Genomic DNA, 62,190 nt, shown 5'->3' with positions numbered 1-62,190 from the left:
ATACTGGTGCAGATGCTAGTAGACGGTCTGATCTACCATCCGATCTAGGTGCTGCTTCAGATACCTCTCCTGATGATGTTGTCAAAGATATGTTGAATGGTTGTGATGATTTGGTGATCAGTTATGGTGTTGTAGATGGCTCGGAGTTGGAGCCCTTAAACGTAGATCAAGCTTCGCATGTTGTGTAATTGGAGCTTCTCTGGTTTGAGTTTTATATGCAGGTTTCTTTGAACAATATTCAAACATTTGTGCTTTTGCTACTGGTAAACAATATTTTTGATGATGGGGATACTGAAGTCGTTTTCCTGGGATGACCTGGGGGCTTTCAGTATCTAACCAAATTTGTATTTAAGTAGAAATATTTAAATTACTTACTTGTTGAGATTGTGCTTGAGGTTTGCATGCCTGTGATTGTTTTTGTTGTCTTTGTTCGTTGTTTGACGACCTGTGTTGTATAGCGGTAACATTAATGAACTGCTGAACTTGGGTAGGTCGTCTGATTGTAACAGGTCGTAGAGCTTTTGTGTACGACCTGGTAAATTTGCGTAGTTGACACCTAGGCTTTGCCATGTTTAGGTGTGTGTAAGTCGTTCCTTTTGGGGGAACCTCTTATAATTAGCCTTTGAATGACCATTATAGTTGAGTCTAACTTAAACCATTTCTAGGTCGTAAGTTGACTTGGGGTCCTTTTGTGGGTCCCCTGGATTGTATTTGTCTGATAATTAGCCTTTAAGTGGCAATTACAGTTGAATCATACTTAACCTTGGCGTTGGTGTTAAGTTGATTTAGGGTCTTTTTGGGAGACCTTGGTTTGAATTGATTGATAATTAACCACTGCGTGGTTGTTGTATTTGAGTCGTTCTTGGCTCCTTTGATGTACGACCTAACATTGTGATGTCCTAGGTCGGGTTACGTAGTGCAAGGTGCATGGTACTCATGTAATGCAAAAATTGACATTTGTACTCGAAAACTTATTGATAAAATCACTTTAGGAAAGCTATATTCCAAGGTTGGGGAAGCATGTCACCGAGCTGAGTTTTGATCCAGTACGCTTCGTTTCCAACTGCTCTGTCAACTATGTATGGTCCCTCCCAAATTAGGTCGAATTTGGCTGGTGTTAAAGTCTTTTTGAGGACTAGGTCACCAGCTTGGAAGGATCTTGAGACGACCTTCTTGTTGTAAGATCGTTGGATTGTCTGGTGGTACCGAACTAGGGATATTGCAGTTGTTTCTCTTCACTCTTCTAGGAGATCAACTTCTTTGGCTAAGATGTTGTCATTGTCTCCTGATTCGACGATGTCTGAGCATGTGGTTGTGGTTGTGAGCTCTGCTTGTATTACTGCTTCTGTTCTGAAGCAAAGTGTGAAAGGTGACTCATTGGTACTAACTCTGGCTGTTGTTCTGTATGCCCATAGAATGTTCTCGAGCTGCTCTGGCCATTGGCTTTTCTTGCTCTCCAATTTCTTTTGGAGGTTTTCTTTGATGACTTTGTTTGTGGCCTCTGCTTGGCCATTGCTTTGTGCATATCTAGGTGTAGAAAATGCTTGAGTGATGCGCCATTTTTGTAGAAAAGTCTTGACTTGTGTGCTAGCAAATTGGGTTCCGTTGTCCATGACAAAGGTGTTGGGTAGACCAAATCTTGTGATGATATTGGTCCATATGAAGTTGATGACGTTGACTTCCTTGATTTGGACTAGTGGGATTGCTTCAATCCACTTGGTGAAGTAATCTGTGGTTGCTATGACGTATTTGAGCCATATTTTCTTTTGTGGGATGAATGATCCCATGATGTCTAGCCCCCACATGTGGAAATGTCATGGGCTGGCTATATTGATTAATTCCCTTGCTGAACTTAGGTAGTTGTGGCCAAATGTTTGACATTGGTGGCATTTAAGAACGTATCTTTTTGCCTCGATATGCATGTATGGCCAATAATACCCTTGGGCTATTGCTTTATGTGCCAGAGATCTTGCTCCTGCATGGTTGCCACATTCACCTTTGTAGATTTTGTTAAAAATGAGCTGGCCTTCACACGGAGTTATGCACCTTAGGTGGGGTTCTCCTGCGGATTTGCGGAATAATCGTTCATTGATTACTGTGTATTTTGGGGCTCAGAATTGTATTGCACGAGCATTCTTTGCCTCTGCCGGGAGCTCGCCCTGTAAAATGTACTTCAGGAATGGGCCTATCCAAATTGAGTGATTTCTTGTTCGGATGAAAGCTGAAAGTCAATGAGGCTATTGACACTTTCTTTCTGGTATGCGGGTCTTTCCAGGATGTCAATGTAGAATGTGCTGGGGCAAACCTCTTGTGTCTTTGAGGCTAAAAAAGCTAGACTATCTGCATGTCTGTTATCTTCCCTGGGAATGTGCTCCAATGAGAATGTTGTGAACGATTTGATAAGGTCATTGACGACCTGAGCGTACTTTGCCAGGTTGGCTCCATTCGTGACATATTCTTTGGTGATTTGCTTGACAATTAGCTGGGAGTCGCTGTAAGCTTTAAGCTTTGGGACTTGTAGCTGTTGTGCCATGCGGAGGCCTGTGATCAATGCTTTGTACTCCGCTTCGTTGTTGGACGTTGCAAAATGGATCTTGATTGATTTTTGTAGCTGGGTGCCTTATGGTGAAGTTAACACAGCCCCCAGTCCACTGCCGTTGTTGTTGCACGCTCCATCTACGTATAGGTGCCATGTGTCTGGGGTGGCTGGTTGATGGAGTGAAGTGATTGGCTCGAGTTCCTAGTTTATGTCTTCGACGGAGAAGTCCGCAAGGAAATAAGTAACGACCTGTCCTTTGCAAGACGTTCTGGGAATGAACTCTATGTGGTGCTCTCCGAGTTCTTTAGCCCACTTGGCCATTCGAGCGGTTTTGTTGTTGGAACTCAATACTTACTTGATGGGTACATCAGTGATGACCTTAATGCTGTGAGATTGGAAGTAAGGTCGGAATTTCCGAGCTGAGTAGAGTAAAGAAAGAATCATTTTCTCCATCGGAGACTAGTGCTTTTCTGAATCTGCCAACGTCTTGTTGGTGAAGTAGACTGGCTTTTCGACTCCTTTGTGTTCACAAAAAAGAACACTGAGCTGATTGCAAAGTCAGTTATTGCAAGGTAAAGCCCCAGTGTTTCTCCTTCATCTAGTTTGGACAGGACGGGCGACGTTGATAAGTAAGCTTTCAGGTCGGTGAAGGCTTTGTGGCATTCGTCTATACATGTGAATGTTGCGCCCTTTTTGAGTATTTGCAGGAATGGTCTGCATTTGTCAGATGCTCATGAGATGAATCTGTTGAGTGCTGAAAGCCTGAAACCATGCCTGATAACTTGTGAATTTGTTGCTTTGTAGTTGGTGTTGGTATTTCAAGGAGAGCTCGTATTTGTTATGGATTTGCTTCAATGAGCCTTTGTGACATGAGGTAACTTAAGAATTTTTCCGAGGCTACTTCGAATATGCATTTTGCTGGGTTGAGCTTCATCTTGTTTTGGCGAAGTCGTTCAAAGGCTTCTTGCAGGTGGGAGATGTGATCGCTCGCCTTTTCGCTTTTGACCACCATGTCGTCTATGTAGACCTCCATAGTGTCTCCTAGCAAGTCTTTGAACATTTTGGTGACTAGTCTTTGGTAGGTCGCACCGGCGTTCTTCAAGCCGAATGGTAGGACGTTGTAGGAGTGTAAAAAAAAACCGTTGACCCATCATCCGGTAGGGAACCCGGTCTTCACCCGCCACCCAAACCCACACCGACCCGAAAACAGACCCGCCCCGCCCCGCCACCGTTTTTACGCGGTCGGGCTATGGGTGTAGGTTCTATGCTCAAAACCCACCCGTCAAGCCGCTCGACCCACACCATGTCAAAAGTTGTTGACCCAACCCCGTTGATCTGCACAATTTCAAGACTCTAACTCTAATATTTTTGCATTTTGTTTATATTTTCTTTTAACTTTTGTAAGAATTTGAGAGATATGAACACAAACTTATGAGTTCAACATCAATTTCAAATATTCAAGTTTGAATATTGGGCAAATATCAAAAGTTTAAATTCAACTTTCGAATTTTAGAGAAAATGAATCATTCATCCTTGTGGTGGGCAAATATCAAAAGTTTAAATTCAACTTTCGAATTTTGGAGAAAATGAATCATTCATCCTTGTATTAATTTCAAATTTTTTTAGTTTATATTTTATTGTTTTGTACTATAGATCCTCGCTCCCATCTTCATTTTATCATGCTATGGAAAATAATCAATTTACAAATGGTAAATCAGGAGAAAAAAATTTTAAATTTACAAATATGGTTTTGGGTTCAAGTTTAAGTTTTTTTATTTTTGTTTATTTTTTTATTGATTGATTCTATTTTTTTCTCTATGTTGTGAATTGGAAATATATTACTTGCAGAATTAGAAAGTTTTTTTTTTAGTGAAATTGGGTTAAAATGATAATTTCCACTTTCCGGGTGACCGCCAAAACCGCCGTAAAGGTAATCTAACCGGCCGGGTGATGTACTAAAACATGACACTTCAACCCGCCCCGCCCCACCCCGCCCCGTCGGGGACCACTGGATTTGTATCTCCTAGACCCGCCCCGCCCCGACCCATCACTATTTGACCCGCAGTTGACCCGGCCCGCCTCATATTATACCCCTAGGATGTTGTAACAGAATGTTCCTTGCTCGGTTATGAAGGATGCCTTTTCCTGGTCTTCTTCTGCAAGCGGTATTTGGTTGTATCCACTATATGCGTCCATAAATGATAAAAGCTCGTGGCCGCACGTTTGATCTACTAGTATGTCGATCCTTGGTAGGGGAAGCTGTCCTTTAGGCAGTGCTTGTTGACGTTGGTGAAGTCTATGCAAAGTCGTACCTAACCGATCTTCTTTGGAATGGCTATAATGTTGGCTAGCCAGGTCGGGTACTCGACTTCTCTGATGAATCCAACATTCTTGAGCTTTTCTATCTCTTCATTGATGGCTTTTTGAAATTTGAGTGCTAGTTTCCTAGGCCGTTGTTTGATAAGCTTGACGGTTTGATCTACATTTAACTTGTGGCAAGCGACCTGAGGGTCGATTCTTGGTATATCGATATACGACCAAACAAAAACATCTTTATTGAGAGATAGAAATTTGACAAGTTGCTCCTTGAGCTTGGGGTCTAAATCAGCCCCTACATAAACAAACTTTCGGTCATCATCTGTGCCCATATTGACTTTTTCTCCTGGTTCTATTTGAGTTTGTTTCCCTTTGAGCTTGTCTGCTGTAGTTGTTGGAGGGCTGGATGCTTGAGGATCTTGCTTCTTTGGGACGTCTTTGTGTTCGATGACCTTAGGTTTAGGTAGGGTCGTTGTGCTGACGTGATTGCATCGGTGAGCTTCTAGTTGGTTGCTTCTGAGCTCCATGATACCTCGGGGTCCAGGAAACCGTAGGACTTCGTGCAATGTTGATGGAATTGCTTGGATCTTGTGGATCCATCTGCATCCTAGGATGGCAGTGTAAGACGACTTGACATCGATCACACTGAAGCGTGTTGAAGTTTTGACCATATCTTCCTTTTCGCCAATGGAAACTAGTAGGATAACGTCTCCGATGGCATCTGTGCGATCTCCGTTGAACCCATAGAGCGGTGCATTTGATTCTATCATCACCGAGTCTGGCAGGTGCATGTCCTTGTAAGTTTGATAGAAAAGTATGTCGAGCTGTCTGGATCAATGAGGACTCTTTTGACTGTCCACCCGCTGATTTTGACGCGTGCATTACCGGGCATCATTGTGGGGTAGGCACACCTTGTCTAGATCCTCTTCGATGAATGAAATTGTTGTTGTTGTTGTTTGGGGTTGGTGGGATTGATCACCTCGACTTTGTGGGAGAGGTGATAGATTTCTTTGAAGCTTAAACTTCGTCGGCGCTTTTCACGCACTGAGGTTTCATCATTGGAGTTGTCTGTAATTATGTTGATTACCTTTTCCTCATCATGGTCGGAGGAGTGTTGTCTTCTATTATGCCTCAACCGACCTGGTGACTTAGATTGTCGGTCGTCGCTCGACTTCGCTTTGTTGGCGGCTTCGTTCATGGTCAGCGGCTCCCCGCTTCATGGTCGCTTAAGTCCAAATTATGCCCGAGGTCATTGTCCGGCAGAACTCTTTTAATTTGCCTTCTTCGCCCAAGTCTTGGAGGTAGTGTTTTAGGCTCCAACAATCATTGGTGTCATGGTGGTGGAGCTTGTGAAAATGGCAGTATGGACGTTCTGGAATGGGGATCACCTTGTTGATGTTGGGCTTGAAGTATGGTGTTGCATATATCTTCTTCAGGATCTAGCTCGGCGTCCTGGAGAAGTTGGAGAATTCGCTTTTTATGTAAGAGGGTTTGTGGGAGCTGGAGCTCTTGTTGTTGTTGTTGTTGTTCCCAGAATAGTGGATGCTTTGTTTAGGCTATTGTTTGTCGCTCACTGCGAGGACTTATTTGCCCTTGTGTTGGGCCAACCATTCCTCGTACTTAATGTACTTGTCTATTCTGTGGTATAGGTCGTCTAAGCGTTATGGTTTGTTTCACATTAGAGACCCTGCTAGGTCGGAGTCATCTAGTAGAGCGTTGGTGAATGCAGAAGTTGCAAAGCTGCCCTTTAGGCCTGGCTCCATTGAGAGGAGCTCCTTTTTGAAACGCCCTAGGAAGGCGTGGATCGCCTCGCCATGTGTTTGCTTGAGCTGAAATAGGAGTCCAGTCGGCTTTGTTTCTTCCCCGCTGGGACGAACTCACGATCGAACGACTTCGGCTAGCTTGTCAAAGTTATTGATTGAATAAGGAGTGAGCGTGTAAAACCATTCCAAAGCTCCGTCTTTCAGGCTGGTTGGAAAGAGTTTGCATTTCAAGTAGTCATACTCTATAACGCTATATAGGGTGAGGATCTGGGTGAAACGAGTAACGTGCTGGCCTGGACACGAGCTGCCATCGTATAACGAGAATTTTGGTTGGATGAACTCTAATGGAGGTTGTTTGTCTCTGTATTCAGATGTGAATGGTGACGTCTTGTACGTCTGGAGGATCTTCTGAGTGATCCGAGCGCTACCGGCCTTTGTCATTCGACTTCTCCAATCTTTGTTCGAAGTCTTCTAACCTTTTGTTTGTGGTGGTGGTGAGGGCTGTGACGACGTTGTTCTCCACTGTGTCTGGAGTGCCATTGTTGTTGTTGGAGGTGGCTTGTTCGCGCATCGTCTGGTTATCTTGTTGAAGTGTTATGAATGACTTCTGTAACATTTTCATCTGATTTGCTAATGCTTGTAGCTGTGCTTCCATGGTGGCTTATTGTGACCAGCTTCGTGGGTTTGAGAAAATAGTATGTATATTTTTTCAAGAGAACGAACTGGCAGACGGTGCCAATGTAGATATTTGTTGTTCACTGGACAACGACCTGATGATTTGTGTGGTAAGGATTGACTACACTCTTCTTGGGATAAGAGTTGCCTACGTATCAAGTTTCTTGGTGTAAACTTGAATCAAGCCTTACGTAGTTCATCTCTCTCTATTTTTAGATGTTTGAGCTGACTTTTCATATTTACTCTAGACCGTTATGAAGTGTAGATCCACTTTGTGTGCTATCTTGATGATTCGCTATTACTCTGTTGTTACAAAGTTAATGTCTCCTTGATTGTAGCGCTGATTGAGTTTCAAGATTGCGCTAGTTGATTTGCTTCCATAAATGGTCAGAAGCCCAGAACCAATGCTGTTGACGACCTGGGTGTTAGGTCGGGTAATGCGATCTAATGACATGGAACGAAATGAAGGAGGACTACTTAGTATGTGGACACGTGTAATGTAGTGTGGAACGGAGGGTACTTACAATAGTTAAGCAGCGCATGGTGAATTCCTATTGTTTTTCGTGGAGTTCCATCTATCTCATAATTCATCACGGAAACTCATGTTTGATGCCAAATGATTTGATAGGACTTTTGAGACTCGGTTCTTCTAAAAATATTACTGACACCAATTGATAACTAAGAACATGAAATGCATATCTGCAAATTTCGAAACTGCATTATTTTTCTGTCCAGAAGTTTGGGGGAATAAACGTTTTCCTAAATTTGATCCATTATTTTTGTCCATTTTTTTCGAGAGATAAGTTGGACTTGAAGGAGCTGAGACTCTTTCTGCAGTTTCATGGATTACACATTCATTCTATTAACTAGTTTCCTCGTATGCGTGCTCGCTTAGGGATTTCAGGTAACTGGTATTAGTGAATTTACCAACTTTACCAAAATTTTATAGCGATTTTTACTCTTCATCGTTTATCTTTGTCTATAAGCAAAATGCCGCAAAGTATCAAGATTACTTACCAACATCTTGCGTACCAGGCTACCAGCATCCAAATATGTTGTGTTGAAATTTCAATGCAGCGCACATGAGAAAAACTTAGGTGTCAATTGTCAACACTGGCATTCTTTTTCTAATCTTCATACTCATTACTCGTTAGCCATTAAGGCGAATTTGAGAAATTGAGAGTGTCCATTTTTTTTGAGTCCTGTTACTGCCAGACCCCGATTTGTGTTGGGTAGACCCGTGGGGGTCTGCCCATTGTGTTGGGCACAACCTGCAACAATACACCCCCAAACCAAAACACGCGAGAAACCGGCAATCACCCTTCGTCTCAAATAAACTCAAAACTCAAGAACACCTTAGGCTTAAACGACTCGGCTAGGTGGTTCGTTGTGCACACCAAACGGTCTGGTCACACTATCTGGACTGAGTCCAAAATGATGTGTCTATGTCGTTTGGGATTTGGACTTAGAAAAAAAATTACGTTTGTGGTCACACCGTTTGGAGTAAGTCCCCAACGATATGGCCACACCGTTTGGACTAAGTCCCAAACGATATGGACACACCGATAAAAATGCCAAAAAACAGAATTTTATGTTTTTTCCAAGTTTAAATCCCAAATGATATGGCCACACCGTTTGGACTAATGGACACCGTTTGGACTGGCCATATCGTTTGGGACTTAAGTCCAAACGGTGTGACCACAAATGTAAGTTTTTTTCTAAGTCCAAATCTCAAATGATATGGACACATCGTTTTGGACTCCGGTCTAGATTAATGATCGGATCGTTTTGGTGTCAAGTAACGAAACGAATCGACCTAGTTGAGTCGTTTAAGCGTAGGGTGTTCGAATTTTCTCATTCATCCTTGTACTTACACATGCATATTCAGCCCTAGTGTTTAGTGTTAGTGTTAGGATATAATTTTCTTTATGGTTTAAAGTTTAGGATGGTAGAAGAGAAGATAATAGAAGAAGAAGAGAAGAGAAGAGAAGGGCTGAAAAAATTGCAACAAGTGAAATTCAAGTTAGTTTGGGAGGTGCCAATACAAAACAATTTTTGGGACCAACAACACATTTGTAATAATTGTTTTTGTTTTTGGAGTCTGTCCAACACAATATGGGTCCGGCAGTAAGAAATACAATTTTTTTTTGGTATACACATTATTGGAAAATATTAATGTACGTGCTGCTACAGTGCTACTCATGGCAATGATTGGCCAAAACATCCTCTATAAGAAAAGTCTAGCAAATCATGAGTAAATCATTCAGATATCAAATGCAACATCTACGAACACACGTTCTCTATGGCATTCAACTCTATGCCGTACGGCAGTAGGCACCACCGAACGGTAGGCGAGCAGGCGTTCTTTGACAAAGTTTTGAGCAAGCGACGTGCAGATAATGAAATCAGTCTTGCTCGTGGGCATTTGTAATTGGCCGCTTAATTAGATATCCTCTAATGAACGTACACCGTTAGTATGGTTTAGATTATCCCTAATGCTTCCTACATCTAGCATGGTTTGCGAAAGGAAACAAAAAACCACTAATTTGCAAAGAAAATATGAATACTGGTAGATAGGTATACAAGTTTGAATTCCAACTTCTGTACATACGCTATACTGGTGCAATTGCTTCACAAGTTTAGATATATTCCTTCCTTCTTTCCCTTGCCCTCTTTCACAGTTCTCTTCATGTAAAGTTACATCCACTATTCCACGCTAAGGGAACATGAATGTAGGACAAAAGCAATGGTATTTTCGAAACCTCAAAGAACATTTCATGTGGTCCTGATGTACTATATAAATTCCTAACTTTATAGGGTCAAATAGTCAACCAAAAGTCAACTTGGGTAAAAATGATTTAAAAAAAAAAAGGTTATTTTGACCTGAAAAAACAACACTACATCCAAAAATCATGACACTTTATCTATTCACAAACTAATAGAGCTGCTTACCTATATTGAGGCACAAATCCAGGGGGCACTTTCTACTAAAAATTTCTTAATGCTCTTTGTAATCCAAATCATAGAGAAGATTTCAACATTATATATCGACTAATATCTAAGCTTGAAAAAATCGAAATTATTTGTCTTTGATTTAATACAAGACAAAATGGAAAGAATAGTAGACATCAAAAAGACTGGTTACAGTAAACATGACAGCAAAGTCAACAGGAAAAGTCTCTCTTTCTGCCTTGTGTTTTTTTTTTTTTTTTTTTTTTTTTTTTCTGTTCTGCCCAAAGCGGTTGCAAAGTCTTCAAGGAAAAATAACATTACCCTTCTATTCTTTCCTTCTTTCTATATCTATCTTATATAGAAATATTTTTATTCTTCAAAGTAGAAAGTTTCTATATCTTCTTTCTTTCTTTCTTTATTTCTTTATTTCTTCTGTGTTTTTTTTCTCTGTTTTATAAGAACACTTAAGGAACTTTCCCCAAGTCTTCTAAGTGGAAAAGAAAGAAACTTTGGTGATTGGTAAGTAGTTTTTTGAATGCCCAAGTTGTTTTTTTTGCTTAAATTTTGGTAATTTTGATCAAGTTTTGGTGTTTTGTGATGCAGGCTGTGAAGTTTAAGCTGAAATTTTGGGTTTTTTGAGGTTGGATTTGGTTGGAAGTTGGATTTGAGTTGAGTAGTTGAAGTAGATGTGGAGAATTCAGTGAAAGAAGTAGTAGTTTACTAAATATATATATTTTTTATGGATAAGTTATGCTGTTTCAATGCTACCTATTCTAAGGTGAGAAGATTTCCTCCCTTTACTTATGTTTAAATTTTACAGTGTTTTGATAAGACTGTTAATATGGATTTCCTTTGAATTTGGTTAAGTTATGGTCCTAATGGAAAACTGCTGGTTTCAAAAGGTTGTTCTACTTACTACTTTAGTTGGTTATCTAAATTGTGTTAGACTAAAAGTGCAGTTGTAGCTGGTTTTAGGATTATGGAATTATCTTTTTTTTTAGCTAAGAGAAGCATATATTTGCTTGTTTATTGTTGTTGTTTGGCTATCTGTATGGGCAAAAACAATGGCTACAAAGGGTATTCTTTGAACTTTCAGTTTTGCTCAACGGTATTTATGGTTAGTGGAACAAAGACAATAAGTTAAGTCGTTACTCAGGCCTCCTTTAGTCATTTTGTGTTGTTGATTGCATCATTGAAGCTCAAGCTGTTTTCTTATGATCAGTGTATTACAGACTGTATTTCGTGTTTTCTTATCGAAGTTGAGATATTACATAGCTGGTTTATCATTTGTCATCATTATAGTATTCTGTTAATATTCTATTCATGTTATTGAAATATACTTTTGGCACCATCCTGTGTTTAAAGAAACTTTCATTATTAGCTTGTAGGAGCACGTGGTTCGTATGGCTCTGGAAAGGGGAGGAGTAGTCAGGGTTCAATAAAGTATGGTTTCTATCTAGTAAAAGGGAAAGCAAATCATCCAATGGAGGATTTCCATGTAGCTAAGTTCATAGAGACAAGGGGAGATGAGCTTGGATTGTTTGCTATATATGATGGACACTTGGGAGATAGTGTGCCAGCATATTTGCAAAAACATTTGCTTACCAATATACTGAAAGAGGTGAGTTGTTAGGCTGATATGGTAAAGTGGGATTTCTGACTTATGAATTACTGGGTTAGAAAGAAATTTGCTCTGGCACCTCTTTATAGCTGAGGATATGATCTTTAATTTTGCGACTTGTCGTTTCAGGAAGAGTTTTGGACTGATCCTAACAGGTCAATGTCGAAGGCGTATGTGAGGACTGATGAGGCAATTCTTTCACACAATCCCGATTTAGGACGAGGTGGTTCCACTGCTGTCACTGCAATTCTAATAAACGGCCGAAAATTGTGGATAGCAAATGTTGGAGATTCACGAGCAGTTCTATCTAAAGGAGGGCAAGCAATACAAATGAGTGTTGATCATGAGCCAAACACTGAACGGGGAATCATTGAGACCAAAGGCGGCTTTGTCTCAAACATGCCAGGTATTCCCGTATGAACTGAACTGTCTCATGACGTTCTAAACCCAACCTTTTTTTTATCCCATACAACCTGTCACTTAAATTGTATCATTTTAGTTTGTGGTAATGATTCGAAGTTTATATGCTTCTTTTAATGGTTGCCTAACTTTTTGTTTTTGATCCTCATTTATTAGTATTGAGTGATGGACGGTCTTCTTGTAGCTACAAGTCTTTACTATTTTCTAAGATTCCAAATCAGTTCCAATAAACTACCCTGGTATGACTGTAGATGTTTCACTGGGAATCACTGCGTATTTAGACACCGATTCTATTGGGTATAGGTTGCTACCTGCTAGACAGCTAGGGTGCACTCTTGGAAGTTCAATGACTTGTTTGCTTTTCAATGAAGTGGCCTTATAGGGTGCTTAGGTCACATTGATGTTTCATCCTCTGATTGTAATGCAATCGTCTTATTTGCTTTTTAGTTAAATTTTTTTCATCAAAAAGAAAAGAAGCCCATATTTTTCAAATTTTCTCAATAATGTTCAACCTTTCTGTTGACTTGCTGATTTGTGTGACATAAATTTGTACTTTTACAGTCTGTAGCTTTTAGTATTTGCAGTGAGTAAAATTGCGGAAATTCTCGTTTCTTCAGTATGAAGTGTAAACTAGTAAGATTATGTACTAATAGAAATTTTTATGCTGTTGTGGTTGCTGTTTATAAGAGAGTAGACACTTGTAGTAGGAAGAGTTCTGTTATTTATCTGAGATTATTTTAAAATTAATGATCATATAAGTGGATACAACTTATCAATGGCTGTTGTGGCATCGTTCACAGCTCAGTTCAACAGATAAACAGCCTTTACACATGCGATGGAATCACTTAAAGAGGCACTTCCGCTTCGTATACAAATGGGTTTATGTAGAGTCACTGTTGCATCTTGCGTCTTAAGTATACTTGGAGATTCCTTAATGAAAACTAAGCTATAATTGAGAATATGTGGAAATGGAAACTTTATGTTCTCAGAGAAAGGTAGGGTGTCTTTCCATCCCACTCTTTATTATAAGGTGCCAAATAGAAGACCACATAATTAAACATGATAGTTTGCAGTAAGTTATCCAAAACTGCAAATGCTCCCTGCTTCTAAAAAGCTTCCCCTGTTACTGAAGGATACAAGTAGTACCTGAAGCATAAGCAGAAGAACATTACTCTTATAAGACCTTAAATTTCCATCTTGGAAGCAGAGGCTTGTTCAAGACAAAGGTCTAGGGTAGTTTAGATGAAACAGTGAATTGTTACAGTCACAAGTCGGGACTCTCTACACATGTTTGAAAGTTGTTACCAATCATTTGTTAAGGGATTTGATATTAACATTCAATCTAGTAGTGGACTCACTTTTTTAGGAAGTTCTTCATGTCTCTAGCATCAGGAAAATGTTGGTGTCAGGCTTCCTAGCATGGGATACTCAGGGGCGTGTTCTCATAAAAGCACCTGTATGAAATGGATTTAAAGTTTTGATTTTGTAGAATCATGGACACAAAAATCTTGGTTTTAATGGTGGAAATCTTGGTAGTCTCTATTTTGTTCTTCTTGGGGTGGATCCGTGGATGTTTATGGATTATCGTTCCTCCTGTAATTCTATAAACATGGATATAAAAGTTTCCATTTTGTAGAATCATGGCCACAAAAGTCCTGGTTTAGTTGTGGAAATCTTGGTAGTCACTACTTTGTCTTCTTGAGGTGATGTTTATGGAATAGTTCCTTTTGTGATTCTTTGAAAATATTTGGCCATGTAGCAAGTGGAGACACTTTGATGGGGTCAGGACATAAAATGAGTTTATCATGTCCAGGTGTCTTTTCATTAGGGGCTCTTTGGGAAGAGATGTTGGCCCGGGGAATTATGATGTTTGAGGGTCGATTCTTGTTTAGTAGTCCTTCATTCAATATGTTTGTAATTTCACATCTTAGGAGACACAAACAAAATTTGTGAGTGATTCATGGCTGAGTACCAAACTGAAAAATAGTACTAATAGTAAGAAAGAAAAGATATTGTACAACTTGGATATGGCAGGGTTGCTAAGATATTTTTATGCTAGTCTATTCTTAAAGCTGACGTCTGTGGTTTTTTATCAGGAGATGTCCCTCGAGTGAATGGCCAGCTTGCAGTTTCTCGTGCTTTTGGTGACAAAAGCCTCAAGTCACATTTACGATCGGATCCTGACACACGTAATGCAGATATTGATCTTGAAACTGATCTCCTTATCCTTGCAAGTGACGGTCTCTGGAAGGTGATTTTTCTCCTAGGCGTTTACTTGCTTTACACATGTATAATGCACCAGTGACATAAACTTACAATTCTACTTATTCTTTTACTAATTTAGGTTATGGAGAACCAAGAAGCCGTTGATATCGCAAGAAAGTTCAGGGATCCACAGAGGGCAGCTAAGCAACTGGCTGTAGAAGCATTAGATAGAGATAGTAAAGATGATATATCGTGCATCGTTGTTCGATTTAGGGGGTGAAACATAAGGGCTATACGCCCAGTTGTTGGAAACTTGGAATAAACTTCAGGTATATCTTTGCGATAGGATGCTGATCATAAAAAATACGTATCAATGATTCGTATCAAGTAGGGTGATCTCAAGATACCTAGGAGAAGAATGAAGTTTACTTCAGAAACAGATTACATATCTCCTGTCCCTTGTAAATTGATTTTCTTTTCTACATTGTGGGGTTTGATATTTGTTTGATTGTTTTAGAGTACATTAGCTGTCCTTATCTAAATTATTGTGTTTTTTAAGGCATTACGACTTGAAAGGTATGTATAAAGGGAGGCCAGGGTTTGTTTTCCTGTGATTTGTTCTTATCTTTCATTTCTCTAGTCCTTTCACCAAGAATTGGATTGCACGCTTGCGATTACTGATTGGAGTGACTTCGAATGCTACTTTTATTGGGATCCATGTTAAGACCATCTTTCACTTATGCTCTTATGGCTGTGCTCTCGCTAAGCATATCAGTGGCAAAACAATATAAACGAGCCAAGACTGTATGCTGCCTTGGTTTTCTTCATCTTCACCACACATTATATGCTAAGGGAAGTATACTGTCTTCCTGCAGTACTCAAACAATGTTGCTGGGCATTCATTAATCTACCAACAAGCAAACTATTACGTGATAGACTCTGTTAGTTGTTGAATATTGAGGCATTTTACAATGGTTTAGTTTTCGTAGGAAAATATCGCAGGGTATAATTGTATAAATTACTTTTTATTTTGCAAAACTTTCTTTGTTGATAAGGATATATGGTCAGTTGCTGAGTGAGTGAGCGGTACGCAGTTTCATGCCAAGTTAACATCAATCAACCACCATATTGTAGACTTTGAAACACATCCTTTCTACTTTTCTAGGTAGCTTTGTGTGAATAACTTAATAAGCACCATTTCCCGTTAAGGCCTGCCACTTGTGTAAGTTGAGCTCATACACTCATACACTTTACTTCTTTACCTTGTGTCCTGGTCTGCATCTTATTCTTCTTGCACAAGCTCCGTTTGAGTTGAAACAAAATGTTTCACTTTCCGTTATGGCAAACAACATAAGAAGCAAATTATCTGTTAAATATACATTCTTGCAAAGTCCAAATATATATTATGCTGCCTATCATTTGATTTCGCTCCATTTAATCCCAAAACAATTATTATTCCATAATTTCCTAGTCAAATATACGAGTCCAATGAGGTGCTCTGTGCATGATATAACCGATATTCATGCTTAATGCGCTAAGAAATTTCAAAGTTACACTTGATATCCCTAATGGTCAAAAGCTAAAATTGCACGAGTTCTACATCTGGAGTTTGAAGCCTGGCATAAAAATATGCAAATGCTAGTGGCCATGCCAAATTAATAATTATACTCCGAAGTTCATGAAAATATGCTCAGTTCTTACTTCTTAAAAAGCTTATGGACCTTCAAATAAAAGGCCCGATCTTGAAATTAGAGGCCCAAAAATGTCTCCACGGTCAAGAAAACACGCGCGTAACATTACCGCAACAAACCTCGAAAAACAGACAGCGTGCACGGTAGCACATTAGCACCGCCCATACATAAACAACCGTTATAGAAACTAAATATCTACAACCGTCTTCATCCACCGTCAACAATATAAAGGTTAAAAACTAGTAAGTATCTCGATGCATATTGAACAGTAAATAAACTCGGTTGCAGAAATATATTCCCTACAACCGATTCGAGGAGAGCAAATAAACAAACAGCTTTTCTTCTCTCACACTCTAAACCCACCTTAAACCCTAAACCCTAAACCCAACCTTAAAACTCCCAACTAAAAAAAAAAAAAAAAGTATTGATCTCAAAACCTTAAAAAAAAATTTATCTTAAACCAATCAAACTGGAGACTACTTGGAAATCATTAAAATTAGGAAGTAGAATAAATGTACCAAGTACAAAAACATCATGGTTCATACTTGGTATTGCTGGTGTTGCTGGAATAATTATATATACTGAAACAAAAAGAAGAAGAAGAATAAGAAGGGGTAAAAATGGAAATCAAATTAAAGAAGATTTTGGTGCTTTTATTGAAAGATTCCATCTTTATCCTTCACCTCAACCTCCTCCACCTTCAGCTCGTTTAAAGCTTACTGGTCTTACTTTTGCTGTTAATGACAAGTGTGTACTGTTTTTTAACTCGGGCTTTTGTTTTTTTTTTACTGTTGTTGAAAATTTTGTTTGTTGCAGTTTTGATGTGAAGGATTATGTGACTGGGTTTGGGAATCCGGATTGGAAGAAGACGCATGAGGCGGCGGGGAGGACTGCTGCGGCGGTTTCGTGTCTTTTGAAAAATGGGGCTACTTGTGTTGGGAAGACTGTTATGGATGAATTGGCTTTTGGGTGAGATTTTCTGAACATGGTTATTTTGTTTTGATATATACTTTTGTTGATTGTGTTGTTCCGTGTTTATTGAGAAATTTGCGGGTTGATTGCTGTTTATGGTGTTTATGTGTGGAAGTAAAAAAAATGAGGAAAATTAGTTAGCAGGGGATTCTAGCTGTAGATATATTTGCGTAAAGGCAGATAAAGGAGAGTCAGGTTAGTAGACACTAGACACGGATTGTGGAAAATTGTTATAGATAAAAACCTCCAGAACCAAAGTTCTCAGTAAGTCTCTTTTAAGTTGGAAAGTTAAAAGTTGACTTCTGACTAGTCAGCTAGGATCTCGTTGAACTGACTGTATGGTTTTGTTTATTTTTTCATGTGTATTCACTTGATCGGTGGCGAAACGTGAAATTCATAATTCTGTATTGATCATTTCTCAAAAGAAAGTACTAGTTGTTTCCTTATTGTTGGAGCACTAATGCCAAGTTATGTTACCTAGTGAGAGTTGCTAGAATATCAGATAAAGTTTTGGTAGATATTGCTTGACATGCACTTAAGGATTTCAGTAATACATTGCTCAGATTTTAGCTCTAGAGTGTGCTTGGAGGAGATTTCAGTAATCATCACATACCTGCAGAGTGCTGAGAGTTATGCTTATTGCTTTGACATGGTTTAAGAGAGTTGAAATCCTTGGTAGTTTTTGTATGAGGGAAATTATGTGATCTATAATGATGTGATACGTATTATCTTTCTTCCTTTTTTTTACATGGAATTCTTATGTTTTCAGTGTCATGTGCTATACTGCTATGAAGGTAGAATCTATCCTATTGTAAATGCTTATTTTTATTTATAATTTTTTACTTCCTATATTTGCAGCATCACTGGAGAGAATATGCATTACGGGACCCCTACGAATCCAGATGTGCCAGCTCATGTCCCTGGAGGATCATCAAGTGGTTCAGCCGTGGTTGTTGCAGCTCAACTTGTCGACTTTTCTCTAGGTATGGGTTTTATTTGGCATGCTTGAACCTAGATATTTGTGAATGATGAATGCTATATATGGTACAAATATGATAGATTAAATACTATTTCCCAGCTTACCGTTGAAATATTAGATATGGGTGAGTGAACATTAACCTTGTAGTCGATCATACTCTCATTAATTAAGCACTGAAATGGCTGTACCTAATAATCTTGTATAAGTCAAGTTTTTAGTTGAATATATCTAACTGAATTTCCTTGGATGGTTTACTCACGAAGTTTTTGTCTAGATGATTTACAGTGTGACATCTTGTGATGTCTGACACATATATGTAGCTTATAATGCTATTAACTTTCGACCTTTCACTGGTTCATATTTAGGTTAGACTGCTATTTTACTAAAAAGAAAGTTCAGACTGCTCTTTTGGCTTGAAAACACTTGAATTTATCATGCCCACTGAATTAGGTTTTGCGAATTTGGTTCATTTCATGTGTAATTCATTGCAGTGTATTGATTGTGTAGGTACTGATACTGTTGGATGTGTCCGAACTCCAGCATCATTTTGTGGCATTCTTGGATTCAGAGCTTCTCATGGGCTTGTCTCTACTGTTGGACTTGTGGCAAATTCACAAAGCTTAGATGCCATAGGTTTGTTACTATGCTGCTTTAGTACCTGAACCTGAACTTTTTGAATAATATTAGACCTCTTACTCTCTGTTGTACGACTATGGTTATATGTCCAGGTGTTATCTGCAGAGAGTCTAAAAGTTGATTCTCCTTTTCTAATCTGTATGTTCCTTGTTGTACATAGAGCAACACTTTCATGCATGTTTTACTTATGAGTAATCTTGAATATGTTGAGCATTAAAGAAAGAGATAATCAATCTTGACAATCCATAGGATCATCAGTGATAGTAGAAAGATAGGGAGATAGAGACTTAAGCCATCGTATGTAACAATTTACATGACTTCATTTTTTTTTTTTTTTTTTGGTGGTGGTGGTGGTGGTGGTTAGTACGGCTTGGGGCTGATGCGATCCTCGGATGTGTTGAAGGAGGAACTGTTCAACAGTAAAACATACCAGGGAGATGGAGAATCAAGCCATACGGTGTAACTACTTACATGGCCTCAATGTTTTCTAGAAGTAACCTCCTTTAATTGAGATCTGTGTTTTAGAAGTAAACTCCTTTATTTATGGTTTATCTTTATAGAAATAGGAACTTAATTTGTTTAGTGGTTTCCTAGGTTGATTAGAATTAATAGTATTATTTCTTGCTTAGCAAGTTTGGCTCATCTATATAAGGTCCTTAGAAGTTGCTTAAGAGTATTATTTCTTGCTTAGCAAGTTTGGCTCATCTATATAAGAAGGTCATTAGAAGTTTCTTAGGAATGCAATTATTAGATTATCGAATATCATGCATTCATGCTATACTATTGTTTTCTACTATTCTATTTTCCTTCATATTTTCAAATTTCATCTTCTTCTTTTCTGTAGTTCTTATTCGTCTAATTTCTTTATCTCCATTCTAATATTCTAAAGAAACTGTCTAGATTTTTGAAGAAGAATTGAAGGAGGATATTATGAAAGAAGAAAATAATGGACTTTAGAAAGAAGAGGATGAAGAAGAATAGAAATCAAGAAATATACTAGAAGAATTTGATTGAATGAATTGTTTGATCCCTAAACAACTACAATGGCTGCTTTATATAGATAAGCAAAACTTGATAGGCAAGAAGAAACTAGGTTTCTAATTCTAATTTAACTCAAATGGAAAACAACTAAATAAATCAACTTCATTGTATGAAAATAAATTCTAAAATACTGAAACTAAAATAAATTCTACTCTGCTTGTCCTACACCAGGTTCACGCTATCTGTCCTGGAATCTATTAATGTCAAATATGTCTCTGTTTTGATAAATGATTTAATTTCCTTGAACAAGATTTGGTATTGTGGAAGCACATAATTCGAACCATATATAGCTAAAAGCAACTGGTACAAAAATTTGGAAATTGAATGTCGGTTGTGAAACCTGTAAACATTTTACTTGTATTCTTTTATTATTGTTATTTTTCCTGTTATTGTTATTGTTTCTATTTTCACCTTTTTTTTATTAGTAGTATTGTGTCAAAGAGACTGTTTGTTTATTATTGTTATTGGCTAAAGGTTATTGTATTGAGTTAATCGAAAGCTAATTAAATCAACATCTAAGAATTAGAGAGAAGGCAATTGGGAAGGACCCTGACCCCATTATACCCCAAGAACTCCTGCCATGATCAAAATACAAGAGAAGCACAGACAAAGCCGAAATAGAAACTAAATGGCCAAAAACAGCCCATCCCTCTCCATCTTCCTATACCTAGAACAGGTTCTATTCCTTATTTTCATCCTTGTACCAGTCCTCATCAAAAAATTCCAAATCCATTTTCTGTTTGCCGTGCTCATCTTCAATGGCATCCAGATCCTTGCTTTCATCCATACCAAATCCCTTAACCAATCAAAATTGAACATTTTACATATAACTGACTCAGATAATTCTTTGTGAAAAACACTTTATTAAATCTTGCATATTAACGATTATAACCTTAGATGTGTTCATTTATTTCTTTCTAGCATATGTTTGGATTCACTTTTCATCGACCTGAGTTGGTGATTTTTCAGGATGGTTTGCACGTGATCCATCTGTCTTTCACCATGTTGGTCATGTATTGCTACCTGCATCGCGTGTGGAGGTTAGAAGGGGAAAACGCTTAATCTTTGCTGATGATTGCTTTCAGTTTATGAAGGCTCCTAAGCAGAAATCCATGCATGTAGTTGTCAAAGCGTCTGAAATCCTATCTGGGTGTAAGTATTTATTCTATGCTACTATTTTGAGATGATGATATGTGGCTATCTTGGAACAGACTCATAGTGTGCTAGAGAAGGCTGTTTGAGATCTTGATGCTAAAATGTCTGGCATTTACTATAGTTATCTGATTGTGCAGACCAACCACCACAGCATATGAATATTGGGCAGCATATTGCTAAAAATGTCCCTAGTTTGAAAGAATTTACTGAAACAGCCAATACCTTGCAACAAGGAACATCTACTTTGAAGGCTTTGTCAAATGTGATGATTTTGCTCCAGAGGTATTCCAAATGCTTTTCTGGATACCTTCTCCAATTTTCTGACCTTTTTTTCTCTGTTACTCGAGTACTCTATTCCGACATGAAATCACATTAAGAGGCAAACTTCTGCAAATCGGATATGTCTGCATTCTCTGCCATGTAGCCACCTGATGAATGGCATTTTATCTGATAAGCTTGTTTCCCAGTCTTCCTTAATGTTTATAGTGTATAAGCTAGATTAGTCTCTTAGTGGTGCTTTCAATATAGAATGTCAGTAGGAAAAAAAACATAGAATGTCAATAAGCTACGTTCGGAATTTTAGTATATTCATTCAGTAACAGTATACAGTAGTTTATCTCAATCATATTTGCAAATATCTGCCTTCTTTCTTTGATTACCTCACATATTTTAGTTCAATCGAGGCTGTTCCTAATTTCTCACTGATTTCAAGAAACCCTTTGTGTGAATTATGATACCGATGATACATGCAACTATTGTACATCATACCTCCAACTTCACTCTAATCCATCATTTTCCCTCCAGATATGAATTCAAAACAAATCATGAAGAGTGGATTAAAACAGTCAAGCCCAGGTTAGGAGCTGATATATCTGACCGTGTTCTTGCAGCAGTTAAGACCACCCATGAGAACATTAAGGCTTTCTACAAAGTTAAGACTGAAATGCGAGCTGCACTCCACAGTCTCCTTAAGGTACTCCAACTCTTTCAGTGATGCTCGTGAATCTCTGTATACTTTCTTCCATTGATTATAGTTCACTGATGCAAAACTTAAGAACTGTTATTTCTTTGGATGACATGTAAGTTAGATACTGCATTTTTGGGCTCTTTGAGCTTCTATTTTTACCCAATCTTTATTGAAATAATATGGGATGCCAATTTTCTTGTTGTTGCTTATGTCTTGGACAAAGTGATACTATATTGGATGATTGAATTAATTATTTGGATAGGTATACCAATTAGGAAACAGATGTTCCTTCATTTCATTCTTTATATGTTGATAATTTAAATAATATTTAGGAGAAGTTAAGCATGACAGACATTGTATTGTCCTTGGCCTTAAAATATCAAGTTTCTGTTTATTCCGCGTTTCTTGTGTCTAGTCTAAAAATGGAGATGGTCTGAAGTTGTGTTTTGTCATTTTTATTATTATTGAACTATACATCTTTTGTTCTCTTAAGTGGCCTTTCATTTTTGTCATTCTCCTCGGTCAATGTTCTAACTAATGCATGTTAATGCTTGTTGAGATGTTTAGTGAAGTCCCACATGGGGTGTTTAAAGCCTTGCAGTAATATATAAAAGTTCCTGGGCCTCTCCACTCATATCCAATTGGTTTTGAGTTAGATGCTCTAAAGTTTAAGAGAAGCTATAATGTACATAGGGGCTTTGATGCTTTATTATAGTGACTTTAAAGTACATACCTATATACTAAGTTGTTGTTCGTACTTCGTAGCATTGGAGGAAAAGTCAGTTTGTTCTCTTTTATGCAATTTAATATGCAAATGTCCATTTTGAGCATATATTTATCTAATGGTTGTCCTTCCTATTTCTGTTACATATTATGTGATAGCGATTTGTTTTTTCCTTACCTCAGGAGGATGGAATATTAGTGATTCCTACAATTCCAGATTTTCCACTAAAGCTTGATTCAGGGAAACATCTGTCGTCTGAATTCCTAGAAAAAGCATTCGTGTTGTTGAGCATTGCAGGAATGTCTGGGTGTTGTCAGGTTTGAATGATCTTTAGCTACTGTGATGAATATCTTTGTAATTTCCATTTGATCCAGTTTCAGGTATTAATTAACGGGAGTAATTGAGTATTCCTATTTTTCTTTTCTCTGTGTTACTTCAGGCTACATTACCACTGGGAAAGCATGACGGTTGTCCTCTCTCTATTTCATTCATAGCATCTCATGGAAAGGATAAATTTCTACTTGATACTATCTTGGATATATATCCTTCTCTTCAAGAACAAGTTGGCATTGCTTCAAACTCGTTACCGCTCCCAGACACTAATGGAGACATGGATACTTCAGAACTATTGAAAGAAAAGGTTGTTCTCCTAGTAATTAATATTATCTAACATGCACATCCTTGCTCAAGTCCTTGCATCATTCAACAATGAGATCTTTACATCAAGTGTTTAGTTTCTTATAGTGTACTTTCTTAGTCCATCCTATTCAAATTAGCAGGGTAATGCCGCATTTAAAGGAAAGCAGTGGAATAAAGCTGTTAAGTACTACAGTGAGGCTATAAAGTTAAGTGAAAATGCAACCTACTTCTGCAACCGGGCAGCTGCATATTTAGAGCTGGGATGGTAAGCTATATCATGGTTATTGTTTGTTTGTCTTTTGAAATGATATATTTTTTTTTCTAATATTGATGACAATTTGACAATTGATAACAATTTTGGTGAATGATTGTTTGTTGAATCTCAATCTTTGCAGCTTTCAGCAATCTGAGGCAGACTGCAGCCAGGCAATAATACTTGATAAAAAGGTGAATAAACAATTTTGTTTGAGTTTGTATCTGCATCAAATTTGGCAAAATTTCGTTATGCAGAAGTAGATGTTTTTTCTTTTTCGGTTAGTATGGTTTCCCTATCAAGTTATTCTTGTAAATACGTTGAGATCCTTGTATTTGTTAGTATTGTATAATCTGTGTGGCAAAGTAATCTTTATTCCATAATAATATTTTGTATAACCTAAGTGATGTTGACACCTATACGTATGAGTGTATCCGTATCCGTATCCGACATGGCAGAATTTCAAATATTGAGGTGTTAGGTATATAACTAGGTTACATGGACATGCCATATTTTGAAAAAAATCCGTGTCGGATACGTATCCTTGTGTCCGTGTCGGACACATATCGGACACGTATTGTATGTAATTTACCTCAAATTTTGATATTTTGCCGTGTCCAACAATTCGTATCAGTGTCCGATATGGACACACCTACCCGGGACCTTTCGATGTCCATTTTCATATCTGACATAAATACGTGGATATGTATTCGACACGAAATGTTTTTGAAATATGGAGTATAGATGTTCATAGGATATAACCACCTGGCAACCAGTAGTAGTGACTAAATTCAAGTAGGAGTTCATAAGAATACTTAAGTAGTAAATCATCACCTGAAATTTTTATGATTGTTTTTCTTGCATCCTTGAGTTGATGGATTCGTTTAGAAGATACCAAATATCTGCTCATGTTTGTAGCAATTGCAATGGGCTTTTCCAAATTACATTTTCACGAATTATTGCAACATTCTGTGCTATGTCATACTAAAGTGTGACACTTTGATGTTGTTGTACAAACATTTAAGATTCGATACATTTTTAGGCTGTGCACCATTCAGACCTTTTTCAAGGCATTGCAACATATTCAACGGTGGCCTTGCAAGCCAAGTACTTGAGGCATGGGCATGTGGAGTGGGACCAACAAAACTCTCAAAATTGTCTCGCATGTCATTTCAGTCACTCTTCACCATGTGGAGGTTGGAGCTCCTTGTCAACCCTACTTACACAAAACTACTATTGAATAGTAACTCCCAAATCAGCAAGCAAGTGTTTATCAATGAATATTTGTTTGTATGGTTTTTTGAAAGGAAAAAATTTAGATTGTGTCCCGTATGACACCTGTGAGTCTGTCATTATTGTATACACTTGAATCTCCTTGAAAGGCCCAGCGAGTCTGTTGAGATCTAATCCTCGTCATTTTCAGTGGGATTTTGCAGAACATGTTAAAAGTCTGACATGTTCTCCTTAGAGATATCTCTCAAATTAATGCTTCAAAAGTTTAACCTAGTACGTGTGGCTTCGACTTTTGCCCAAGTTAGTGTAGACAAAAATCAAGTCATTGAACTGAATTGCTGTCCAAATCCTGATACCAGAGTTGTACTTCCAATCCTAACCTTCATTTTCACTAGGCTGCTGTTTCTTCTATCAATTTGTTGCTCTTTTTTGTGGGGTCCATGTTTTGTCTTTTTGTATCTTCAAGGTGCATTGTCTCTGGTAGTTCATGTATGTAAGAGTATGTTACTCTGTATGAAGCATTATAGTATTGCTGTTGATGATCGTTTCTATGTTTTCCTCTTTATTGTGCAGAATGTGAAAGCTTATCTAAGACGAGGAACGGCAAGGGAAATGCTCCTCTGTTATAAAGAGGCTGCTCAAGGTGAATATTACTCTTTTCAATTTGATCATGAAATTCCCACGAGTTTTGAAGATAAAGTAACTTTTATATGTGATGGGCATTAAAACCAAAATTAGGATTTGATGTAGGAGTTGGGAACAATGACATAGACTTCATAGTGTTGTAATCACATCTCATTGCCTTCATTTCTGTGAAAGTATACTAGTTTTCAAAGCTTTTATGGTTTTGTTCCCAGGAAGCAATAAAAATAAATACTTGTCATTGTTGCTTATTAAATCTTACTTGGAGGCAACTAATTTACCATTCCATCTAAGAGTATAATTGGAATGGGCTTGGATTTTTTATTTTGTATTTTGTAGATTATATTAAGCTTGTAACCTGCTTATTCAAAGATTTTATAAGTATAACAACTAGGAACTGTGGAAGCTGGTCATCTTTATCAATTTAATTGTAGACGATTCTGTCTAGTTCTTTAATATTTGGAAAGCTTTGTGCTGTTGAACATGGTGATTTATTTTGTTTTCGCTCACAAACTTTACTGTGTTAACATTTCTTTTCTGCTCTTTGTAGATTTTAAGCATGCCCTGGTTCTTGAACCACAGAACAAGGTTGCAAATCTTGCAGAGAAAAGGCTGAGGAAACTGGCGAACTGATATGATAGGAAATGCATGTAATTTCCAAAAAGAAAAAAATATTTTGATGGACGAGTTGGGATCAAACTTTCTATGGGATCGATGTTCATGATGGATGCGGTGGTTATAGTTTTAATGCGAAGTGTTTCATTTGATTTTTGTACTAAAACGAATACGATTTAGCAATTTGAAGATGAGTGATGTTGACCAATGCGGCTGTTGTCAAAGAACAATCTTGAAACTGTTCATATTTATGTATCTATCTGTAATTAAATGACAATTTCATCCATATTAAGAAATGAAAATAAAGTAATCTTGGATGTCACTGAAAAGCGGACTTGATCAGAGATGCTTGAGAAGTTACAGCCCTTGTCTTTTTGCAGTTTAGTTTGTTTCATGTTTCCTGAATCGTGGTGGGGTTTAATTACTGGTACATATTTTATCTGTTTCACATATGCTGGCACAGGGGAGGTATTTCTTAGAGTGTTTTGGTGATACTTTGAAGGATCAACACCCTCGTGTAAAACGTGATAGGCCTCATCAACTAGTCCCTGAAGGCCTGTGACAAACAAAATTGTGTCTATCTTGCAGGCATTTGCTTTATGTGTGACGGACGGATGAAGGTTCTTATTCGGTGAGGTTTCTACTTTACACTTTTTCTGACGAGTAAGCCTCACTGGCACTACCCAAATTCAGTTTGCTTTAATGCACTGCTGGATCAAATGATAATATCAAAATTGGAGACGTGTGTGTACTCCCAAAAAAAATGCAGTGACATTTTGTTTTGATATTTCGGGAGGATAAGCATGTCGAGAAGTCTGGGAAGAGTACCCTGCAAACTCCAGAAAAAGGAACGTCTTCATTAACCACCCTAAAAGTTCATACTAAAGAAATGATTCAAAGAGAGAGTTGGCACTTGCAGGGTCACAAGTTTTAACTCAAAATGGTGGTGGCAGCCCGGTAGGTATGGTAGGTAATGTATGGGTTTAGGGAGTTTATAAATGTCTATCAGTCTATGTAGCAAGTTTTAACCGGATTTAAGTCCCAAAAATTAAAAGGGCGTAGTTCCCTTGCTGAGGAAGTCCTCGTCTCAAAGAAAAGTTTCAACAGTCAGCACAAACTTTGTTTAAGCTCTCTCACAAGTCATTCTAACAAGAAGTGTTTGGCATTGTTCTGGAATTGCATTAGAATCGCTTCACACTCTACATATTCTACATTTCAAATAAATTTGATCATACAGTATTGGAATAAGACCTACCTGAAAAACCAAAAATAAAATAAAAAGGGAACCTGCTGTCCAATGGTTCTCTTGAAATTTCTCTGAACAAACAAACTCACCCGAATTTATCTGTAAGAAAATAATCAATGATGGCCTTGAAGTTGCTTCGTGAAAATACTTTTCATTGTAAGGATCATTTAATTCTAAGTTGTAATAGTCCACCAAGTAGTAGATACATATGTACTCATCTTCCACCAGACAACTCAATTGCATTTTGGTCATGAATAGAATCTTCTCCCCAGTCAAATCTCATCTGCAATCTCTCGTACTCCTGTCTCCGATTAATCTCAACCTGCTGCCACTCTTCCCACCTCTCCGCGAGTCCCTCTCCTTCCAGCATCCGTACCACATCCGACATTGTTGGACGGTCTTCAGGTGATGGTTGGGTGCAAAGTAGAGCAACTTTGATCATCATCTCCACCTCTTGGCTGTTGTAATTCCTAGTTAGGTTGCGGTCAACAATGGCCCCTAGTCTTTTCTCCCTTTCCAGCTTCTTCACCTGTAAGGACAAAAGAAAGCAAAAGGAGAAGAAATACACATTAACAAAAGTTGAAATAAGAGAACACCTACTTAAAAGGCCAGTTATATAAGCTGGAGGAATTTCATGTACATCAATAAAGGAACTATACATCAACAGTGCATCCACAAAACTTGAATCAAATCCTAATCCCGAAAAGAAACAGGAGCTCTCCTGTGGTATACCTTCACATTTTAGACATTCTCTCTCTATTGGAATTAGTTTACGTATTTTCTTTTACTATTTTCTAATTTTACCATCTTAGTGCATATATATTTGCAAGTAAAAAGAATTGTACATTGACACGAGAACCGTGTTGATACAATTCATGGTGGCATTTATATCCATCCTATGGTTTAGAACAGTAACAATTTCCTTTTGAGTAATCTGCAAGTTTATATTCAGTAACTCCAAGCCAACAACTATAAGTAGGGTACCAAGACCAAAAGGTGCAAATATCTGTAGCTCTGTATAAAAATTCTATAAGTAGGGTACCAAGACCAAAAGGTGCAAATATCTGTAGCTCTGTATAAAAATTCTAGCCATTCATAGTATTTAACTTCAGGAATTTAAATGGTCTTACATGATCAAGCAATAACACATCATCTTCCTCCTCCAACCGAGAGAAGTCTATAGCACGTTGTCCGGTTACAATTTCCAAAAGCATTATACCATAACCAAAAACATCTGTCCTCTCAGATGACTTTCCAGTAGACAGATACTCAGGTGCGATATGGCCCATAGTTCCACGAACTTGAGTTGTCACATTAGTTCTTCTAACATCCACTAATTTTGCCAAGCCAAAGTCCCCAACAACTGGTTCAAAATCTTCATCTAGCAGAACATTAGCAGCCTTAACATCACGATGAATAATCTTTGGATTACAATGTTCGTGAAGGTACTCTAATCCACGAGCTGTGCCTAGAGCCACTCTTTTTCTGGTAGGCCAATCCAGTACTGGCTCCCCAGGTTTAACCTCTGCAATTCATAGGCATATATTTAGAGAAAATTGTAAAATCACACAAACAAATTATATAAAATAGATGATATCCATCGAATGGCATTTCACAATACTGATGGCCAATGGATTTCAGGGGGAAAAAAACACCCAGAAATTCCGTAATGATTAATCATAGTTCTGCCAGCGAAGGGGAAGATAGAGAAAGATATGGTCAACAACTTTTTGGCTGAAGTGGAGATCTTTCTTTCAATAAATGCTATTTGACAGACCCCATTTTGATTAAGATGAATACCACTCACCCCTCTTGCGCACAGCACATCTATTTCATTAAGCACATACAGGCTTAAAAGCTTTGAAGAGTAGATTTGTATCTATATGATAAGGACTGATTATTGCTACTACCCTTGGTATTATATAAACAGACACACGTGTGTGTGTTGGGGGGGGGTGTTATTCTCTAGACTCTATCACATCACAACTTATAGTCATATTTTATTCTGAAAAATATAACATAACAGATAATACTGACATGAAACTAAGATACAGTTGTGGAGTACGTACAAGGAAATGTTGTAAGACCGTGAATACAGTTCTGTATGAGCATTTTCAAATATTTGATTCAGAGTTTGTACCTCTTAGACGATAAGCAACACTTAGATTCTGCATGAAAGGATAAACTAAAAGCCTTTCTGATGGTGTTGTACAAAACCCGATCAACCTCAAAAGGTTCCTATGAACTGCTACACTTATCATCTCAACTTCACGTAAGAAAGCTTGCTCGCCACCAGGACTTTCATAATCAGTCAATCGTTTTACAGCAATTTTTGTATTATCTGCAAGCACTCCTTTATATACCTTCCCAAAACCTCCCTGGCCAAGAACATTTTTCTCGCTGAAGCTATCAGTAGCCAGTTGTAATTCTCTCCATGCAAATCTTTTTAGTTGGCCAAATGCTATTCTTCGGTCGACTTCACCTGAGAAACCCATCGTAAATTAACTTTCGGGAAACAGCTGTCGCTATTAGTATGTTTTCGATCTTTTTAAGAACTTTACAGTACATGCAAGTAAAAAACTTCCTAGATAATCCAAGTCCATGAAAATGAAGTGTTACACATCAAATAATGAATATCTGACCTCTTCGGATGACAAAGCAGTCAGGAGAAAGAAAAATGGTGAGTGCTTCTTAGACCTAATTCTCCATATTCTAACAGAATGTGGTGTTATGCTGATGAGACTTTGAGAAGTAAGTCGCTTGAAGGGCTAAAGTCAGTATAATGACCTCTTCAGTACTAGTGTAGACTGACATCCTTCCCTTCCATTGAGCATATAAATGTTGATTTTTGATCTCACAGTGGACTCCGATAAAGGAATCCATATAACTTGCTTGAACTATCACATTTTCAAAAAAAGTCCAACTCCTTTATTAATGATCATTGCTATTCGTAATAATAATAATAACAGTGATTGTTATTATTACATAAGATTAATACTGTTACTGTTCTTATTATTATTATGCAATCCAAAACAACACGAGTTGCCAAAATATCATAGCAAAATGCTTGAGAAGGCACATTATTATTGGAGTTATTTTTCCTCTTCATCCTAAGTAATTTGCTGGTGCACACATGGCATAGACCATCCAGATGTGAATATGTGATGTAGATGAACCCTATGTAAGCGAGAACTCAAAAAAATGTACAACTCCAAAAAACCAATTTTAGAGTCCATGCTCAAATGATAAGTACAATGGGAACACTGGCACTATTATTATATAAGATACAAATTGGAATGCCCTCCGGCCTCCACAGATCCACTCGATTTAAAAAGGAAAATTGTATACCTGCAACATCTACAAAAACTTCACGCTTATAGCCTTTACGCCTGCCCTTACACAGAAGAAATAGTACACCTCCAAAAAGGACAAAACCAATCAACCCTCCAATTACTCCAATTATTATTCCAAGCTTTGATTTGTTTGAACTACCTGTGATAATAAGGGTGTCAGGCATTACCGTCGTAGGACAGAATAAATTAAAAACTATCAGTGCTATGAGAAGAAGCCAAAAGTAAAGTATATCAAAATAAGTGAATAAGGTACCTGTATTATTAGAACTAGAAGCACAGCGGAGCGAAAAATTTGTGCCACAATTCAAGTCATTTCCAGTAAAACTGCATTCACCCATTTGAAAACGGAAATTCTTTCTAAGACTAAATATAATATGAAAACAATTTATTCATTAGTTTACCAGATAAATTAATTCATAGTGTAGCAGGGCTAGAACTTAATCGAACAATGAGGAATATCAATAACGTGTCAGTGTTCATACTTGTATGTTGGAACTTGAAACAATTTAGCAGGCACTTGACCGCTAAGATGGTTGGAATCTAGCTGACTGCAAGAATGGTTTCAACATCTGTCAAATTACATATTATCTAACAAAGTGAACCATCTAAAGTAATAATGAAAATACTAGCTACAGGATCCACCTAATCATGCAATTTAGCTTTTAAATGCCACTTCAGTTTCAGTAACAATATCCTATATCCACGACACGAGTATTATTAAGAGTGGGATCACATACACTCTGATCAAGCTGGGAAGGTTTGCAAATGACTCAGGGATGGGTCCACTAAGATTGTTGTGACTCAAACTCCTGCAGAAATGATAAAAAAATCAACAAAAATACACGTGAAAGTCACAACTGTAAAAGAAGTTATATAGCCTAAACAGTAAAACCATGTGTATCTTCTTACAAGAATTGAAGCTTCCGAAGACCGCCAAGTGAAGGTGGTATTTGCCCACTCAAACGGTTATTTTCGAGATCCAAATTCTGCAAGTTCAACAAGTATCCAACCTCCACAGGTATCTCGCCAGTTATGCCATTACCTTGCAATGACCTATATGTTTTACGCATCTAATCAGTAGCATTTCATGAACATGGAAAAATAACGTGAAGAGCTACAAGGAAATAATGTTAAGGGATAGCAGACAATATCAGTGCCAACAGAGGAAGATATCTATTTTATAGCTCGTTCAGTACAGAAGAATATTCCACATTGGTTCCTATGTCTCTTCAAGTTGTTCCCTTACAGTTTTCACTTGTTTAGTATTCCATGAACATGGAAAAATAACATGAAGAACTACAAGGAAATAATGTAAGGGATAGGACACAATATCTATGTCAACAGAGGAAGATATATATGTTATAGCTTGTTCAGTACAGAAAAAAATTCCACATTGTTTCCTATTTCTATTAAAGTTGGTCCCTCACAGTTTTCACTTGTTTGGGTGGCTGTGACTTTTGTGGCAGTTGTATCGATTCATCAGCTTACCAAGAGATTCCTTTCCCCAGTATTCTTGAGTTTCTTATGCTCATTAAATCATACTCATTTTCCTACGATCAGTCATCCAGAGTCTCTACCAGAAAAGTGGCTCACGATTTCGAAGGGTGAAGATGTTGGATACTCCTTCGAATGTTGGATAACTGTATTTCACTGATTCTTATTGTTTGGCTAAAACGACTCTTACTTAATCGAAGAAATTGAGATTCAAAGTTTAGATTACTGCATACAGGGTAGAAAGTCTCTTCAGAACCCCAATTCTAGGTGTCAGGGACCCAGAAAATCCCATTGAAGATAAAGTCCTGCAAAGAAATATGGAATCAATGAATGAGCATATTATGTCAATCTATTGTACATTTCCTCAGAAATACTTAATGCATGTACAACTGGATAAAACGACAAGTCAGCAACCAAGATAAAAATTAAGGTGAATTAGTTACAGCAAGCCAGGAACTAATAACTTACACAGAAATGACATTATTATTAGAATCACAGTACACATTTGTCCAAGTACATGGATTAACTTGATTTTGATTCCAATCTGACAGCTGAGAGGAAGAAGCGTTCAACATATTCCTCAATGCATAAAGTGCATCCCCTGGAATGAAACTTATAATTAGTCAACCAATCCATTTTCTACTTTTGGAAGGTAAGCTGAGATTATACCATAGAACAAGATGCTGAGACACATCGCTACATTTTCCGAATTGAAAGTCACAATATATATCCCAATATAAGATTTTAGTCATGATCGGTAAAACCTTTGGGTGATGATACCAGAGGTCTGGGGTTCGAACCCCGCCAGCATCAAAGAGTTACTGATCTAATTTAAAACAGGCTTGCCAATCAAAAAAAAAAACTCATCGTCAAAATATCAGAACATGGGGAACGGGAACCTAAGGGAATATAGAGAAATTCTGGGTAAATTTGGCAAACAATGCAATACCATCCAGGATACTGCCGGAATTTGAGGAAATTTTGTGATATACCACAGATTAGTGCACTACCATCTTGTGAAACATTTGACACGGAGGCGATAGATGGTTGGCATGTTGTGAGAAATGGAATATTGTACTATGGTACAAATGATCATGTTCACAATGGAAAAGTACATGATTGATGAATGAAACCAATCCAATTCGACAAAAAAAAGACCTGGATAAAATTTGAGAGAACACAAGTTAAAGAAAGATACATTACCAAAGCAAGAAAATTAAATGAAAATTACGGGAGGGTCATATCGTTATCAATGGACTTATGAATTCCCAAAGGAGTGAGTACATAAAAAGTTATGATACAGAACAAGTTCCGATCAACAAGCCTTTTAACCTATTTGTATCCTTGTAAAAGAGAGTGAGACTATTCTTTGTATCCGAGTTTGAGCCAGCTTCCACTAGTGTGATTCTGTTGTAACATTTCAGCAAAGCATCTGCTCTGCAAGTTTTCATCCTCAATACACTTTTCAGTTTTATAATGTAATCTTTAATGGCATAAACTATGACTCACAGTTAGTTTCCAACTTCCTACGAGTCCTGGTCTAGAAACCATGAAGCTTTGGTGGCGTGATTTTCAGTGTGTCAGAAACCACAAATACAAATTGGATAAACTGATAAACACATTTGATACATAAGGATTAATTACTTATCATTCTCGCTATTACAGTTTTTGTAGGTGCATATATACATAGTTGTTAGTATCTTATTATCCATGACATACACATATATATACAAATAATACCTGCCACATAAATGTACATAGGTTACCAGTACAAACAGAACAATTATTGCAACACATTGAGGAACCCTCTGCGAACACAGAAAGTTATGAAATGATATATTTTCCTCTAACGGTCTGAAGACTTTCCTTCCATAGAGGTTTAAGTATGGAAAAGAACTCCGTATAGAAACTTTAACTAAAATCACACGAGTTCTACTTTCCAGATAAAGTTCAAGTTATCTCAAAAAATGTATTTGCATTATCAAGAGCTATCATTTCATTCCAAGAATGCAACTAATAATTTCATCACTATGAATGTTGATTCTGCTAAAGCCGTAAGAAAGTAAGATGGACAACATATTGTACCTTGGAAATCAGATGCCACTAAAGAACCCATATAAGCCAACAGCATCGCTACATATACCAGTCTCATCCTTGAAAACATTCTTCCCAACAATTAGTCCAGTGGATTATATGGTCGCTCTGTTATTCAATGACTCTCATGTCTGTGAAAATCAGCAGACCAAAACGTATTAATAGTTAAATAGTCATGGCAACAAAGCACCTTGATTTCACAAATTTAGCACCAATCCGAATTCAAATTCATTTTATGCCCAACATATACTACATACAGAAGTCATTTATTTTCACTGCTACCTATACATTTGTTCTACTTCTTTGCTATCTCAACAATCAGACAAAATCACATTCAAAAAGGTTGAAAATGAATTATAGTGGACGAAGCCGCTTGTGCAATACAGGAAACACAAGGTAAGCTTTATTCATTCCAGACATTGAAATGAATACTACTCTTTCCTTTGAGCATTTCAAAGCTCCAAATTCTACTTAGCACAATTGGCAAAGGGCATCCTAGAATTTTCATTTACTTTCTTCACAACAAACTAACCAACTTACCAAATCAAACAAACAACAGATTCATAGACAAATTCAAGTCATAAAGATGGTATATTTCAGTCAAAGAAGATTCATTCACATCTAAAACAAGCTTAATCATACATATAACATACTTAAAAATGTAAAACAAATCACAACTAAAGAAAGGGACTATTCTAAAGTGTAGAAAGAAAAGAACTTTAACATTAAAACAAGGAAATGAGTTGAACTGACCTTGAAGGAGTGAAAGAAGCCCAAGACTTTGAAACATCAAGTAAAAAGTATGTACTAGTTGAAGAGGAAGATCTGTGACAGCTGGTGAGTTATGCAATCTCTGTTGTCTCTTTGTTCACTCCTCTTTTTCTCCAGCTTCAATTACAGATAGGCTAAAGTCTAGAGTCTAGAGTCTATATTGTGGTTCTAGACTCACAATATAGTCAACAATTCCGCTTCTAAATCAATTTTCTTGAACCAATTTATCAAATATTTAGATATAGATGGCTCATGGGTGCACCTATTTTTGCTTCTAATCACCCATGTGGTTCATTTTGTTGCAACTCGCAAGTTAATTTAGCAAACAAGTCGTAAGACAAGAATAATAATGAGACATGACCATGATTGGCAATTGGGCGGTATAGGAATTGATATGCTCACTTGGACTGTTGTCACCCTTTCAATTTTTAGCAAACTTCAGCTTACCTCCTGACCCACTTGATCGAGGGTGTACTGATTTTTGTTAAATAAAACGAAAGGCTATCTAAAACTCCACTCGGATCAAATTGCGTGAGTGGGATTGAACAAATTCCTTTAGCATTGTTTATAAAGAAGTTTCCGCTGCTTAATATTTTTGACTAATCGTGATGTGATGTTGGTTGATCATATGACTCATCTTACCACTAATTTCACCTTCACTGTGCTTATCATCGTAAATTTAGAACATCTAACTCAAAATCTCAAATCATGACAATGAGATGAAGGCAAGATTCATCTTTTTAATGTACAAACTTTTTAAAGTATCTTAAAGTTATATATATGTCTCTTTTCTTTTCGGTTTGATTTATAAACCAAGGAACACCAACCTATTTGTTCCACTTTGGCATCCTAAATGCATAAAATGTGCACATGTTACTTATGTCCCAATAAGTCAATAGCACAGCGTCAGCGATAGAGAAGGGCATCATCTTTACCTAAATTTAGGCTACTAGACTTCCATTTTGGAAAGTGGCCAGGTACAATGTTAGCTACAAGGTTTTCTAAAAGGTTAACACACGTCTAGACTTGGAACTATGGGTGAGGATTGAGAATGTTACATAATACTGATGTACAGAATTACTATCCATGGGTTGCTTGGAATTTGGACTTCTGGAATGAAAAGTTATACACTAGCTTCGAGTCTTTCTTGAGGGACTTCTTGTTGGGTCACTAGATCTGATATTGGTCAAAATCATGTTGGTTTTGGTTGGCCGATAGATACAACATACTCTTGAAGGGAGTGCTTCTTAGTTGAAATATTGTGGCAGTGCCCTTGTCACAAAAGGGATCTTCCCATCCTTAGAAGTTCTCATCTTCCATATGGAATGTATTCGATGTGCTTGGAGAGGTCTAACTTCTCATTTGAAAGACTAGCAGTTTGCATCATATAAGCGCAATGTGACTGGGTAGCAGAATTTTCTTGAAGTTTGTGACTGGCTAGTAGTCGTGTTCTCATGTAGTCATGTAGCACATATGAACTTGAATAACAAACCTGTGTAAACTGTAAAGAGATATATGCCAAAGCCAAACAAGATCTCAGTGAGGTGGGCTTGGTCGGTTGGGCCTTTAGAATTTCACGTAAGTTTGTTATGTGGATAGTGGATTATGGACTAGTAGTACTTATATATTTTTTACAACAAAACTAGTTCTTATATATTTTTTACAATAAAACAATTAAGGGTGAACTAGTGTTACCTCCTACTAGATTCCCCCCTATTAGATAGGAAATTAGGGTCTCTTCCTAAATACACACAAAAAAAATTTGGTCAACCCAATTTGACTTTTTTTTTGTGTGTATTTAGGGGGGAGACTCTAATTTCCCATCTAGTTGGAGGAAAATCCTAATTGTCTCATCTAGGGGTTAATCAAAAAATCAAAAAATTCCAAATTTGCCAAATGTAGTTAACAATTTATAAAATTTGGCTAATTGTAGACCGTTCATTTTCACCATTTTTAATACTATATTTGGCAAATTTAGATTTTTTTTTTTTTTTTTTTTTTATTATTTGTGATAATGTTTAGAATAGTTAGGAGATCATATCTACAAAATATTAGCTTAATCCGAAACTTATAAATGCCCTAACGATTTTGAGTTTGTTTACTTGTCAAGATAAAATGTCCCTAGAACCCCTCCCATAATCCCATATTGGTTAACCCAACCATTAAAAGGGGGGATGGGGATTATGGACCTAGTAGTACTTATATATTTTTTACAACAAAACTAGTTCTTATATATTTTTTACAATAAAACAACAAAAGAGATGTTGTATTTTTTACCCTAAACTCATTTTGTTGTAATATATATTGCGCAGGGATCATGAAGTCAAAATCTTTTGTATGTAGTCATTTTCAGCAAATCGAAATGGAACTTTTGAAGCACAAAATTAGATTCATCAATCTCATCTCTTTACATCAAAGCGAAGTGGAACTGTTGAAACACAACATTAACTAAATCAATTTTTTAAGTTTTTTTTTTCTCAAATTTGTTTCTATAAAGATATCAGTTTTGACTCTTTACCACAATAATATTTAAAGAGAAAACATTGGAATTCGCAAAATCTAACTTTATTTAATTTACAATTAGATTTGCGCATCCTATTTTGACATTGTATTTCTGCATTCATGGGTTTAGCGGTTTCAATTAATGTTCTCGATTTCTGATATGATATTGAGTTTGCATGTTTTCTGTGCTAGAGTTGTTGTTTTTTTTTGTTTTGTTTTGTTTTTTTTTCGTGAAAGACTTCCTCCTTTTTCTTTTTCTTTTTTTCGCTTAAAGGTAATTGATTAAAAGAATAAAGAGTTACAAGGAAAAAGAATAAGAAGTGTTAAGAACTGTATAGTATGAGTATCATCAGTTGTGTACCCACCTAATACATCTTACATATCTATATAATAAAAAGCAATGGTGTGGGGCCTGTAAGGTCTCCATCTAGTGGTTGTCATTGTCTTTTAACAAGTTGTGACATGACCGATCCAAGTGTTTGGAGGGTTTGTATAATTTTGTTAAGTGTAATCAATACCATGAGATTTGTCCAAAAATCAACCAAAAGTCAACAATTGCGGCTGGGCTTATAAATTGTTGGGTTAGCCCATAAACTGTTGGGCTTATAGATAATGGGCAATTGGGATGGCCTTGTGGCTGGGCTTATAAATTGAGTTGTTGTGCCGAATATTTTGCGCCTAAGATACGTGTACGCCTTGCGCTGAAGGCGTGACGAGTTGTCGGGGTAGCGCCGTAGGCGCATCGAGGCCTTGCGGGCTGTAGGCACGGGCATACCCTAGTAACTTATGAAACGGAAGTAAGTAGTAAAGTGGTTCTCCATATCTCTCACAAAAGGAGGTTTGTTGTCCCACCATTTACTTTCTCCATTTTGCAATGCTGCTCCATGTCTCGCACAGCTATCCGCACCTTTGTTTGTCTCCTCCATGTAGTCAGAACATTGATCCATGATGCTTGCTCCTTGAGTTGCATCCATTTTGTTCTAACCCTCCAATGCAATCGTGGTCTTCCCGAAAGGCTTTGACTACCGATGCAGAGAGTCGGATTCCACCCATATATATCTCCAAATCCCATCCGGTGCCCTCTCAATCCCTTCTATAATAACATAAGTTTCGTCATATAGTTAGTACATACCCCAAGTCCTCCCTGTTCTTTGCCCCCAAAAGTTACCCATGTCATCTCTCGAGAATCACTCCCCAACCAGCCCCTTTTAGGTTCCCTTGTGAACTTCCATCAACATTAATTTTTATGATGCCGTGAAGTGGTAGAAGCCGATAACATTCCGAATTTTGGGTGCTCTTCTCGGTTTGTGTTGGAGATTAAGGGGTGTGAAGAATTTTCATATCGGTCACCGTGTTGTTCATGGTACCTGTCGATTTTTGGTATGCTCTGATGATGGCTCTTCTAGTCAGAAAGCAAATATTAGAGAAGCTGGAGTTTTTCTGATCATAGAGCACCTATTCACTCATGGTCAAGGAAACAATTTTATACATCCTATTCACTCATTTATGTTTTTCACTGCATCGACATGATGAAATAGGCCTCACTTTGGATTTTAGAAAACTTTCAATAATAATTTATCAAATTTCAACCTTGGTCTTAAATATTAATTAAATAAGTTAGTGATCGTTTTGAGTGATAAAACATTAAAAAGATGCGAACATCTTAAAATGGGTTAACACGTTAAAAATTCTACTTACAATTACTATTCAATAAAATGATAACGAGTGTCGAGCAACAACTAATGTTACAAGTGCGGGTGGATTTGTGTTGAACAAACATCTATAAAATATTCGGAATGAGTTGTTGGGGAGTCTAAATAATACACATACACAAAACAAACAAAAAATGCGGTATGAGATTCTAATGCGATATTAGTTTAATTAACAGACATTGATTGAATTGGTTAGGATGAGTGAAACCTAATTTTCCATGTTAGGAGTTGGATTGCAGTAAATCTTGTATAACTTTTCGTGTATTGTCTATTGGCATGTACTTTATCAATCCACAGTAAAAATAGATAGTTGTGGAACGGTTGAACACTATAACCATGTATCCACTCTTATGGCTATAAAGAATATATGTACTTTGAAGGTGTTCTGATGCACAAGATGAGTGCTATGTGACCGTTGTGCAGTGTAAATCATGACATGAATTGCCCTGTCTAATTTTGCAAGTTAGTAGACTTTATGGAATATGATTCACGATCCTTAGCTTGTTCGTGCACACAATGTCGTATATGATGAAAGGCAGTGTGTTGAGAGTCTTAGTATCAGCACTCTTTATTTTATCTCATTGTACAATGTGCTGGTAATGAAGTCATATAAAGAACTCACGCTTAGCATTGGACTGCACTAAGGTTGACTGTGAGTATGGGACCGGACCATATGTTGGTCACTTCACCATACTTTGTCATCTTGCTCATCTATTATACGACTTATACCAATGGGTCAAGTACCTGACAGAGTAGTTGTTCCTGGGCAAGAATAGATGTAAACAGTTTAATTTAGTAGTCGTTTGGATTCATCAGACATCTTCTTTGTATCTTGACACGCTTCAAAAAACATATTTGAAGTTTCTTTTTTTTTTTTTAAAAGGTAATTGTGTATATAGCAAAAAAAAAAAGATACAATTATATCAGGTGAGAGACTCTTGTAGTCCCTCCAACATTACAACGATTTAAGCAATAAATCTATAGTAGGTGAAGTGTTGGTTCTCCATACTATGAAGGAAATCTGGTCTGTGAGGCCACCATTGTTGCTGCCCATTCGCTAAAGTTGCTCCTCTTTTGGCATATTTATCTGCTCCGAATTTCACTTCTCTCCATGTACTAGTGAGAATGATGTTTGCTTTGGTCTTGAGTCTATTCCATTCTGCTTTGCATCTCCAATATACTTTGCTTGTCTGGAAGGCTTGAATTGCAGCTTTCAAGTCTGATTCTACCACAATTCAATCCCACCCCAACTCGATAGCCTTCTTAACACCTTCAACAATTGCAACTGTTTCAGCCACATAGTTGGTTGTAATCCCGAGACCTCCTATGAGTGTTCCTATCACTTGGCCTGTGTGAATTCTGAGAGTCACTCCCCAACCAGCATCCCCTGGATTTCCCCTAGCACAACCATCTGTGTTCACCTTTAGAAAACCTTGCGGAGAAAGAGACCAATAACATTCCATAATCCTAGGTGCTCTTCTGAGTTTATTTTGTAAGCCCAGAGTCTGTAAAATTTGAAAAAATGATGATTTGTTTTTATTTCATTTAATTAAGAAGAATTTGCAGATGTTGTTCTCTATTTATGGAGATCAGAAGCAATTTACAGTTCAGCTGTAACTGGTAAACAACATAATTAGTTACAAAAGATTCTTTAACAGAATGTGCTGATATGGCATAACAAGAGATTCTAGAAGACTATGACTATGAGCTGGCTCTGGCGGTGTTCTCATTAAAATTGAGAGTGAAGTGAAAGACTGTTCCGAAGGAATTCTAATCACACATCCGTAATCAGTATTGGTCTGCCGGAAGATTCTAGAAGTGAACTTTGACAAAGATGGTCATCTACTTTTAGCACTCTAATGACCTATTTCACTCCAAGACCATCTCCATTCTTTCAATAGAAATAAGGCATAGATGCACAAGTGCACAACTAAACCAAGGGGCAAGGGAGTTGTGAGATAGCAGTGCTATCAATCTATCATCGCCCTACTCACTTGAATATATATATATATATATTATTCTATTTAGAATGAGTTCAGTATCACTAGCTCAGAAACCTCATGCGGTTTGTATAACTTTTCCACTCCAAGGCCACATCAACCCCAATACCCCATGCTCATATTTGCCCGAATTCTTCACCCTTCACCACGAAGGTTTTCACATCACATCTGTTAATAGTTAGTCGTTCAATCATAAACGCTTACTCAAATCTCGAGGTCTTGATGCACTTGCTGGATTACCGGCCGGATTTTCAATTTCGTTCTATCCCAGATGGTCTCCCAGACTCTCCCACCATCAGATATCGATTCCAGCCAAGACATCCCAGTTTATATATTTATGTGAATACACTACTAAAAATCTCTTAGCTCCCTTCAGGAACCTTTTAACCCAACGTAATGCTGACACTATTTCCTCTAACGTGCCTACAACCACTTGGCATAGTTTCTGATGGAGCCATGAGTTTCACTCTAGATGTTGCGGAAGAGCTTAACATCCCAAATGTATTGTCATGGAGGTTAAATGACACGTGTAGTGTCGTTAGCTTTTTACACTTTCGCCAGCTCATCGAGAAAGGGTTTATGCCATTAGAAGGTACAATTTACAGCAATTTTTTGTTATCTATATAATAAAACAGCTTTGTCTTTAAGCTCTTTGTAGTACATCTGACGGCTAACAGTATATTAATCCTCATAGATATATATATTAATCGGACGGCTAACAGTATATTAATCCTCATAGATATATATATTAAATTATATCTCAAATTATATCTCATATCTTCATTCGGATATATATCCACAGGATTATATCTCATATGATATATATCCGAAGAAGCTTTTACCTGATTATATCTCATATGATATATATCCGAAGAAGCTTTTACCTGGGCCATATGATATATCTCATATGATATATATCTCATATGATATATATCCAAAGCTATATAAAGCTCTCACGCTTTAGAAGCATTGAAGCCTGACTCTCAACATCTATTTTTTTGAGCACAGTATTTCCTTTTTCCTTTCTGATGGGAAAAAAACAACAACAAAACAAAACGAAACATAAAAAAACATAGGTCTCATAAAAAAAAACCAAGCAAATGGAGGATGCATCAATTAACAAAGCATTCCTCTGTCCTCAAAGCCTCAAAGGCCAGGTGCATTTACGAGTTTCAACAGTGTTTTGCCCAAAGTTCCACGCACAGAAGAAGTAGATAGATTAGTGCCAACGTTGGCCCAAGCAAGGGTTTTAGGGACATGGAAGTGATTGGCGATAGTTGGAAGTTATAGACTTATAGGCTTTATTGGCTAGGTTTCTATCCGGGACCCGGCCTGAAAGTAAGTCCTAATTCCTAACCTCTCTTGGGATCTAAGAACAAATTTGGTGCATTCCTCTGTCCTCAAAGCCTCAAAGGCTAGGTGCATTTACGAAGTTTCAACAAAGTGTTTTGCCCAAAGTTCCAGAAGAAGTAGATAGATTAGTGCCAACGTTGGCGCCCAAGCAAGGGTTTTAGGGACATGGAAGTGATTGGCGATAGTTGGAAGTTATAGACTTATAGGCTTTATTGGCTAGGTTTCTATCCGGGACCCGGCCGAAAGTAAGTCCTAATTCCTAACCTCCTTGGGATCTAAGAACAAGTAACTGTGTTGGCCCAGTGCAAACTTTGATGAACTCAAGATCACGCAGTAACCTTCGATAGTTCCTAAGTTCCATTTTTATACAGAATCATCGCCACTATTGACTATCCCGTCCCACGCCACAAGCCCAGAGCCCCGGATACCTCATATAGAGGTGTCGATCATCACTCACACCAATCAATGAATATATTTGAAGTGAGAATCATGTCCTGTTACATAACGAATAAGCCATGAATAAACTTAATCACTTTACACTTCACATTGAAAGGTTCCTTTTGGTTCCTTTTGGTTCATAATGTTTTTTTATAAGATGTTGTTAGTTTTATCATTTTTCAACCGCGCAGTTGGTTCAAGACATCGACTCTTATGATCCACCACTAAAAGGATTGTAGGAGGACCTTAATTTTGTCACCCCACGCCTTGGAGACCGAAGCTTTGTCATCTTTGCAGCCATTAATGTATGTATTCTATGTTAATGACTAAGTTACACATAACTTTGAAACAAATAGAGTTGCCTCCAAGTAAAGGTGAAGATTTGCGATGAAGTGCTTGCTCGAGCTTTATGGACTTAAGGTAAGTTTATGGCCTATAATAGCATAATAACATTAATAAGCCATTTTATTCCCATATATGATATAGTTTTACTCATGAGATAAATGGAAGTTTGTGAGTAAGGTATGGCTGATTATATCACTTTTTATCGTTAACTCTTAGTCTATATATGGAGAAAAACTTTGGGGAAGCAAAAGCATAGAATGGGTGATGAGTGTCATGAGAAGTGGTGGGAACATTACGATGCCTCTGGCCAAGCTGAGAACATTACTATACATTCGTATTGTAAAAATGTCATTCAAGTTAGATCAATTATGTACGATTATTTGGAAACATATGCAATTTTTTATCGCCTCCATGAAAACTAGATGTAATTTTTACATCCATAATGACTTGAGTGGCATAGCCACGGGTTAAATTCTAGTCACATATATAGTTTATATTTAAGTATGTTTTCTAATTTCAACAATTAGAATAAAAAGAAAATTGTTAAGAGTTTAAGATCATCGTATTTTGTATCCCGCTCATGGGATGTTAATATGGTAGTGTTTAGCTCCGATTTTTATGGACTCATGACTTTGGCACAGAACAATTTCCCCAATAAAAAACACGTACTTACTAAATATCAAAATCAGTTTGGTAACATTTCTTGTCAAGAGTTCATTTCTAATTGGTGCAACATAACTTGCCTCATACTTGTAGTAAGTACTTGTAACTTTGTAAGTCGCAATAAAGGACAGAAAAAAAGGTTGAAAATCGAAACTCAACCTTCGTTGTGTTGTGTTTGCTTGAATTCTGTGATTGGCATTCAAAGGGAAACTGAGATCACCAGTTTTGTCCGTACTCAGAAAATAATGTGGAGTTGTGGAAAATAATGTGGCCAGTCACAGAAGTAGACGGCAACACTTGGTACTAACTGGAGATGGTGACAATAAATTCAAGCATCCAATGGTTTACACACAGACTTTCTAGACGGTCAATTTCTTGTTTCCAAATCCAGAAAAGAGTGCTCTGGATCCAACAGTTAGGAGCAGTTGTGTTCCAAAATTTGCATTCTTGCCAGTATTCCAAGTTTCCAACTCTGAGCATCTCTAGTCTTTATTAGGGAGTATTAGGTCTCATAGAAGGAATAGAATCCAATCTACCTTTAAGGGCCATGAGACTCGCAAATATCATATGTGACGAGGCATAAATCCATCCAAGCCACATTATGTAATGGGTCAATTCTCAAACTCAAATATTGAGGTCCAGCCTCTGAAAGTCTAATCCGATCCTATAACAACCCCAATTTTTAAACAACATAAATTAAATTATTTGATTGAAAATAACAATTATATTATGAAGTCTAGCTTATTCTAGAATTTGTTTAGCTATTGTTGATTTTTAAAAAAGAAAAAGTTAATGTTTTACTTGAATTGTTTGTTAGAACTTATGTGGGTATTTTATAATCATTTTGGGCTTGAAAAGATTGTTAAAATGTACCCATTCATATAGGTATGGACCTTGGGTGTTTTTAGACCCATTGGAGGCCCATAGGTTACCTTAAACAGACTTAAAACATGGAATAAAGAAGAGCTGCGAATTTTCTCTGTAAAAATATGATTATTCAAAATCAAAACCCTAGCCTCCAATAAAAAGAAGGGGAAGAGAAAGAAAAGAGAAAAAGGGGACGCAAAGTATTGGGTTCACCGCACTATTGATATTCATAGTTGTTTACATCTTGTAGACTTAATAAGATGGTGGAGTGCAGTGGATAAAGAGACGTGATTTGGAGTTGCTCTTGGAGTCTTCTGGTTTAAGATTTTCTGAAGAGTGGGTTAGTTTATTTATAGTTTAATAATGTAATTTAAGGATTTTTTTCCTTTTCGTTTATTTTGATTTCAGTTTTTGTATATATCGTGTTTGATAACAGGGTTTTGGGTTTTGTTTCACCTCGGTTTCCAGATAATTAAATATAATTGTTTTAAATATTGTCTGGAAATTTGGGGTGTGACATTTTGGTATCAGAGCCTAGGTTAGCCTAGAATGAGAAGGTCTAGGTGATCCTCGGATTGTGGTAATGGGTAGTAGGAGTGTTTTTATGGTGTTAAGTTTTCTTGTTGTTTTCAAGTTTGTTTGTTCCCGTTTTGGATTTTGGTCTTTCGCATTTTCATATAAAGGAGTGTTTCTCAATACGTGGTTTTAATTTACGTATGTCCACATGTAAGGTTATACATTATTGTATATGTGTATTCCTTTTAAGGTGTGTATACTTGGGTATACACTTATATCTAATTTCTAATATTTGTTTATCATGACCTTTTGGTGCAAGTCAGAAATGAAGTGTAATTAACCTTTGCGACATGTTTTAGATTATCACATAAAATTCAGTCATTGAGATATGATCAGTTAACTTAGAAGAATTATTGATTGGCATATGTTTGTTTGGTTAATCTACATTCTTTTCTAGAATCTCGGGACAAGATTCATTTAAGGTGTGTATATTATAACAACTCCAATTTTTAAACAACATAAATTAAATTATTTGATTGAAAATAACAATTATATTATGAAGTCTAGCTTATTCTAGAATTTGTTTAGCTATTGTTGATTTTTAAAAAGAAAAGTTAATGTTTTTACTTGAATTGTTTGTTAGAATTTATGTGGGTATTTTATAATCATTTTGGGCTTGAAAAGATTGTTAAAATGTACCCATTCATATAGGTATGGACCTTGGGTGTTTTTAGACCCATTGGAGGCCCATAGGTTACCTTAAAATGTATTCTTAAAACATGGAATAAAGAAGAGTCGCGAATTTTCTCTCAGAAAAATATGATTATTCAAAATCAAAACCCTAGCCTCCAATAAAAAGAAGGGGAAGAGGAAGAAAAGAGAAAAAGGGGACGCAAAGTATTGGGCTCACCGCACTATTGATATTCATAGTTGTTTACATCTTGTAGACTTAATAAGATGGTGGAGTACAGTGGATAAAGAGACGTGATTTGGAGTTGCTCTTGGAGTCTTCTGGTTTAAGATTTTCTGAAGAGTGGGTTAGTTTATTTATAGTTTAATAATGTAATTTAAGGATTTTTTTCCTTTTCGTTTATTTTGATTTCAGTTTTTGTATATATCGTGTTTGATAACAGGGTTTTGGGTTTTGTTTCACCCCGGGTTTCCAGATAATTAAATATAATTGTTTTAAATATTGTCTGGAAATTTGGGGTGTGACAGATCCTTTCTATTGCCCAAGTTATATCTACAACACCACTTGAATAATCCTCTTTATGATCGAATGTCTCCCCAGATTTGTAGACCAAAGCAAATGGTCCATGATATGTATACTGACGTTGAAACTTGAAAGATGGTCTTTTGTGGTGTGAACGGTGAGGGAGGCAGAGGTTAACCCTCCATCATCATCAGTTCATCACTATACATTTCAATTTCTGTATGACCATTCTTCTCAAGAGGATTCTAACCTTAATAAACATTGACTTGCCGCAATGGTTGCTGGAACTTGAAGTCCATGGAAGTAATGCCATTAGAGGAAGTTATACCCTATGAATACAAAATATCCATATCGGAAGGCTCATAGTCTGTTCTTGACATATCAGTAGCCTGCGCAAAAAAAAAAAAAAAAAAAAAAAGTGTAGCACAAAAACATGCAAAGTGCCCTTCTAAAACTGACAATGCCTGAAACTTCTAAGCCAACTGATAAAACTCAAAATACAGTTATATGAGCAAAAAAAACATGTACGAAAAATTGCAACGTACAATAATTAGAAGCAAATAAGGGTTTTTTCTCATCTATCATCCTCTAATTGAGTAAATTTTAATCTTCCAAGAAGTGTTCCATGAATACTGACGTGTGTGTGTTGAGAGGGTGTTTCTGAGGTATTTTTCCAAGACGCTAAAGTGAGGCGTACTCTGATCTCAAAGGGTGTCAACTGTCAACTAGAGTGCCACATGAATCATATGGGTGAAAAAGGTGCGCAACAAGCAGCAGCATATCACCAACACGAACAGTAGTAATTGTCCTGTAGCTATATGAATAGACATGAGGATGTGTCGGTGTCAGTAGCCTGGTACTTATTTTTCAGCACGGGGCTATAGGCCGTCTCACACAAAAACCTTCCCCACAGTACTCTAGTGTGTACTTAAAGATATTATATCTGATATTTTAAAACTTGAAACATTGGCATAAGGGTCAATGTTTCGGTATATTTAGGGGTTATGTTTAAATATTTGCAGATATTGAGCGGGAAAGAGGAGGAAGACAAAGAACACGTGTCAAAGATTGACTGGGTCAAAGCCAAATCAGGACACTATATAAAGACCGGAAGAACATGAGAAAGGGTTTCATTCATTCATGATCAGAAAAATCATTACAAAGAGGAGAGAGAAATAGAGAGAAACAAAGAGAGAAGTTGTAAACTATTATCGCAAATCAATAAACATAGATTCAATTCATCTTCTTTCTTTATTCTGTTTCATTCATTCATTTTAGGGTGAACTAGTGTTACCCCCCTACTAGATGAGCCAATTAGGATTTCCCCCCCACTAGATGGGAAATTAGGGTCTCCCCCCTAAACACACAGTCAACTTGGTTTGACCGTTAACTTTCAAGTCAAACAACTGAAAATGACATAAATACCCCCACCTAATTAAAATTGAATATTTTTTTTTGAAAACAATGAGGGCATTTGTCTAATTTTTAATTATTTGACTTAAAGTTAACAGTCAAACCAAGTTGACCGTAGTTAGGGGAGACCCTAATTTCCCATCTAGGGGGTGTAATACTAGTTAACCCTTCATTTTATTGTGTGATCTTAGAGCATAAGAGAGAAAGTGTTCTTAGACATCACATTGGCGCCGTCTGTGCATCGAAAATAAGAAAATTTGAGGTTTTCTTCTTCTTCGATATAGAATCCATAGTTTTGTTCTTTGTTTGAAGAGTAGAAGAGTGAAGAAAGGTGAGCAATACAGTGAGTTTTGAATCATAATGGCTCCAACGAAGAAAACAAATAACAAACGAGTGGATAACGATAATCAGTTGCAAACAAGAAATATAAGAGATTCTGGGAGTCGGCGATATCAGGAGGAGAACATGGAGGGTAGTACTTCAATTCAGGAAATTCTGAAAAGGTTGAAGGAAGTGGAAAAGCTAAACGCGATATTACTAATACCCTTTTACGGTTTTTGTGGATAATACCCTTGATGTTTGATTTGTTGTGTTTTCTAGGGTAAAAATATCTAGGAAGTTTTTCACCGAATTTATAGTGCTTGAGGATATCGGATAATCTGATTCTATCGGTTTCATACTTTTCTGGGGAAAGGTGGCTATTGTAATAATTGCAGATAAACATTAGCCTCCAGAAATTCCCCATTCCTTGGCTAGGGGAAATGTTCAGATAGTTTAGTACTTCGCGATTGAGATTGGTAAGAGGAAATCTCAATCTTGCGGCGAGTTGACCAACAGTGACAATGATCGCTCGTCTCGTGCCACTTTGACATTTGGTGAAAGTCTGAGTACCAGCATAGTGTTGCAGATAAAGGAAAGTGGGAATTTGATAAGCAGTTTGAACTAACATAAGATTGGGTCTTTTGATGAAGAAAGGGCTGAGTCCATGCTTCCATTGACTGATATTTTCAACAGTTTCGCTTTCAGATTCTGAGGCAGTGGTTTCGAAAGGATGACACGGAATCTCTTCTACAACATAAGACAAATCCCAAGAAGTTTAGGGTCGATAGCGCCTTGAAGAAGTAGAGGCGAGATTATGACTACGAAGTTTATCGTCAGAAGGGATTCCTTCACTACTAATACTATCATCAGAGAGGGTATCTTCACTCGCCATTAGGAGGACTATAAACAAATATGCGAGGACAAAAATATTTTTAGTACGGTCAATTTAATATATATATATCATGTTATTAAGTATACAGTTATCGTAAATTGCGATATGAAGAGTCTTATATCAGAAATTGTGATATGAAGATTCTTATATCGGAAATTGCAATATGCGGATATAAACATTGGATATATTTGATAGGCAAAACAGTGCAATGCGAAATATTTAAGTAAATAATCTTAAAATGGCAAAGGTATGAACTTTTAAGCATTATCAAATATTCTATAGTGTTGTTTACAGTAGTGTAAATATAAACATAGTCAAGCTTACGACATTCAAATTTCAACAATCTTTAAAAACCTTAGAGATAATTATACTAGTGTGAGTTATAGCAAGATATAGTATAGAAAAACTAACAAAGTGCAGGAGATTGTAACCGTACAAGCAAAAGGTGGGTTTCTTTCTAAGAAGATGAAGGAAATAATGCAGCAAAGAAAATCGCGTTCTGAAGAAGAGGTAGCGTCTGGGAGAAGCTTGGAAGTTGTGGGAAAGATGAACGGTTGGTTTTTAAATTTTTTATCTGACAATATGGACCGGGTTGATATTTAAGCCCAAACTTATATAACCGCTTCTCAAAAAATTGAAATTTTGGAGTGAAATTTTAAAGTTTCAAGAGGGGGCGATGTAGTGGGCAAATATCATACTTAAAGATATTATATATGATATTTCAAAACTTGAAACATTGACATAAGGGTCAATATTTCGGTATATTTCGGGGTTATGTTTAAACATTTGCAGGTATTGAGCGGGAAAGAGGAAGAAGACAAGGGACACGTGTCAAAGATTGACTGGGTCAAAGCCAAATCAGGACATAAAAACCGAAAGAGCATGAGAAAGGGTTTTATTCATTCATGATCAGAAAAATCATTATAAAGAGGAGAGAGAAATTGAAAGAAACAAAGAGAGAAATTGTAAACTGTAATCAATAAATATAGATTCAATTCATCTTCTTCCTTTATTCTATTTCATTCATTCATTTTATTGTGTGATCTTAGAGCATAAGAGAGAAAATGTTCTTAGACATCACAAGTACCAGATTCACTTATCTGCTTTGGTCAGTTAGAACTTAGAAGGACTTGGCGTGCAGGGTGGATGTTTTGTTTTGGGCCACACATCAACTAAATTTAAGAATGAGGGAGTATTATGTTAAGTTGTGCTGGAAGCCTGGAACCTCTGTAAGGTACTTCTGAGACACAAGGAGGTGACAATAACATGAAGTATTTTCTACATATTCAGTTAATTAACATATTATTACAACAAAAAAAAAAATTCTTCAACCCCAAGCCTAAGTGATTACAATTATCTGCGAGAAAGCAAAATCGAGAAGAAGACTAAATGCACACGGTTTGTCATTTTATGGTTGATTCTTGCTTGGGTTGAGTAATTTTTGCAAGAGATTGATGATATAGGTGAACTGTAACTTTGTAATAGGGGTTGTGGTGGAGTGGAGATTTTGTGGGAGTTGGGGAGAAACTTTGATGGAGTGAGGTTTGAGTCTTTGAGATGAGAAAATACTCAAAATAGTCAAGTGAACTGAGAATAATATATGGTGTAAATATCAGGATACGAAAATATATCGACTATTGAAATATCATCTTTAATGAGGATATTTTACAAGAAGCAGCTGCATATATTATCGATATATCGACGAATATCACTAAATCATCAATTTTTTAAGATATTAAGCAACTACTATTTCAAATTTTGAAACCAAATCTGAACCAACCCATCGACAACCCATCAATACTTGTCTCTCTAATACAATTTCTTAAACCAAACACAATTCCTATTTTCTTCTTCAAATCCTTTATTCACAACTTCTTCATGCTCATAAGTCTTTCTTAGATTTCTTAGACTAATTGACTATCATGATAAACACTGAGACTCAGCAATCCAGTAAATCTAACATAATCCTCGAAATCTCTTCCCACTACTTCTTAAGTCTAAACTGATGGTTGTTGTGTTGATACCGAAGAAGTTAGACAAGCATGATGATAACCATGCTTGTAAAATTGTAAAAGAGGTCAAAATTGTAAAATCCAGTCTGAAATTTGAGACAGATGTCAAATTTCAGTTTTTATGGAGGAAAAACAAAAAAAAAGCTTGCTATTTCCTCTGAACTTAAGAAATTTGCGTCTGTGTACCTATACCCAATTTTCTGGATGGAAAGACTTGATTACTGATTTACTAAAAGTATATGGTGAAAAGAGAGATTAGAGGATGAAGAAGAGAAGAGGACAAAGCATAAACAAGGAGTGCTTACACTTTATAGATTTGTTCTCTATGTCAAATTGGGTTGAGATAACAAGAAGTTATTGTTTAATAAATGAGAAGAGTAGAAGAGTACGATAGTTGGATTTTGGAGCTTAATTGGCAAGAGAAAATCAAGGGTTTTCTCATAATATAAACTTGAAAATAGGGGATATATAGTAACCAATCAAGTTATCACGATTATATCGTGATATTTCATGCGATATCGACGATAATTGCAATAATTGCATTGGATTCTATCTATAGCATATCGTCGGCAGTATCATATCCTTTGCTAAAAATACGATAGATATCGCGATATTTTGTATTATGCTTGTATTAGCTTCATGTCATATGCCAGGCACGTGGAACATTCCAACATGGATGAGCCACAACATTTTTATTTTAATTTATAATCAAAGTTAAATTACTATTTTTCCCTAATTTAATTACGATAAGGTACATTCCGATTTCGATGTCGTTTCAGTTTTCTCAAAAAACCAAAATATTAGTAGTTATTCGCTTAGATTAGGAGAAAGAAAAAATGGGATACAAAATACATATAAAGCAAAAAATTGTATAGGGGTAATTTTGTAATTTTAAGTATATAACACTTTTGTAATTTAAATTGGGTAGAAAAGCATAAGTACTTTTTTTTTGTAATTTAGATAAAATATAGAGACTAATCTTTAATTTAGACAAAATATATGGACTGTTATGTAATTATCGTACATTATAGGGACGGTCATGTAATTACCATAAAGATTAGGGATTGTTCTGCAGTTTATATAAAACATAGGGACCTAAAATTATTTAAAAAAAACAAAAAAAACTGATAAATGATGAAAATACCCCTGTGAAAGACATGAAATGTGACACAAATCTTACTGTTCATCAACCCCGACATTTTTCTAATATAGTAAGATGAATACTAACGTGTGTGTGTGTGTGTGTGTTGAGAGGGTGTTTCTGAGGTATTTTTCCAAGACGCTAAAGCGACATTCTATATTTTTCTATATAGTAAAGATATATATCTTCTATATAATAAAACAACTTGGTCTTTAAGCGCTTTGTGTGAAGCCTACATCGGTCAGCTAAAAGTTAATACAATCATTAATGTATTAGACGATTAATAATTCAATTAAGAGTTAATAGTAAGTTGATGTTAATTAGGAAACGAAGACCTCACAAAAAACCTTTATGAAAACGTACTAAAAAACCCTTCGTTTGAAATAAACGCACGGGAGACTCTCCACCACCAGAAACTCAACAAGGTTGCTTCTTCTCCATTGCTCCAAGTTCTCTCCACCGCTAGCTCTAAGCTTTTTCAACAGGTGTAGTAATGTGATTTCACATATTAAATTGTATACCACTAATTTTTATTAATGTGTATGCCCAATCTTCTCTTCATATTGCCTATATCTGAAACGTTTTTCTCTCTATCTTGACACATTCTCTCATCTCTAAGTTTAGCAAGGGCTTCCTTCCTCTCAACGAAATAATTATATTATATTTTGTTCTACTGATTTCATAAGAAAAAAATTGCTTTTAGTTAAAAATTTATATTTTGTTCTACTTTCACATTAATTAATTTTTGTTTAAGATTAAATAGACCAACCATGCATAGAGAACATTGAACTAGGTATTTAGTTATTTTTCTTTGAATGGTTGCTTTGCTGATAATGTAGGCAAAATCCTTTTATAATATTTTGTATTATATTGGCTTGTATTATATTTTGTAATATTTTTCCCAGCAAATTATGACTTATCAATATTTTGTAGTTTGCCATGTACTATATGTTTTCATAAAAATGTTGACTGCTTTCCATTTTCTCCTCAGCATGGATAAGACACAACCTACTTCTACGAGTGAACGAACGTATTGCACTTGCTGAGGTATTTTTTCAAGGTATTTTTTTTTTCTAATAATTTTGGTTCCTTATTTTCTCAAACGTAAGGCAGAAAGCAAACGTTGTAGGATTCAGCAAGTAGATCGTGCAAAAGAGAGACACTCCTCCAAGTCTTCTTCAGTAAGCTTCTTCAAACAGTGGAGATAAAAGGTACCCTCTATTCTATAATCTCTACTAGTTTAAAAATCACGACCCTTATCTACAGTCCCACAATAGTGATAAAATAATTTTTTATGTAGCTCTAATCTCTTGGTCACTTTTTTTTGAAGACTGTTTTGCCCCCATTAAAATTGTCAAACTCCAACCAACATTAGTTTATAGACCAGTAAATATCTAGACTTTTGAGGATAGAAGTGTAATTATAAAATATTCTATCCTTAAATTTAGTCAACAATAGCGGGATGCACAGTTGCAAACGTGCGTATCACGTACTTTTTGCTAGTTATTATAGTGGCCCTTTAATTCAGGATGGGGAGAGAAACTCAGCCACATTGTGACTGAGCGGTGCACGTTATTTAAAAGCAATAAGTGAATAACTTAACAAATTTATTAGAGTATGGCGTGACATTATGTTCAATTTTCTAATATATAATTGTATTAGTATATTAGCTTCGCAAGTTCATTCTTAAGAAACCGCTTATTCCTTCATCTAAAACTCTCACTCTGTCGTTTGTGAGCATATCTTTGTATTAGTGTTTTAAGAGTGAACATGCATTATATATATAATGAATGTGATACCCTTGGGCGTGGCCCAAGGAGGGGTATGATGGAAAGGCGCCTAACCTGGGTTTGGGTGACGGTTGCGTCATGGTGTGATCCCACTTTGCTTAAGCAGCTGTCCAAAGATCCTAGCTATGAGTAATTGATCCTCCAAATTCTAACGTTGAGGCCTTTTCCTGATCGTTTGGTTGTGGGGTTGGTGAGAACTCCACAATTAAGCATGCTCGGGTAGGAGTAGTCCAAGGATGGGTAACCTCCTGGGAAGCTGCTGTCGAAGTCCGAAAACCCCACACTATCGGATGTCCACAGTGACTAAGTGGGGACAGTATTGACGTGGTAGAATAAGGCTGCAGGTCATTACAAAACGGTATCAGAGCCGAGGGTGGCTCGATCTTAAGGTGGTGGGATTGTGATATCCCTGGGCGTGGCCCAAGGAGGGCTATGATGGAAAGGAGCCTAGCCCGAGATTGGGTGACGGTTGTGCCATTGTGTGATCCCACTTTGCTTAAGCGGCTGCCCAAAAATCCTGGCTATGAGTAATTGATCCTCCAAATTCTAACGTTGAGTCGTCGAGGCCTTTTTCGGATCATTTGGTTGTGGGGTTGGTGAGAACTCCACAGTTAAGTGTGCTCGGGTAGGAGTAGTTCAAGGATGGGTGACCTCCTGGGAAGCTACTGTCTGGAGTTCAAAAACCTTACACTGTCGGATGTCCACAGTGACTAAGTGGGGATAGTATCGATGGGGGCGGGTCGTTACAATGAAGCAATTTGGTTTTTTATGTTTTTATAGCAAGGCCAGTCTAGGAGAAAACAGTTTTGGGATGATCTGATGGTGATTAAAATTACCAAAAAAAAACCCCGAAACAATTATCGAAAGAAAAGAGAAAAACCTTTCGTCTTCACTCTATCTAAAACCTTCTTCACTATCTCTACAAGAAAACCCTTTCCTATTTTTTTTTCTTTGCATTGTAAGTTTATTCAAACTCTTCAATAAACTTCTACATATTGTCGTTTCAGTTTGAACAGAGGCCAAACTCCAGTGACGTACTCCTCAACACTGACTCCTCACTTTGATTGTGTTGTAAGAGAGAGGGTTACTGAAGAAAACCATTACTACACTGTGTATTTTAACATTTGATAGTATATCTTATCCAAGCTCCAACCGATATTGACAGGTGTTAATGGGAATGAGTTTTTTGGATATCAGCTTTTGTACACTACGAAAGAAACATAGCTTTTCATCACATATTCACAGGTTGGGAATTCTTCTCTTTATTGATTTTTAAAGTATGGCTCAACTGTTTTGTTAATGACTTTAGTGGTAACAAGTTGTTGGTATATCTACACAATTTGTCGTTCACAATATCATGTAACAAATTGTATCAAAACTATTAGCAAAAGCTTATAAGGGAAGGTGTATGTATTATATTGGCTTTTCATAATTCCAGTTATCAATATTGGCTGGCTTATTTGACTAAGCAAACACCAAGCAATTGATTTTTCCCTTCGCACACTTAGAATTTGTGTTGTTGAGTGGCATTGTACACCTGTATAAACACTGAAACCATATAAGAGAACACTTCAACTGATAAGCCTGAAACATCAAAATAACTTGTGGAAGGGAAACCGTTACTTCATAAATTATTTTTACTTATTGATTAGATAGATTGTTTTTGGTTTCGGATTAATAGTATCTATGTTCATAGGAAAGAAAACAAAAGGTGAAGCAAGTTAACATTCCCCAAAATATGGCCCTTGAATATGTTGTTAGTGAGTAGTATTCAATGTGAGGAACTAAAGACTCTTGCTAGCATAACAAAATTTGACAGATCTTTACTAACAATTTGTAATCAAATCAAGAAGTTAAGATCTACCATTCGAAAAGAATTCTCCCAGAAATTAGTGATAGATTTCGAACGTATAACAGATGAAGAGCAGAAAGCTGGCCACTCGAGGAAGACAATGAGAAGATGTTAAGAGCCCTTATCTAGGCTAATCTACTCACTTACATATCATAACATTGCACCTTTCAGGGTTCTCTTTCTCTATATGTCATATTTTTATTGAATTGCATCTTCACTGATCTTCTTGGCCAAATGGTGACGACGTATTTTGGGCTAAATTACCACTTTGCTTGGGCTGGCAGGTGCATAGAATAAACCACATAATGGTAAAAAAAAATTACTTATTTTATTCAATTAAAAGTCTGCAGACCAGTATAACAATTGTAAAATAGTACTTCTTACAGCCTTAAGTGGAAGCACAACCGCAAAAATAGCAATAAAGAATTTGACTTCATTCAGTAGATGGATTCTATTCCTGAGTGGTGGTAATGGTAATTAGGTTAATTACCACTTATGGGCTGGCTCTGTGGGGTTCAAAAGAAAGTTTGGATACCGCAGTAATGAGAGGCCTATCATAGGCATCACCTGATCACCATGATCAATTGATGCTCTGTTACTTGGCACACCATGTCTAGGCTAGTTAAGAATAAGAATAAACTTTAATTCATTTTTTTCTTCTTTTTCCTGGATTGTGTTTCCTAAAACTTATTGGCACCCCATTCTGCATTCGTGAGAGATGGCAAATGAATCTGTAATATTTTATATAATTTTGTTTTCTACATATCTTGCAGGTGATATTGTCTATGTTGTTTGACCCTACAATTTTTTCAGTTGCTTGGGGAATGGAGACTATGCCTGCGACAAATAGTTGAAGTCTATATATATGGAAAACCAAGGTTGCAACAATTGAATGTTCGATGGTGCCAAATATTCTGCATTTTGCCTCCTTGCGTGTCATTGAGTTGTACTAGCATCAATTGAACATTTGAGTGCTGTGAAATTGGATTTTATGTGTTGAAGGATATGGTTACTTAATTATATTTATCTCAACATTTAGACATTTTGTGGATACTCAAAATTTTGCAGGAGCATGATACGAATAACAATGGAACTCACTTTTTACAACGTGCGTGTTATCCTTCAATTCGTGTAAGCAAATGGTTCAATATGCTGATCTTATTTGCAGCGCAAGTGTGCAGGTAGGTGTTTAATACAGAAAGGAAGATAACAGACTGTTTTCACAATGTCCTGGATGCTCATCTTTCCAACTGCTCACAATGTCCTGGTGTTTAAAGTGATTTGCTACTTGAGGTTTGGAAACTTAAGATGCCTCCAATAATCCATGAACTCTTCTGGGTATGCTCCTAATAATCGAAATTAATGACTCCCCTATCATCTGAGTTTACTCTTGGGGTGGGCTGAGTAACTTAGTTCCATTAGCTGTTATCCATAAAGCTTTGTGAGCCGAGAAGAAATAGGAAATGAATTCCAAGGTTTTATATTACTTTGTTAGATACAAAATCACGAATCATTCAGGTTGAAGACATGGGTAATTTCTAGATCACGTTACTATACATTCGTATTGTAAAAATGTTATTCAAGTTAGATCAATTTTGTACAATTATTTAGAAACATATGTAATTTTTTATCGCCTCCACGAAGACTAGATGTAATTTTTAGTGTTGACGTCCTGAGTGTGAAAGGCACCCATAATGACTCGAGTGGCGTAGCCACGAGTTAAATTCTAGTATATATGTTATATCCTGTTTTAATAGGAGAATGATTCCCATTTCAATTAAATATGTTAGATTTTCCCTTTTCAATAGGAGAGGAATTCTCATTTTAATAGGAGAAGGATTCCCACTTTAATTAGAAGTGCTAGAATTTGTTCCCATTGTAAAAAAAGATTCTCGTTTTTCTAATAGGAGAAGAATTCCCATTTTAATAGGAGATGATGATGTGGAATTTTAATAAAGCTCGAAAAATACCCCCTGTGGAGCTTTAATACTAAGACTAGAAAGTAGACCTGTGCATACGTACCGACTCTTTTAAAAACTTGCTCAACAATCATAAATGTACATATAGAACTTTTCTAACAAATCGTGATTCATGTTTTCGTCGCTAACCTGTTTTAATTTCCTTACAATTTGTTTTAATCAAGTTTTAAAAATCAGTTTTAATTTCTCAATAAATTGTTTTAATTAAGTTTTAAAAACCCACTTTCTAATTGGGGGAGCGATCCCATTTTAATTTAGAAGTGTGATTCCTGTTTTTAATAGGAGAATGATTCTCGTTTTAATTAGAAGTGCTAGATTTTTCTTTTTCAATAGGAGAGCAATTCTCATTATAACAGGAGAAAAATTCTTGTTTTAATTAGAAGTGCTAGAATTTTTTTTTTTTTCAATAAGAGATGAATTCCCGCTTTAATAGGAGTTGATGACGTGGAATTTTAAGAGAGCTAGAAAAATACCCTTGTGGGAGCTTTAATATTAAGACTAGTTGTAGGCCCGTGCATACGCACCGACTTTTTTTGAAAACTTGCTCAATAATCATTATTATACGTCTATACATATAGAAATTTCATAGCAAATCGTTTTATTAGGGGAAGGCATCCCCATTTTAGTCGCTAACCCGTTTTAATTTTCTAACAAATTGTTTTAATTGTGTTTTAAAAACTCGTTTTTAGTTGGGGAAATGATCTCGTTATAAAAGTTGACTTAATTTAAAAGTGTGATTCTCGTTTTAATATGAGAATAATTCCCGTTTTAATTGGAAGTGCTAGAATTTCTCTTTTCAATAGAAGAGAGGAATTTCCGTTTTATTAGGAGTTTTGAAAAAAAGAATAGATTCCTGTTTTAAGTTGGTTTCTTAAAAGGAAAAAAAGATTCCCGTTCTATGTTGGTTTATTAAGTGGTGATGTGGAATTTTAATAGAGCTTGAAAAATACATTTTGTGGGAGCTTTGATTTTAATAGACCCGTGCATATGCACCGACTATTTTTAAAACTTGCTCAACAATCATAACTATACATATAGAAATTTTCTAACAAAATGTAACTCTTGTTTTCGTTGCTAACCCGTTTTAATTTCCTAACAAATTGTTTTAATCAAATCTTGAAAGTCTGCTTTAATTTCTTAACAAATTGTTTTAACATAAAACTAGGTTCAAAACCCTAATTCCGGTCTTTATTAGCCTAAAACCCGTTGACTTTATGAATTACGTCTAAAACCTACCTGGTTTTTAAAAGTGTAAAATAAAGGTTTCATTTTCAGTAAGTTGCGAGAAAAAACCAACCGTACCTTATTTATTTTTTCAAAATACCGTATATACCCTTTTTAAATGAAACTTGTTACTCAGTTTATTTCTTTCTCAATTTAGGTTTTTATTATCTTGAATTTGGAAAGAAATTGGCGATGGCGATTTCTTATATCGTGATTTAACTCGAGTGAAAGAAATTTTGTGTTGTAGGATGAATTTTATTGTTCTTGGAGTTATATTCAACAAAAATTTGACTCTCGCGAGTCGTATTGGTCCGTTTTATTCAATTATCGATTTTAGAAATGAGGTTTCGACAAATTGGTCCGAGTTAAATCCATCATGCTTTGATATTTTTTTCACTCGCGATGGAAAGTCATTTGTTATAGAAAATGATGCAGAACTTCAATCTCTAGCGTGCTACAGCTTTGCAAATGGCTTCTCTACAGTTAACATTGATGTCTCTTTGAAACTTGATAATATGTTGTGTTTTAATGGAGTAGGTGAGAGTAGTACATCTGGTGATAATTCTTCTAATTCTTACGGTAGCTCTTGTGCTTCTGGTAGTGGGACTGGTAGTGAAATAGTGCCTATTAAAGAATTGAGGAGTAGATTATGGGCTTTTAATCTTAAACATGTTGGTCAAACATTTGTTGATGTTAATGATTTCCGTCTTAAAGTATTGCAGTATTCTATTGAGACTGGGTACAAATATTAGTTTTCAAAGAATGATCCGGGGAGAGTTACGGTTTATTGTGCTAAGAAGGAGAGTACTGGTTGTTCATGGCGTGTACATGCAATTTTTGAGTTTGACTTTATTGTGAGAAAAACTATGCATTCTGAGCACTCTTGTGGATTCGTCTACAAAGATGTTAATAGTTGTTTGATGTCGAGCAAGCTAGTGGAAAATCTTATTTTAGAGATTGTGTGCGGTATGCCTTTGGTAAAGACAAGAGATTTGATGACTACGTTGGAGACTGACTACGGGCTTGACATTACATATTTCTATGCGTACACGGCTAAAAAGATGGCTTTGGAGGAGATCCATGGTATAGATGGACTGTGTTTTCACTAGTAGAAATGGTTGAAGAATGCAATCGTCAATAGTAATCCTGGAAGTCGCGTTATTCTGGATATTGACTCTACAAAAAAGTTTGAAAGAATGTTCATATGCTTTGAGGCTTCCGGCTATGATTTTAACCATTGTCGTCCTATGGTGTACTTAGATGGTACTTTTTTGAAGAATAAACATAAGGGATGTTTGTTAGCTGCAACCGCCAAAAATGGAAATCAAGGTAGTATATCATTTAGAATGCATTGATTATTTGTTATCTATATAAACATGAAGTAGTATTATATTGTTATTGAGAAGCTTACCTAGTAATAATGTTTGTTAATGCATATTAGACTAACCATTTTTATTTTTATTTTCTATTTTGGTTATTCTTGAAGGGATTTTTCCATTGGCCATTGCTATAGTGGTTAGTGAAACTGATGCAAATTGGTTTTGGTTCTTAGAACAGTTGAAACTTGTTATTTCAAGTGATAGAATTTTGACATTTTTGAGTGATCGGCATGTTGGACTGGTTAAAAATATTCCAATTGTGTTTCCGGGGTCATTTCACTCGTATTGTCTTTGGCACTTGAAGAACAATGTTGGTTATGCTATACGGAAAAGTTGAGGAAATATGTTGTGAAGCTATTTTCTGATTGTGCTTATGCAGCTTCTCATCATGAATTTTTTACTTGTGCTGAAAAGTTGAAGAAACATGGCGGTCTTCCTATGTAAAGGTTTTTGACAGATATTAGATTGGAAAATTGGGTAAATGCATACTTCCGCGGTGCTAGATACGGTGAGATGTGTTCGACACTAGCTGAATGTTTCAATGCATGGATCGCTAAGGAGCGTTTCCTGCCTATTACTCCTATGCTTTTTGGAATCATAAAAAAGATGATGGAAATGAGTTGGAACAGATTGGAGGAGTCTATGAAATGGAATTCCGTTTTATGTCCAAAAATAGAGATAGTACTGGCTAACAAGGTTGAAGCTGCAAGGACTTTGAGGGTGGTTAGATCCAATGAAAATTAGTTTCTAATTCATAGCGACATTATTCATTCAATTGATTTGATGAATAGAATATGTACTTGTAACTATTGGCGTATTGATAATTTCCCTTGCATACATGCTATCGCCTGTATTGGTAGTAAGGGTGATTCCTTTTATGGTTATATTGATGAAGGATATACGGTGATCGCGTTTAGGCAATGTTACTCACATTCTATCAAGCCAGTTCCGAATGGTTCTATGCCAAGATGAATGCCTGATTCTCCTGCGGTTTATCCGTGTAGTTTGAAGATTGGTCCTGGTAGACCCAAGAAGAAATGAATTGAAAGCACCGGTGTGATTCGTTAGTCTCTGATCAGTTTCAATGTTCTCGACAAACCATATTTTTTTTTGTTATCTTAATTGAGATTTTTAAGTTTGGTCTTCTGACATTTATTAATGAGAAATTGATACTCATTGTATACTTTTATTGAATGTTGATACTCATTTGAGATTATTCACTAGTCGGTTTGTTTTATCTTTCATTTGTTATAATGGAATTTATAGTATGTAAAATGATTCATGTTGCAGTCGTAATTGACAATGCAACATTCATATTGCAGTCGTAATTGATAGTACAACATTCATATTGCAGTCTATTGCAATCATATTTGAGAGTTCAACATTTATGTTGCAGTCGTATTTAAGAGTGCAACATTCATGTTGCAGTCGTAATGCGTGAGACTTACTAAACCTATCTCTTTTAAAGGAGTGCAACATTCATGTTGCAGTCTGTTGCGCATGCAAATGTAATTGAGAGTGCAACATTCATGTTGCAGTCGTAATGCATGAGACTTACTGAACCCATCTATTTTAAATGAGA

General features: G+C 36.5%; 4 protein-coding genes and 1 long non-coding RNA gene across 8 annotated transcripts; 4 read left to right on the top strand and 1 right to left on the bottom strand.

The window, feature by feature from the left end:
• Positions 1–10,416: 10,416 nt before the first annotated feature.
• Positions 10,417–15,100, top strand: LOC147501799 (putative protein phosphatase 2C 10). Its single transcript, XM_086606792.1, has 6 exons — positions 10,417–10,764; positions 10,849–11,023; positions 11,627–11,866; positions 11,996–12,272; positions 14,383–14,537; positions 14,631–15,100. The coding sequence occupies exons 2-6, from the start codon at positions 10,985–10,987 to the stop codon at positions 14,769–14,771; spliced, it is 852 nt and encodes a 283-aa protein (XP_086462918.1). The 5' UTR covers positions 10,417–10,764; positions 10,849–10,984; the 3' UTR covers positions 14,772–15,100.
• Positions 15,101–16,627: 1,527 nt separating this feature from the next.
• On the top strand, positions 16,628–26,367 carry LOC147501798 (outer envelope protein 64, mitochondrial-like; the record flags this gene model as incomplete). The annotated part of the gene is made up of 14 exons (XM_086604396.1): positions 16,628–16,929; positions 16,999–17,151; positions 18,013–18,137; positions 18,641–18,766; positions 20,780–20,962; positions 21,103–21,247; positions 21,770–21,938; positions 22,839–22,973; positions 23,096–23,296; positions 23,436–23,560; positions 23,691–23,742; positions 24,591–24,744; positions 25,355–25,424; positions 25,974–26,367. Coding segments are annotated over 13 exons (1,926 nt in total), but the record flags the coding sequence as incomplete, so codon positions are not given.
• An 829-nt stretch (positions 26,368–27,196) lies between these two features.
• LOC147501796 (leucine-rich repeat transmembrane protein kinase family protein) lies at positions 27,197–35,453 on the bottom strand. The gene is made up of 12 exons (XM_086606791.1): positions 34,979–35,453; positions 34,217–34,356; positions 32,600–32,732; positions 32,365–32,436; positions 31,547–31,690; positions 31,375–31,446; positions 31,120–31,185; positions 30,891–30,961; positions 30,633–30,776; positions 29,425–29,766; positions 28,415–28,809; positions 27,197–27,813 (listed from the first exon to the last, which is right to left on the bottom strand). Exons 2-12 carry the CDS (start codon positions 34,293–34,295, stop codon positions 27,499–27,501), a joined length of 1,833 nt encoding a protein of 610 aa, XP_086462917.1. The 5' UTR covers positions 34,296–34,356; positions 34,979–35,453; the 3' UTR covers positions 27,197–27,498.
• LOC147501797 (uncharacterized) lies at positions 28,062–28,604 on the top strand. The gene is made up of 2 exons (XR_015221465.1): positions 28,062–28,280; positions 28,339–28,604. It is a non-coding gene; the product is annotated as an uncharacterized LOC147501797 (long non-coding RNA).
• Positions 35,454–40,879: 5,426 nt separating the features above from the next.
• Positions 40,880–57,133, top strand: LOC147501795 (uncharacterized). 4 transcript variants are annotated; one of them, XM_086603832.1, is made up of 5 exons: positions 40,887–41,802; positions 53,376–53,431; positions 53,514–53,595; positions 55,340–55,419; positions 56,800–57,133. In XM_086603832.1, the coding sequence occupies exons 1-4, from the start codon at positions 41,607–41,609 to the stop codon at positions 55,396–55,398; spliced, it is 393 nt and encodes a 130-aa protein (XP_086459958.1). In that variant the 5' UTR covers positions 40,887–41,606; the 3' UTR covers positions 55,399–55,419; positions 56,800–57,133. The 4 variants fall into 4 exon arrangements, 1 of the variants encoding a protein (XP_086459958.1); XR_015219870.1 differs by having other exon boundaries at positions 40,888–41,802; positions 55,182–55,419; XR_015219871.1 differs by lacking the exons at positions 53,376–53,431; positions 53,514–53,595; positions 55,340–55,419; positions 56,800–57,133 and adding an exon at positions 47,628–47,857 and having other exon boundaries at positions 40,880–41,802.
• Positions 57,134–62,190: the final 5,057 nt, after the last annotated feature.

Source organism: Coptis chinensis, chromosome 4, assembly GCF_015680905.1.
Source record: "Coptis chinensis isolate HL-2020 chromosome 4, ASM1568090v1, whole genome shotgun sequence".
NCBI lineage: Eukaryota > Viridiplantae > Streptophyta > Magnoliopsida > Ranunculales > Ranunculaceae > Coptis > Coptis chinensis.
The sequence above is the reverse complement of the archived record's forward strand: the minus strand, read 5'-3'. Positions and strand labels throughout refer to the sequence as shown.

Excerpts from the sequence above, each read along its gene's own strand:
- LOC147501795 (XM_086603832.1), top strand. The coding sequence starts at position 41,607 with ATGCTGACACTATTTCCTCTAACGTGCCTACAACCACTTGGCATAGTT. Across the intron at positions 53,432-53,513 it reads AACGTATTGCACTTGCTGAG|GATTCAGCAAGTAGATCGTG; the intron begins GTATTTTTTCAA and ends CAAACGTTGTAG. Across the intron at positions 53,596-55,339 it reads TCAAACAGTGGAGATAAAAG|GTGTTAATGGGAATGAGTTT; the intron begins GTACCCTCTATT and ends CGATATTGACAG.
- LOC147501799 (XM_086606792.1), top strand. The coding sequence starts at position 10,985 with ATGGATAAGTTATGCTGTTTCAATGCTACCTATTCTAAG. Across the intron at positions 11,867-11,995 it reads TTACCAATATACTGAAAGAG|GAAGAGTTTTGGACTGATCC; the intron begins GTGAGTTGTTAG and ends TTGTCGTTTCAG. Across the intron at positions 14,538-14,630 it reads CAAGTGACGGTCTCTGGAAG|GTTATGGAGAACCAAGAAGC; the intron begins GTGATTTTTCTC and ends TTACTAATTTAG.
- LOC147501796 (XM_086606791.1), bottom strand. The coding sequence starts at position 34,295 with ATGTTTTCAAGGATGAGACTGGTATATGTAGCGATGCTGTTGGCTTAT. Across the intron at positions 32,733-34,216 it reads AGTGGCATCTGATTTCCAAG|GGGATGCACTTTATGCATTG; the intron begins GTACAATATGTT and ends GTTTCATTCCAG. Across the intron at positions 32,437-32,599 it reads AATAATAATGTCATTTCTGT|GACTTTATCTTCAATGGGAT; the intron begins GTAAGTTATTAG and ends ATTTCTTTGCAG.